At 35.5% G+C, this 72,089-nt stretch overlaps 1 protein-coding gene and 1 long non-coding RNA gene across 5 annotated transcripts; both read right to left on the reverse strand.

Annotated features, from left to right (window-relative positions):
* Positions 1–28,116: 28,116 nt before the first annotated feature.
* LOC108476774 (aspartic proteinase-like protein 1) lies at positions 28,117–34,245 on the reverse strand. Of its 4 annotated transcripts, none has more exons than XM_053023412.1 (11): positions 33,706–34,245; positions 32,886–33,024; positions 31,333–31,574; positions 30,976–31,203; positions 30,702–30,840; positions 30,554–30,624; positions 30,348–30,447; positions 29,714–29,774; positions 29,520–29,591; positions 29,101–29,409; positions 28,117–28,461 (listed from the first exon to the last, which is right to left on the reverse strand). In XM_053023412.1, exons 1-10 carry the CDS (start codon positions 34,008–34,010, stop codon positions 29,129–29,131), a joined length of 1,638 nt encoding a protein of 545 aa, XP_052879372.1. In that variant the 5' UTR covers positions 34,011–34,245; the 3' UTR covers positions 28,117–28,461; positions 29,101–29,128. The 4 variants fall into 4 exon arrangements, with proteins under 4 accessions (XP_052879372.1, XP_017634585.1, XP_017634584.1 ...); XM_017779096.2 differs by lacking the exon at positions 28,117–28,461 and adding an exon at positions 28,845–29,000; XM_017779095.2 differs by lacking the exon at positions 28,117–28,461 and having other exon boundaries at positions 28,845–29,409.
* A 27,152-nt stretch (positions 34,246–61,397) lies between these two features.
* On the reverse strand, positions 61,398–62,632 carry LOC128285704 (uncharacterized). The gene is made up of 2 exons (XR_008276245.1): positions 61,925–62,632; positions 61,398–61,807 (listed from the first exon to the last, which is right to left on the reverse strand). It is a non-coding gene; the product is annotated as an uncharacterized LOC128285704 (long non-coding RNA).
* Positions 62,633–72,089: the final 9,457 nt, after the last annotated feature.

Consider the following 72,089-nt stretch of genomic DNA (forward strand, 5'->3'; position numbering starts at 1 on the left):
TATTTGGAACCTGGCATTTGGTAAGACAAAGATACCATGTAAGACCATGTTTGGAACATGGAATTTGGTAAGATAAGGATATCATGTAAGACCATGCCAAGGCATGGCATTGATAAGTTCTATAAGGCAAGGAAATCATGTAAGACCATGTCAAGACATGATATTTATGAGTTACTACAAGGCAAAGGTCCTATGTAAGACCATTCTAAGGCATGGCATTGGTGAGTTCATAAGGCAAGGATACCATGTAAGACCATGTCAAGACATGGCATTGATGAGTTACTATAAGGAAAAGGTCCCATGTAAGACCATGCCAAGGCATGGCATTGGTGAGTTCATAAGGCAAGGATACCACGTAAGACCATGTCAAGACATGGCAATGGTAAGTTCAAAAAGGAAAAGGTTCCCGAGTAATCCAAAGAGTAAGTCAAAGAAACGACAAGGTGAGAACATGAAGAAAGAGTACAGGTATACATTTAAGGCTTATTTAATATTGATATTGTAAGTAATTGAGATTATCAAGTATTAAGTAAGTGATGAGTTTTCAGTTATGCTTGTGACACTTTATGACATGATTGGCAATATACCTATATTATGAAAGAGTACTCATGTGCTAAGTGAGATGTTGCAGGTATGTAAGCAAGCTATTAAGTACAGTGCCTTTTGTATTCTGAGCCTTTGGTAAGGTTACAGATGAGTAAGATGGGAAAGTAAGAACTAAACATTATTTAAGCAAATTATGACAACCTAGTAGTAAGCTAAATTGATTGCTGATGCTTATTATTTTACATGTGAACTTACTAAGCTTTATAAGCTTACTTCTTTCACTTTCCCATGTTTCAGAGTACTTAAAAGCAAGCTTGGGTTGGAGGTCGTCAAAGATCACTTCACACTATCGACTATCAAGTTACCAAATGGGTATCTTCGTTTACAAACGTTCTAGTTTATGGCATGTATAGGGACTTAGCCATTTTGCGTGTATGTCCTTATGATATGGCTAAAGAATGGTATGTAAATATTTGATAATTATTAGCTATTGAAATGGCTAATGAAGTACATGTTTCGGTGTTATGTATGCCTAAATGGTAGTTAATACAAAGAAAACATGAAAAAGTGAAATTAGCATTAAAATAGTATTGAACAGCAACAGTGACATGAACTTGAAAAATCACCAATAATAGTAGAAATGGAATTAGGTAATGAATGGGATATAGAATTAAATCTTATTGAGTCTATTTTCATATGAAAGAAACAGAGTAAGCAAAAGAAGTGTATATTAAGAGATATTTGAATTTTAGTGAGACAGGGTCAGATCGATTTCTAAATCCTCTGTTCTAATTTTATAAATTCACTAAAATTTGTACAAAAATAATTAGGAGTTATAGTTTATATTTCTAGATTCCTTAGTGAATCTAATTTCAAGAGAAATAAATAGAATGGTTATTTGAATTCTGTATAGGGAGAAAATTGATTCGTAGTGAGGAGAGGTTAGAGTAGTTGAAGAGTGCAACAGGGGAAAATTTAACTAATAAACTGTACTAATTGGCAAGACCAAAAATTCTAGAAAAAAATTAGTAAGAAGATATATGAGTCTAGTTTCAGGTAAATTCATGAATTTAAATTTTGAGTTTTGTGACTCGAGTTATGATTTATTTAGTGACTATGACGAAGGTAGGCAGTTTTATAAGGAATAATGAAATAAATTATTTTGATTTGTCTAAGTATTCGGAAAATTTTTAATGTTCCTGGTTTGGTCCCAAACCGTTTCAATTGCATGTTTTAGGGTCTCGAGGGCCCTTTTTAGGGACATTGAATGAATGTAAATAAATTAATTTTAAAAGCAAATTTTATGCCCCGAATTAGTAAGTTAAGTCAGGTAATGCCTCGTGCTTGACTCCGGCGACAGTCTCGGGTAAGGGGTGTTACATTTTTTTTTCTTTCTTTTTCCTTTTGGTGGACAATGGAAGAAGATGGATGCTTTCGTCTTCCATTTCACTTATTGAACTATATATATTATGATTAACATTTACTTAAGCTAATTAACTATGCTTATTAACTTAATTTTACATTTATTTTTTCATTAGTATTAATTTTAACCATTTAATGGCCATAATCATCATTACCCACTATTAACATAAATAATAATGATTTAATAACCATATAAGCCCTTTGGATAATTACTAACTAGGTCTTCAATCATTTTCTAAGCTAAAACTCAATAGCAATTAGACTTTTACAATTTAGTCCCTAAGATTTAATTACTTAATTTCTCGGTTAAATTACTTAACCAATTTTCAATATATTTTCATGAAAGCTTCATTAATATTTATATTTCATCCTTACAAACTCAGTTTACGAAAATGGGATTCCGAAACTGTATTTTTTGACAACATTAAAAATCAAGTTGTTACATAACCATTTAAACATATGCTATCAATGAATACTTAAACAATTCATATGCTTAAGTTCTAATTGACATTTTCCAATTCAAAGTTCTAAATGACCATTTACATAATAAAACTGACTTAACCTTAGGTACATGTCATATATTAGAATGTAAAGGAACCCTATAAACATTGTTGAGTCGAGAGCTGCAAATTAGATGCTGATTCACTCCTAGAGACTATGAGATATACTAATAACTATGCAGGGAATAAACAAACTGTATGTTGAGCAATAAAGCTCAATGGTACTTTCATGATTGAAGTCAATACTATAAAAAGCATTAAAATGTTAAAGATACAATCAAAAAATGATCAATTATCAACCATTTCAATTCACCTATTCATGTTTATACCAAATTAATGCACAATCTCATTTGACCATTCATATAAACATATAATATCATACTTTCAAATAACAAGTCTTATTCACTTTCATTTTGTAACCTACCATCAATTCATTTCATAATTTCATTCCTTTCTCGAATCTATTGATTCGTTCATAACCATATCGACCCTTAAGCTCTTATAAACCGGTTTGTTTGGTCTTTCACATGCTGCCATGTAACACCCCGAATTTGGGCCTAGAAGTATTAGGCCTTGAGTGGGGGTCCGTAAGGAGGTTGTATATAGGTATTTAATTGTGCAATGAAATGAAACAATTAAATGTTTGCTATTAGTGGTTAATGGCTTTGAGAAGTGTTGGAGAAATCTTGGGTTCAAACTTGGGCTTTAGCAAAAATTTTGGTATTAAGTGAAAAAAAAACCTGGATGCTTGGATGAGGGTTTTTAAATTATTGTGTTAAATAAATGACACAAAAAGCCTTGTGGCTTAGTGGCAAGTAGCGTGTGGAGCATTTAAGGGGAGGCATAGGTTCGAATCCCATGGCAAGCAAAGAGCATTTATTTTGCTAACAGGGGGCGGCAAGAGTTGGTGTTGAATTTAAACTCTAATGTTGGAGGATCCCACATCGTAAAGCTAATATAAGAGTGGTTGTGAAGTCGGCTTTAAATAGAGGAACCATGAAGAGAGTAAATATACATTTCTTGGTCGATCCTTTCATTGTATGGCGTGCTCGTTTGGGTTGGGCGTCGGCTAAGAGTGCTCGAGCGTGGATTAACTCCAGTCTCCTATCGTGTGTATTTCTTACTACTCTAGTCAGAGGATGGCTACTTGGACGCGATGATGGTAGAAGGGGCCATATGGGCCCAATGGGCCTACGGCCCAATTGGATAAGTTGTTTGATTGTGTAGTAAATATTGGATTAGGCTAGGTGAATCGCATATCTGTGGCTAGGTTTGGGCTAAAAGGGCCACACGAGCGTGTGGGCCCATTTGGGTGAGAATGGGCTTTAGAGCCATTAGTATTGTTATCCATGTTTAGAATACTTTAGTTTACTAAAATTACCGAAATACCCTTAGTTTGTAAAAATCTTTGAAATACCCTCGATTTGTTAAATTCTTGAAATACCTTCGACTTGTAAAATTACCAAAGTACCCGATTTACGTAATTATCGTTTTACCTCGATTTACATAATTACCGCTTTTACCTCGATTTACAAAATTACCGCTTTACTCTCGATTTTTGTAATTCTTGTTTTACCTCGATTTATAAAATTACCGTTTTACCCTTGATTTATAGAATTCTTGTTTTACCTCGATTTACAAAATTATCGTTTTTTACCGTCAATTTATAGAATTACTATTTTACCCTTGATTTACGAATTACTATTTTACCTCGATTTACAAAATTACGAAATACCTCAATTTGTAAAATTACCAAAATACCCCTAGTTTGTAAAATTACCAAAATACCCATTGGTTTGTGAAATTACCAAATACCCTCAATTTGTAAAATTACCAAAATACCTCGATTTACAAAGTTACGAAATACCCTTGACTTTCTAAAATTATAGAAATACCATTGGTTTACAAAATTACTGAAATACCCTTGGTTTGTAGATTTACCAAAACACCCTTGTAGGATTAAATGACTAAAATACCCTATTAGGTAAAAAGACCGTAAAGCCCTCGTAGGTAAAGTGACCGTAAAGCCCTGTAAGGTAAAGTGACCGTAATACCCTGTATGGTAAAATGACGAATATGCCCTTATGTTTCGTATGGTGATGTGCTTAAGATTTACATATATTGATATTGGATTAGTTAAGTTTGAGTGATGGTGGTGGTTATCGAGGCGATTGATTTTGGAAACGTTTCAACTTCAACCCATAACAGTGTGTACTAACCTCTAAATAGCTTAGATTAATATTTGCTAAAAAGCCGAAAGCTTCATATTTTAGTGATTCGGGAATTAATATTTAGATCTATTTTCTACGCACGTTTAAGTTGGATTCACAATGGATATGGGGTAGGAAGGTATTCGGAACGTTCTTCAATGAGTAGATCTCTTGGTAAGTATTCGAACCTTCTTTCCATTTGTATCTTGTGGTTTAAGAAAAGCTGAAAACCCCTCTGTCGACTAAGGCTAAAAGGGTTTTTGGTGTTATTTGGTTTGTTGGTACTAGTGAGGATTAAAGGCTACCGATCGAGGAGTGTGTGAAAAGCTTGGATCATCGGAGTGACTAAATCTAGTCATCAACTTCGGCAAAGGTATGAACCCAAGGGCCATTGTGGATGGTGGTCGAATGTGTAAGTGATGATAATAGGTAGTTTTCGATTTGGTTTAATATTAACATGGTCTAATATATAAGTGGTTGATTATAGGAGAAATCGCATAAGAGATCTCGTCAAGGAATATCGCAAATCAGGTGTGTAACGAACCCTTTTTCATAGCTTAAAGTGATAAATGCCGAAAAGCCGAAATGTCGAAATTTTAGCATTTCGAGGACTTGTGAGCAAGCGAACGCTCACTAGTTAGTTAGAATCGATGAGATGATGATTGGGAGCAATGGAAACAGTAAGGACGTGATTTCGACGTTCACAGGTAGGTTAGGCCTCGAGGGGCTGAATTAGGGCCCAATAGGCTTTCGGGCCCATTTGGGTAAATTTGGTAGAAAATGGGAAATCTGTTAAATTGCATGTTAAGACTGTTAAATACTGTTATGGATATAGGCTAAATGGGCCTAGATGACAAAATCAGCTGAGTAGGGCCCATCAGGGGTTTTTTGGCCCAATAACTCGTTTTCGCTAAAAGTGGGCCAGAATCACTGTATGCACCCATGAATTGTTTGTAACCGTTAATGAACATGGAAACCCTAATTTTTGGTAAAATTACAAGATTACCCTTATAATATGAAAATGACCGTTTTGCCCCTAGGTAAAAATAACCATTATACCCCTAGGGTTTATATATGAACTTAATGCATGGGATTTTGATAAACATGATATGTATGATATGCACATGACATGTATGATATGCACATGATATGTATGATATGCACACGAGATGTTCATAAATGCATTGGGTTGAGTTTTTATATGAATGGAGGAAGTGAAAAGGGCTTATGCCCCGCTTATTAAAGGGCTTATGCCCCGCTTATCAAAAGGATTATGCCCCATTATCAAAAGGGCTTACGCCTGATTATTAAAGGGCTTATGCCCCGATTATAAAAAGGGCTTTTGCCCTGATTATTAAAAAGAGGCTAGGCCTCCGGTTATATGATAAAGCATGACTATCTTTGCCAAATGGAGAGTTATGGCGGGGTGGGTCGAGTAAATCCCCACATGGTGTGTTGGTTGGTACGGGTGGAGAGTAGCGGATGGTGGGTTGAGTAGTCTCCCAAATGGGTTGCATTCTTTCATTGACATTATATGTGATATTGAAATGGGCCTATGGGCCATACCGTTTCTGATAAAGGCTTGCCCAAGAATATGAAATTTGAAAAGGCTTGACCCGGTGTTATGAATATGAAAAGGGCTATGGCCCAAGACATGTTTGAGATTGGATTTGGGCTTAGACCCAACAGTCGTTATTGTTTTGGGCTCGAAAGGGCTTGTTGCACATGAGTTTCCAAACTCACCCCTTTCCTTAACCTTGCAGGTGAGCCTTGATGTGGGGACTTGGGGAGGGATTCAGAGTGGCCACGGTGATTGTCTTTGGACTTTTAAATAAGCGTAGGTTTTCTTTAAATTTCCTTTAAATATTATTTATTTTTGGGTTGTAATAAGGCCATTTTAACTTTCCTTTTATTTCTTTTCGGGGTTATTTTATTTTTAATAACTTCAAACCTGGTTGATAATTGTTCAAATGGGCTAGACTTAGGACGTGTTTTCAAAGCGACACTTGTTTTCAAAATATCTCAACACCACGATTAATCGATTTATCAAAGACGTCCACTTAAACAAATTTAAACTCGATATAACAAAGTGTGGCTATGGTTGTGGGCATGTCTAGGATTGGATCCAATCAAAGAGCTTGGTACTTAAGCAGCCTTCATGGCTCACCTCCTCTGTCTCGGATACCTACCTGGTGCCCAGCTTCCATACACTTTGTTAACTCAACAAAATATATGGTTTTAAAACACTAAAACGGAACGTGGGTTTTCAACTCCAATGTGGCACGTCAGATTCGGCCATAACGTCTAGGCTGGGTTTGGGATGTTACATGCCATTTGTTACATATCATTTATATATACATGTCCTACCATTTTTCATCGTTGATTCATATCAATATCATTTAACAAGATCATGTTTTATAATCTCTATTACACGGACACAAACTCAAGATGGATAGATGGATCATCCAACCATTACATCAATACAGCACCCAATGCCTCATTGAATGTCCGAAATAATAATTTCAGTCCGCGCTTCATTGATATAACTAAAGTAAATGTGCTCCACACCTCATTAGATGTTTGAAGTAAATATGCGCTCCGCGTCTCATCGGAAAAATCGAAGTATAAACTCAAACACATATCTAATCTTATAACATGTCAATTATATCTGGCTCTTCCCTAACTGTTAATAGGGTAATCAATGTTCCAATTATACACCATTACATGTTCACATATCAAAGTTCCATACTATTTTCATATCAAAATTTCATTTTATGTTCAGTTGTGCTATGTTCATTTCAACTTGATTCACAACATTTCATCTTAACTAATATAAATTGACTCACGAGACAAAAAGAACACTTACCTCATATAAATCAATTCATAACATCCTTGTATGTATATATAAATATATATTGAACTTGAATCATAAAAGTACAAATTGAATTTTTGTCTCTTGTCTTTCCTTCCTCTCGAGATTTCCCAACATCGTCTTTAGTTACATTCGATGATCTAATTATAAAACAATGTCAATTCACATCCAAGTCATATTAAAATACATAGCCAACATATTTTTCATTTTATTCATTTTAGTTCTTATAACTAAAATGCTCATATTCTTCTATATCTAACATCGGATTAAAATTTGATTTCACATTCTTCCATTAGGGACCTTATACTTTTCATCTATAGCATAATTTCGTGTCAGCTTTCAATTTACTCAATTTACAAGTGCCACAATGTAACAGCCCTGGGTCAAATTGAGACAGTGGTTTCGGGACCACAAATTCAAAATAGAAATTTTTTTTCACTATTTATTTAAGGTCTACAGCATGATATAATAATTGTGTAAAAATTTCGTTAAGAAATTTTATCGATTGAGTACTCAATTTGACTAGAATGACTAAATTGCAATAGGTGCAAATTTTGAGTTCTATAGGCTAGAGGTAGTAAATTGTTATGAAATTCTAAATTAGATGTGCTTAAATGGTAATTAAACCATTAAACTTTAGGATGGACAAAAATGGACATCGAGTAGGTAAAATTTCAAAGTTTAAGTGAAGGGTAAATAGGTAATTTGGTAAATAAAGCCAAAATAACTAAATAAAAGATGTCATCTTCTTCAATTTAGTCCCTTATAGTCAAAATTTTGGGGAAACCATACCTAGGGCTTTGGCCAAGCTTTCAATCTCGATTGTACGTTTGTTCTTGTCTCATTTTAAACGATTTTTACATTTTTGAAATCATTGTAACTTGATTTAGCTATTTCAAAGGGCTAATTTGAAGAAGGATTAAAGTAAAATTTGACCCATGATGAATATGTGTGTATTTTGATGTTTAATGGTAGAAAACATATGTTTAATGTTAGATAAACAATATTTACAAAGTGATTTTCGGTAAAAAAAATCAAATAGGGACTTATTTTTAAAAGTTTATAAAATTTGTAGAAAAGTGTGAATAAATGAAAAATGTGGAAAGTGTGAATAAATGAAAAATATGGGCTTTTATGAGTACAAACAACATTCGGCTAGGCTTGGGTTGTAAAGAAATTGAATGAAATTCATTTTACGAGCCTAGGGACAAAACTGTAAAATCTTTAAAAGTTAGGGGTAAAAATGTAATTTTTTCCATAATGTGTTTTTGGGCTGAATTGAATAATGTGATGATTAAATAAGTTAAATGTAGTATTATAGACCAAGAAAAATGAAGTTCGGGTTTAGATCAGGGGAAAGACAAAGTAACTGACGAATATATCCTTTTGGACATTTTTGTAACCGAGGCAAATTCGTATGTTAAATAAGCCTTACTTTAAATGTATTTTAAATGCTTTAATCTATGCATGAATTGCGAAATCAACCTTACAGACACATTTGATGTTTTTTGGCAAGCGAGAAATCCCAATCAAACCTTTTGAATAGATTAGAATACAAGTGACATGTCACTAGGGTTTTATGTTATGTGACCCGGGTGTTAGTCCTGTACGTCCTACTGATGGCTGAGTATACCGACATATATTGCGGTTACTTGACAGTTTGTGTAAGCAGCATCGAGTATCTATGTCTTGACTGACAGCTTTTTTGAGTGGGACCGTTAATGGCTCGAGAGCGAGCATTTATGAGTTATGAGATAGAGGTAGCAATGGCTACATATGTGGCACCTTGTGTGCAACGTTTCCCGAGTATCCAAATTTATTATTTCGAGTGGTTCATTGGGTATGACAAAGATGAGAATGTGTATGAAATTATTTCGAGATGGTATAGGTATGTACCTAAGGCTTATGATTACTAATTCGTGAAATGAAGATTTTAAGGTAAGTTTGTGATGGAAGTGATTTTTATCATGAGATTATGGAAAATTACATTGCCTTATGTTATATTACTTGCATGTTAATGTATGGTAAAGTTTTCTTATTTCTTTCATACGAGCTTACTAAGCTATATAGCTTACTCCATTTTATTTTCCATGTTTTATAGTGTCACCAAGCTAGCTCGGATTGGAGATCATCGGAGATCGCATCACACTATCAAACTGTTAGTTTGTGTACCGATGATTTTAAACATTTTGTTATATGTGTCATTGTGAATTTGGCCAAATGTATTGGCTTGTAATTGTCAAAGGCTTGATATGGTATTAGGCCATGCAACTTGCCTTATTTTGGTTGAATTGGTTATAAGCTTATATATATTTATATATGCATGGATGTGCAAGAATGTTTTGTGTGATGTGGTTTATAAATGCTTGGTAAATAGTTGAATGTGGCTTAATGGTTTTGGTCGTTGAATGGTTAAGATTGGCTCATTGGTGTGCTAGGAAAACTAAGTAAAATTATTCATGTTACTGGTAGCCATAGTGGAACTTGTAAAATGTGAAGTTGGTATGTTTGATTTGGCATAATGAAATGTCATGAGCATGATAGATGATGGTATTTCTCTTACATGTATTGGCATGATTGTGGATGTTTTGTTTGCCTAAGTATATCATGATTTATGCCATTGAACTTGTGTGTGTGTAGGTGGAAATGAGGGTGACAAATGGCTTGGTAAATAGCCTTTATTTTGTCTACACGGGTAGACACACGGGCGTGTGTCTAGGCCGTGTATGACACACGGTCTGCCCCATGGGCATGTGTTTCAGCCGTGTGACTCCTGCACCTTAATTTTGAGAAACATAATGCTTAGAATTTACCACACAAGCAGAGACACAGGCGTGTGCCTCAGCCATTTGAGGGACATGGTCTCAAGCACGGGCGTGTGTCCCGACCGTATGAAGTTTGCACCTATTTTATGAAAATTCAATTAACCACACAGCCTAGCACATGGGCATGTGACTTGGTCGTGTGACCTTAATTTGTTCGTGCTTGCAAAATAAAGAGTTACATGAGTAAGGGGCTCGGGCATATGTGACCACACGGCCTGCCCACACGGGCGTGTCTCAAACCACATGGGCGTGTCCCAAACCACATGGGCGTGTCCCAAACCACACGGGCGTGTCCCAAACCACACGGGCTTGTGACCCCTATTTATAGCAAAAAAAATTTAAGTTTTGTAAAATTTTCTTAAGTGCTCGGTTTAGTCTCGAACCACTTCCAAAGCATGTTTTGGGCATCGTAGGCTACTTGGGACTTTATGATTGAATACAAATGGTTTTAATTTGGGTGCAAATTTATGACTCGATTTGTATTTTTACTTGTGATGTAAGTCCGGTAATGCCTCGTATCTTATTCTAGCATTAAATACGGTTAAGGGGTGTTACATTTAATGGTATCAGAGCTACATTTTAGTCGATTCTCAGACTAACGTAGCATGTGTGAGAGTCTAGCTATACATGCCATATATAATTTGTGATAGTGTGACGACTCCTGACAATTTAAATTGTGTTTTCATCTAGTAAATGGATCCCAACCGAGAGGTAGCTGATGATGTTAAAAGTAATACGCTGGCTCCCGCCCAAGGGACAGCACTATTTGAAAGTAGACCAATAACGATTAGTTAGGGAAGAGACGCTAGGGAAGCCTTCTTCCAAAGGATGAACGAGTGGTTTGCTGAGATTGTGCGAACAAATCTGGCTACTCAACATCCTCTACCCCCACCTAACCCTCAACCGGTTCCCGTAGCTCCCCAAGGTGTGGAATTGTTAAGACTGAACAAGTCTCCAGTTGATGAGATTCAAAAACAAGGGGCTGAAGAATTCAGAGCCAATGTTGACGACGATCCCGAAATAGCAGATTTTTGGCTTGAAAACTCTATCAAGGTATTTGATGAGCTTTTTTGCACATCGGATAAGTGTTTGAAATGTGCTATATCACTTCTGAGGGACTCGGCATATAGGTGGTGGAATACTCTTGTATCTGTGGTACCGAGAGAAAGGGTTACTTGGGAATTCTTTCAAGATGAGTTCAAAAAGAAATATATCAGTCAACAGTTCATTGATCAGAAACGCAAAGAGTTTTTAGAGCTGAAATAGGGCCATATGTCAGTGACTGAATATGAGCGAGAGTTTGTTAGGCTCAGTAAGTATGCTCGAGAATGTGTTTCCACCGAGGCTATCATGTGCAAGAGATTTGAAGATGGATTGAATGAAGATATCAAACTGCTAGTTTGGATTTTAGAGTTGAAAGAATTTGTTGTTCTAGTCGACCGAGCTTGCAAGGCCGAAGAGCTGAGCAAAGAAAAGAGAAAAGCTGAGTTTGAGGCTAGAGATTCAAGAAAAAGACCGATGAATAAGTCATTTCAATCTTCATCAAAGAAATCGAGGGATTTGTATACTCGATCAAATGTTTCAGTTGGGTATCCTAATGGAGATCGTGGGAAGCAATATTCGGGTTCCAAGGCCCAAACTACGTCAATAGCGAGCATTGGTAACGCTAGGTCAAATAGACCTGAATGTCAACACTGTGGTAGACGACATCCCGGTGAATGTAGGATGAATAACCAAGCTTACTTTAAATGTGGCTCTCAAGATCACTTTATTTGATATTGCCCTGAAATGAATGAGAAAGATAATTTTCAGAATGCAAGAACAAGCAACACTGCCACTAGAGGGAGGCCACCTAGAAATACGAGAAGTAGTAATAGTAGCAGAGGTGTTGTAACACCCTGATTTTGGGCCTAGTCGAAACAGTGGTTTCGGGACCACAAATCTGATGATGAAAATTTTATTTTTTATTATATTTTTATGGTCTACAATTTCATGAAATAATTCTGTGAAAATTTCGTTTGAAAATTTTGACGTTCGGGCACTTAATTTAGTCAAAAGGACTAAATCATAAAAAGTGCAAAAGTTGAGTTCTATATAATAGAGGTGTCCAATTGTTATGAAATTTCAAATTGAGGGTCCTTCAATGGTAATTAGACCATTGGTTCATTGCTGGACAAAAATAGACATGAAATGGGAGTAATAAAATAATTTTAAGTTAAGGGTATTTTGGTAAACTAACAATTAAAAGAATTAAAAAAGGGAAATAAGCCAAATTAGCTATCATCTTCTTCATTCAATCGTTTCTACCAGTAGCAGCCATGGTTAAGGTTTGTTCAAACTCCCAAGCTCGATTGTAAGTGCTCCCTAGCCCCGTTTTTAAAGTTCTTTACATTTTTAAAATCCCGGTAACTTGGTTAAGCTTATTCTAGAAATAATTTAACCTAGGGTTTATATTTGGAAAAATACCCATAGGTGAAATGTGTTTATTTTGATGTTTTATGGTAGAATATGAAGCTTGAAATTGTGTTAAACAACTTTTACTAAGCGATTTTACGTGAGAACGAGTAAAACGACATAATCGGTAAAAATACCTAATGTTCATAAGTAAATGTTAGAGTGCGAATTTGAAGTTGCTATAGAAGGAAAAATTATCAGCATGTCATAAAACATAAGGAAATAGGATGAAGTTTAATTTACGAGCCTAGGGGAAAATGTAATTTTGACAAAGTTTAGGGGCAAAATTGTAATTTTTCTAAAATATGATTTTGGGTTAATTTGAATAATTTGAGTCCTAATTAGGCTATATTTGAAATGATAGATCAAGGAAAAATTGAAATTCGGGCTAAAATCGAAAAATATCAAGTTGTGGACAAAATGGTAAAAGTGGCCATTTTCGCATACGAGGTAAGTTCATATGATTTTTAATAATGCAATGTGTAATTTAATGTTATTGTCTTGATATTAAATGAGATGTAAGTTCAGGTGTAAATGTAGTAACATAATTGTCATTTTAAGTAATATAATATTATTTATATGATATGATGATTATTATCATGAAATATTATGTTTTGTGGATTATTATTTAGTAATATGCAAATTATGTGAGCTACTTGATAAATATGAAATGCTATCAAGTATTGGTTCCGATATTCCGTGGAAGACAGCAAAGATGTGTGATTGAGGAAAATCCCGTTTGAACCTTGGGAATAGATTAGGATACAAGTGACATGTCACTAGGATATTTGAGTTCCGAACTCGTTGAGTTGAGTCCGAGTTCGTGAGATGTAACTAGGCATCCGAACTCGTTGAGTTGAGTCTGAGTTCACTTATGGATGCGAACACCCGAGCTCGTTGAGTTGAGTCCTAGTTCACTTATGGGTGGGTTACATGCTATTGAGTTTGTCTAGCTATGGGCATGACACTTATGTGCATGCATTCTGTGTATCCGATTATATTTTGAGTGTTCAACAGGTAATTTGGCGAAGTATTCATTGATGATCCCAATAAGATAAGCCATTGGTGAGTATGCCTTTGATTTATTTTACAAGTTGTACAGGTATGTACACTAAACTTATGTGTGATGCCTTGACATGTGATGATCTATGATGTATATAGTATTTGGTGAATATTATGAAAATGACATGATTTGGAATAAGTCCTCGATACTTGATGACATTGAGATTATGGATTTATGCTTATGAATCATAATTATGTGTTCTTACCATTATGAATGAAATGATATTGTATGGATTTGGTGAATAATAGTAATGAATGAGTAAATTTAGCATTGGCAGTTTTGGGTTACTGCAGTGGTGCAACTTTGGAAATTCACCATAAATTGTGGAAATTGAATTAGGGGCTAAAAAAATATGAGGTTAAATCCAAATGAGTCTAGTTTCACATAGAAGAAACAGTATATGCAATTGAAATTTATATTATGAGATATTTAAATTGTTGTGAGACAGAATCTGAATGACTTCATGATCCCCTATTTTGATTTGAGAAAATAATTAAAAATTGTATAAAAATAATTATGGGTTGTAATTTATATTATTAAAATCCTTAATAAGTCTATTCTCTAGAAAGATAGATGAGAGCATTATCCAAATTCTGTACTATGAGAAAAATAATTTTTAGTGAAGAGAGGTCAGAATAGTTGGACAGCAAAATAGGGGAAACTTTAATGAATAAACTGTAATAATTGGCTAAACCAAACATTCTAGAAATTTTATAGAAGAAAGGTATATGGGTCTAGTTTCAAGGAAAATTAAAAAAACCTAATTTGGAGTCTCTTAGCTCCAAATATAAATGAATTAGTAACTGTAACTCGGTAAAATAGCTTAACCTAAACAAGAGTAAATTGTACAATTATGATGTTTTACCTTAAAAAAAAACATGTGGGTAATTTCTTATTAACTTCATATGGACTTACTAAGCGTAAAGCTTACCCCTCCTCTCTACTTCTTCAATTTTGATAGGTCGGCTCGGGGTTGGAGATCGTCAAAGGCAAAATCACACTATCAAGCTATCATTTTTGGGAGAATTAATTCAAATATTAGAAATATCAAGTGAGTGGCATGTATAGGAAGTTGGTTTGTGATATGTATTATTATTATGACTTTGACCATACGTATCGGTCTGCATTGAGTTATCATATATGATCATGAGATGTGGTCCTTATCCATTATGGTTTGTAAGTTTAATTAATCATGACATGTCCTATGTTGATGATATAGTTAGCTTTGTTTGTTATTGCATGATTATGGATGTGTAAGTGCTCATTTATGTCACATTTATGGCCCGATTTTCTTCTATGTGTATGGTTAAGTCTGGTAATGCCTCGTACCCTGTTCCCGCCTTGGATACGGGTAAGGGGTGTTATAGGTGTTGTAACGCCCCAATTTTCGGGAATTCTGTGAATGTTGGCATAGGTTTAATTATGTTAGTGGGCCTCTAGAAGGCCCAAGCTTAAGATAGAACCCGGCAATTTTAGTTAATTTTTGTTCCATAAGAAAAAGGGGGTGAAATTATGAAATAGAACCTATGTGAAAATGTTTGAAAATGCTATAGGCTAAATTGAAGTGGTCAAATAAATAGGAGTGCAAAATAGGAGGATTTGCATGACAAACCTCCTATTTTACATAAAGTGGCCAGTCATCATGTTGTTGTAGACAATATGAGCACTTGATATCCATAATTCATGGTACAAATTGATAATGGGTTAGGTAAATGTTCCATGATAATGGATTAGGTAAATATTCCATGATAATGGGTTAGGTAAATGTTCCATGATAATGGTTTAGGTAAATGTTCCATGATGGGCATTTCATGTCTTTTGTATTAAAAAATTAAATGGATGAAATATAAAATTTTATTAAAAGAAAAAGGGGTGAAAAGAACAAAGTTTTGTCCATCTTTGTTCATCATAGCCTAAAGTTAGAGAAGAGAAAGGAGAGGAGAAAGCTCTTGAATGTTCGGTCACTTGGGGAAGAAAATTGAAGGTAAGTTCATGGTAGTTTGCTTCTATCTTGATGTTCATGAGTTCTTCTTGATTCTACCTTAACTCTTGAAGCATATTTTGGTTTTTGGTTGTGTTGTGAGCATTTGCTCATGAATTAAAATGAAGGAAATAGTTGTTGTTTCATGTTCTTTTGATGAAAAATGGAAGATATGTGAAGTTGAGCCAAACAAATGAGCATGCATGCGCTTAGATGCTAAGGGGAAAAATCGGCTAATATGTTGTGCTTTAAAATGATGAAATGGAGATTATGCTTAAGTAAAATCATAGATATGTGATGATTGATTAGTGATATACATGTTTAAAAAAAAACATGCATGCAAGTTATGTTTGAAAGAGTGATTTGGTAATAAATCTACTTGGGACAGCAGCAGTAATGTGAATTTGGAAAATCACCATAAATTGTGGGAGGTGAGTTAGAAGCTGAAAAAATTATGTAATTAAATTTTATTGAGTCTAGTTTCAAATGAAATAAACAAGAACATATTTTGAATTCTGTACAATGAGAAATTTGATTCGTAATGAAGAGTGGTCAGATTAGTCAAACAGTGAAACATGGGAAACTTTGAGAAAAATCTGGTATTGATTGGCTAAATCAAAAATTCTAAAAATTTTATGGATAGAAGATATATGAATCTATTTTCAGGGAAAATTAACGGAACTTGATTTGGAGTTTCGTAGCTCCAGTTATAAATGATTTAGTGACTATTTCTCAGGAAGACAGCTTGCAGTGAAATTATGATTATGTGGTAAACACTGACAAAAATTTGTTAATGAGTTGCTTATTGATTTCTTATAAGTTTACTCTGATCTGTAGGTGTGGTTGGCCGAATATTGTAAGGGGTTAATACGTAGTTCGTATTTGAATAGTTAGATTAATGTGTTAGTAATCCAATTGTAGGCGGTTAGTGTGTGGATCTCGTCAAGATATCGTCGCATAAGCAGTGTGTAACTAACACCCTCTTTCTTAGTCTGGATCGGCAAAAGTCGAAAAGCCAAAATGCCGAAAACCGGTATTTTGTAGATTTGCGAGTGTGCGAATGCTCGTAAGGTAAATCGATTAATGTTTTTGGTAAGCTGCAAAATTTGACCGCAAAGTGCATGATTTACGTTCTCGATATTTTTGGGCTTAATGGGCCAAAATTGGAATGATGGGCCAACGGGCCCAATTCAAGAAGAACCCTCGATGCGTGATTACGTTAGTACGTGAATAGTAGGAATATGCATGAAAAACCCTAAAATAGATAAATTCTTGAAATACCTTTAAAAGTGAAAAATTTACGCTTTACCCTAGTAGATAAATTATCGAAATACCCTTAGGGTTAAATTGACCTAAATGCATATTTGATGTTGTTATTTATTGCATGCCATGTTGTTATTATCGATGCATGGGATTGGGATATTGACGGAGGAAGTCTTGAAAGTGGCTTGTCCATGTCTTGGAGGCTTTGCCTCAATTTATGATAGCTAAGAAACAAGGTCTGCAATGTGGAGTGTTGGAAATTTGGGTGGGTTAAGCTATTCCCACATGGAGTGTAGGGCTGGTACGGTGGAGTGTAGTGGTTGGTGGGTTGAGTAATCTCCCAAATGGGCTTGCATATGTTATTGATGTTGCATGTATTTTGAAATGGGCCTATGGGCCATATCGTTATCTGAATAAGGGCTAAGGCCTAGTTTATTGTAATCTGAAAAGGGCTCGTCCAAGACCACTGTTACCTGAATAGGCTTAGGCCCAATAGGCTTGAGCTGACTTGGGCTTTGAATGGGTTTTCCTTACACACTAAGTTTCCCCAAACTCACCCCTTTTATTTTCATCCACGCAGGAAATCCCCAACCATAGTGGGCTTGGAGCTGTGAGGGAATTCGGAGTGGCCACCCATTCTGAAAGTTTGGTTTTCTTCTGGTGAACTGGACATCCTATTATTTACGTTGAAGTTTGGGTTTTTAAATGTAATAAGGCCGCTTAATTATTTTTGATGGTTTTAATATGTATTACTAAGATAGGTATTACTTATTTTAACTGTTGAAATTGGATAGCTTTAGGGCGGTTTTCAAAAAAAAAAACAACAATTGATTTCAAAATAACACAACAACAAGCAAAGCTTCCGCAATGAAAGTATTTTCCAAAATTAATCACTTTTCCTCAAAATGACTTAATCAAATCGGTTTCCTAGAAATATACATGACGTTAAGGTGTGGCAATGGCGGTGTGCATGTCTAGGATTGGACCCGAAGGGAGCTTGGTACTTAAGTAGTCCGATAGACTCACCTCCTCTTTTCCAGTTTCCTACCTGGTGCACAGCTTCCATTCACTTTAACCTATAATGAAATTATCTTTTAAAACACTAAGTAGGTTTTTCTGGATCAACAATATAAAATGTTTTGAACGCTTCGATGTGGCATGTCGGATCCGACCATAACGTCTAAGCCGGGTTTGGGGTGTTACAGGTGTAACAAAAGATTTAACCGCGAGATTAGAAGTTAGAACGCCTGCTAGAACCTACACTATTCGCGCTCGCAAAGATAAGTCACCCCCTGATGTTATCACTAGTACATTTTCTCTCTATGATACTAATGTACTTGCATTGATTGATCCTGAATCGACTCATTCTTATATTTGCATGAATTTGGTATCTAGTAAAAATCTGCTTGTTGAGTCTACTAAGTATGTGATTAAAGTTTTGAACCCTTAGGCAAATATGTTCTAGTTGATAAAGTTTGCAAGAGTTGTCATTTAATGATTCGAGGTCACTGATTTTTGGTTGACTTAATGCTTTTACCATTTGATGAGTTCGATGTAATTCTTGGAATGGATTGGTTGACTTTACGTGATGTCATAGTGAATTGTAGATGAAAGATTATTGAATTGAAATGTCAAAATAATGAAATTATTCGGATTGAACCGGATGAGTTGGATGAGTTGCCTATTGTGATTTCATCGATGTCGGCTCAGAGGTATGTAAAAAAAGGTTGTGAAGCTTATCTTGCATATGTACTGAATACAAAAGTGTCTGAATTGAAGATTGAATCTGTGCCGGTAGTTTGTGAATACCCGGATGTGTTCCCAGAAGAATTGTCTGGATTACCACCGATCAGAGAGGTTGAGTTTACTATTGATTTAGTACCGAGAATTTCAGCGATATCGATAGCTCCATACAGAATGGCTCCAACTAAATTGAAAGAATTGAAATCTCAGTTGCAAGATTTGACAAATAAGGGTTTTGCGAGACCGAGTTCTTCGTCCTGGGGTGCACCAGTGTTATTCGTCGAAAAGAAAGACGGATCCATAAGACTTTGTATTGATTATCGTAAGCTTAATAAGGTTACGATAAAGAACAAGTATCCTTTGTCGAGGATTGATGATTTGTTTGAACAGTTGAAAGGAGCAACAGTGTTCTCAAAGATAGACTTGAGATTAGATTATTATCAGTTGAGAGTTAAAGAGTTGGATGTGCTGAAGACCGCGTTTAGAACGAGGTACGGGCATTATGAATTTTTTGTTATGCCATTTGGGTTAACTAATTCTCCTACAGTTTTTATGGACTTGATGAATCGAATCTTCAGACCGTATTTAGATAAATTTGTGGTTGTTTTTATTGATGATATCCTGATTTATTCACGAGATGAGTCTAAACATGTTGAACATTTAAGAATTGTATTACAGACTTTGAAAGATAAGAAATTGTTTGCTAAATTCAGCAAAAGTGAGTTTTGGCTCCAAGAAGTTGGATTTTTAGGACACATTGTTTCAGCGGAAGGTATACGAGTTGATCCGAGTAAGATTTCGACAGTTATTGATTGGAAACCACCGAGGCATGTATCCGAAGTTAGAAGATTTTTGGGTTTGGCTGGTTATTATCAATATTTTGTTAAGGGATTTTCGATTATTGCTACATCTATGACAAGATTGTTACGAAAATATGTGAAATTTGAGTGGTCTGAGAAATGTCAAGAGAGTTTTGAACTGTTAAAAGTGTTGTTGACTGAGGCACCGGTGTTAGTGCAACCTGAATCGGAGAAAGAGTTTGTGATTTTCAGCGATGCATCATTGAACAGTCTTGGTTGTATGTTGATGCAAAAGGGTAAAGTGATAGCTTATGCTTTGAGATAATTAAAACCGCACAAAAACAATTATCCGACGCATGACTTGGAATTGGCTGCTATTGTGCTCGCTCTAAAAATTTGGAGACATCATTTATTTGGTGAGAAGTGCCGTATCTTTATTGATCACAAGAGTTTAAAGTATTTGATGACTCAGAAATATTTGAATTTGCGACAACAAAGATAGCTCGAGCTATTGAAAGATTATGAATTAGTGATCGACTATCACCCGGGGAAAGCAAACTTAGTCGCAGACGCTTTAAGTAGAAAGACTTTATTTGCTTTGAGGGTGATGAATATGCAATTAACTTTATCTGATGATGGCTTGATTTTGGCCGAGTTGAAAGCTAGGACGATATTTCTTCAACAAATTTGTGAAGCTCAGAAAGATGATAATAAGTTGCAAGCTAGAAGAGTTCAGTGCCAATCGAATAATGACTCAAAATCTCAGATTGAATCGGATGATTGTTTGAGGTTCTGAGGTAGGATTTGTGTATTGAGAAATACTAAACTGATTTAGAAAGTTCTTCATGAGGCACATAATGGCCGTCTGTCTATTCATCCTGGAAGCACGAAGATGTATAATGATTTTAAGAAAGCATATTGGTGGTCAGACATGAAACGAGACATTTCAGAGTTTGTAACAAGATGTTTGATTTGTCAACAAATGAAAGTCAGACATCAAGTGCCTTCGAGTTTACTTCAGCCTGGGACTATACCCGAGTGGAAATGGGATAGAGTTACGATGGATTTCGTATCGGGGTTACCTCTGACTCTGAAAAAGAAAGATATTGTATGGGTCATTGTTGATAGATTGACAAAATCGACTCATTTCATTCCGGTACGTATCGATTATTCACTTGATAAACTAGATGAATTGTACATTGCTGAGATTGTTAGATTACACAGAGTGCCTACTTCTATTATTTTAGATAGAGATCTTAGGTTTACATCTCAATTTTGGAAGAAATTGCAAGAAGCGTTAAGTACAAAGTTGAATTTTAGTACTGTGTTTCATCAGCAAACCAACGGTCAATCTGAGAGAGTGATTCAAATTCTTGAATATATGCTTCGCTATTGTGTTTTAGAGTTCAAAGGTAGTTGGGAGAAATATCTACCATTGGTCGAATTTGCTTATAACAATAGTTTTCAATCGAGTATAAAGATGGCACCGTATGAAGCATTGTATGGTCGCAAGTGCTGAACTCCACTATACTGGACTAAGCTCAGTGAGAAACAGATTCACAGGGTTGATCTGGTCAGAGAAACTGAAGAGAAAGTGAAGGTAATTCGTGATTGTTTGAAAGAAGCTTCGGATCGATAGAAATCGTACGCGAATTTGAAACGAAAAGATATTGAATTTCAGGTTGTGATAAAGTGTTTCTAAAAGTGTCACCGTGGAAGAAAATTCTTAGATTTGGTTGCAAAGCCAATTCTTAGATTTGGTTGCAAAGTCAAGTTGAGTCCGCGATTCATTGGGCCATATGAGATTATTGAAAGAATAGGGTCAGTGGCATATCGATTAGCTTTTTCGACTGAGTTGGAAAAGATCCATAATGTGTTTCATGTGTCAATATTGCAACAGTACCGATCAGATCCTTCGCATGTGATTTCTCCAACAGAGATTGAGATTCAACCCGATATGACATATGGTGAAGAATCGATCAAAGTGTTAGCTTAAGAGATTAAACAATTGAGAAATAAAAGCATAGCCCTAGTGAAAGTTTTGTGGCAATGATACCAGGTCGAAGAGGCTACAAAAGAACCTAAGGAAGCTATGAGAAAACAATACCCTAACCACTTTTCTGGTAAGCTTTCCGGGGACGAAAATCCTTAAAGGGAGGAGAGCTGTAAAAGCCCGCTTTTGGGTCAAATCGGAACAGTGGTTTTAGGACCAAAAATTCGAAGTAGAAATATTGTTTTTACTATTTCTTTAAGGTCTACCGCATGATAGAATAATTGTGTGAAAATTTCGTTAAGAAATTATATCGATTGAGTACTCAATTTGACTAGAAGGACTAAATTGTAATAGGTGCAAAATTTGAGTTCTATAGGCTAAAGGTAGTCAATTGTTATGAAATTCTAAATTAGAGGTCCTTAAATGGTAATTAAACCATTATACTTTAGGATGGACAAAAATGGACATGGAGTAGGTAAAATTGCAAAGTTTAAGTGAAGGGATTTCATCTTCTTCAATTTAGTCCCTTATAGCTGAAATTTTGGGGGAAACCATAGCTAGTGTTTTGGCCAAGCTTTCAAGCTTGATTTTAAGTCCATTCTTGTCCCGTTTTTAACAATTTTTACATTTTAGAGATCGTTGTAACTTGATTTAGCTATTTCAATGACTAATTTGAAGAAGGATTAAAGTCTAAAATATGACCCATAATGAATACGTGTGTATTTTGATGTTTAATGGTAGAAAACATATCTTTGATGTTAGATAAACAAAATTTACAATGTGATTTTCGGTAAAAACATCAAATAGGGACTTATTTGTAAAAGTCTATAAAATATGTAGAAAAGTGTGAATAAATGAAAAATGTGGGCTTTTATGAGTACAAACACCATTCGGCTAGGCTTCGGTTGTGAAGAAATTAAATGAAATTCATTTTCGAGCCTAGGGCTAAATTGTAAAATCTTAAAAAGCTAGGGGTAAAAATGTAAATTTTGTCATAATGTGTTTTTGGGCTAAATTGAATAATATGATGATTAAATAAGTTAAATGTGGTGTTATAGATCAAGAAAAATGAAGTTCAAGTCTAGATCGGGGGAAAAATAAAGTAACTGACAAATAGGTCCTTTTGGCCATTTTTGTAACCGAGGTAAGTTCGTATGTTAAATAAGCTTTACTTTAAATGTATTTTAAATGCTTTAATCTATTCATGATTTTTGAAATCGACCTTACGGACACATTTGATGTTGTTTTGGCAAGCGAGAAATCCAAATCGAACCTTAGGAATAGATTAGGATACAGGTGACATATCACTAGGGTTTTATGTTATGTGTTCCGAGTGCTTGTGTTGTACGTCCTACCGGTGGCTGAGTATACCGACATATGTTGCGGTTACTTGACAGCTTGTGTGAGCAGTGCAACAACCCAGTTTTTGTTAAATTGGAACAGTGGTTTTGAAACCAAAAATCTGATGTCAGAAAATTATTTTAATATTATTTTTTGTGTTTACGGCATGGTAGCATGTATGTGTGAAAATTCCGTGAGTCAATTTTATCATTTAATTGCTCAATTTGAGATGTTGTGTCATTAAGGTTAAATAAGTAATTTGGTAATTAAACTTATCATAAATAAATAAAAAAGCAATATTATCTTTATTTTTCTTCATCTTAACTGATTATCAAAAGAAAAAGAAGCCAAAGAAGATGTATTAGGGTTCGGCACACATTAAGCTTGATTAAGGTATGGTTTTTGCTCGGTTTTTGATGATTTCAATGTTTTTGTAATCGTTGCAGCTCAATCTAGGCAGCCCGTACCTTAATTTTTGAAACTGTTAAAGAATTATCATGTTTCCATTATTGAATACTTGAGTATTTTGATGATTGATGATAGATTATGAAAGTTTGTTAATAGTTAAACTAGGTTTGTAAAGTGATTTTTGACAAAAATGTCAAAAAGGGGATTAATTTGTAAAATGTGATAATTGTGTGGTTGAAATGTGAAATAAATGAAAGTTTTGGACTGCTAGGGGTCCCTATGAAATTCGGCTAGCATGTATTTGGTTTGAATTATGTGAATTTTTTTTTATTTATGAAATAGGGACTAAATTGATAAAATGTGAAAGTTTAGGGGCTAATATGCAAAAATGCCCAAATGTTTATTTTTGGACTAAATTAAATAAGTAGAAGATTAAATGAGTTAATTTTGAATACATTTAGATCATGAAAAGAGGAATCCAGAATTAGATAGGGGGAAGGCAAGATTATCGAGTAATTGACTCATTTCGTCGTTTTCATACCCGAGGTAAGTTTGTATGTGGTAAATTCATTATAAATGTATGTTATATGCTTTGATATTGCATAAAATATGATTATGAGATTACGGATAATGATTGAATTGTAAATACGACTCTACGGATGTGTTCGACGATGAAATCAACAAGTAAAACTTCCCGGTTGAAACTTAAGAATAGTTTAGGATGCTGTGACATGTCATTAGGCTATTATGTTGGCTTCGGGCCATGATATTGGCACTTCAGGTGCAAATGATACCTTGATTTGGCTACGGGCCATAGGATAGGTATTTCAAAGGGGAGTTACCTTGATTTGGCTACGGGCTATGGTGTAGGTACTCTGGGATAAGTTACCTTGATTTGGCTACGTGCCATGATATAGGTACTTATCAATTGTGATCCTTGAGTATCTGACTTCTATTCTGAATGGTTCAACGAGTAAATGAATGATGTGGTTGAGAAAGAGGTTAGTACGAAGTGATACAGGTACGTACGGAACCTATTCGAGTATTACATTGAGAAAGTTCAATAAGATAGTATTTTATCATGTTTTGAGACATGAGAAAGGTTTGTGGTTAATGTGATTTTGATTTGGTAATATGTTAATGGTTGAATTACATTTATTTTATGAATTGATTTATTCATTTACGAACTTACTAAGCTATGAAGCTTGCTTTGTGTTATTTGTCTATGTTTTATAGTGAATCAAAGCTAGCTCAAATCTGGGAGTCATCGGGAACATCATCGCACTATCAAACACCTAAGTTTGTACTTTTGAGTTGTGCATATATGGTATATGGCATGTATAGGCTAGTTGTAATACTTTGGTTGTGAATATAGCCATGAGAATTGGCTTATAAATGTATATGTTTGTTTTGTATATATTTCCATGAGTGATGGCTTATTTTGGTATGTTTTGGTATAAACGTGGTTATGGTTTCATAGTTTCTCAAATGGTTATATTTTAAGTTTGGTAAATGATTTATAGGTATGATTGAAGTTATTAACTTGAGAAGTTGTGCTTGTGAATTAATGCTTGATGATATAAGTGTTTGAATAGGTAATTGGCATTGACTTGAGTATTGATTTTGTTGAAATGAATATGGTATTAATTGTGTATATTGATGATGATTTTAGCTACCTATTGTATGATGAATTGGTACCATTTTGGTTGTTTAGGTGATCATGAAAAAGGGTGGTATATTGGCCTTGCAAATGGCCTATTTTTGTCCACACTGGCGTGTGTCTTAGTCGTATGCGACACATGGTTATGCTACATGGTCGTGTGTCCCCTGGTGTTTAAATTAAATTGAAGTCAATCTACTCCGCACGGCCTCACACACGGGGGTGTGACTGGCCGTGTGGCACAAGTCAGTATGCCCCCTAAATGGCAAATGGCCTAGCACACGGGCATGTGACTTGGTCATGTCGCATAAGTCTATATACCCTATAGGATTGGCAAGGCCTAGTACACAGTCTGGCACATAGGCGTGTGTGGCCACTTCGAAGGGCACACGGGCTAGACACATAGGCGTGTGGTCAACCGTGTAACCCAAGTCAGTATGTATGCCCTGTTTTCACACAATCTGTGACGTGGGCGTCTCTGAAGCCGTGTGAGGCACACGGCCTATTCACACGAGCGTGTGACCCTTATATGTTTGAAATTTTTCTAAGTTTCCAAAATTTTCATATATTATCGGTTTAGTCCTAAACCAATTCTAAAGCATGTTTTAGGCCTCGTAGGCCCTTATAAGGGACAATGTGATTGTGTTGAATGGTATTTGAATATGAATGCATAAATGTATGAGTTAAGTATGATAAATGACGTGTATTGATCGGTAATACCTCATAACCCTATTCTGACAATGAATACGAGTGAGAGGTGTTACAAGCAGCACCGAGTAGCTACATCTCGACTGACAGCTTGTGTGAGCAGGCCCGTTAATGGCTCAAGAGTGAGCATTTATGAGTTATGAGATAGAAGTAGCAATGGCTACATATGTGGCACCTTGTGTGCAAGGTTTCCCGAGTATCCAAATTTATTATTCTGAGTGGTTTATTGGGTATGACAAACATGAGAATGTGTATGAAATTATTTCGAGATGGTACAAGTATGTACTTAAAGCTTATGATTACTAATTCGTGAAATGACGATTTTAAGGTAAGTTTGTGATGGAAGTGATTTGGATCATGAGATTATGGAAAATTACATTGCCTTATGTTATATTACTTGCATGTTAATGTATGGTAAAGTTTGCTTATTTCTTTCATACGAGCTTACTAAGCTATATAGCTTACTCCATTTTATTTTTCATATTTTATAGTGTTACCAAGCTAGCTCGGATTGGAGATCGTCAGAAATCACATCACACTATCAAACTGTTAGTTTGGGTACCGATGATTTTAAACATTTTGAGAATATGGCATGTATAGGGACTTAGTCATTTTGTTATATGTGTCATTGTGAATTTGGCCAAATGTATTGGCTTGTAATTGTCAAAGTCTTGATGTGGTATTAGGCCATGTAACTTGGCTTATTTTGGTTGAATTGGTTGTAAGCTTCTATATATTTATATATGCATGCATGTGCAAGTATCGTTTGTGTGATGTGGTTTATAAATGTTTGGTAAATGGTTGAATGTGGCTTAATGGTTTTGATCGTTGAATGGTTAAGATTGGCTCATTGGTGTGCTAGGAAAACTAAGTAAAATTATGCATGTTATTGGTAGTCATATTGGAACTTGTAGAATGTGAAGTTGGTATGTTTGATTTGGCCTAATGAAATGTCATGAGCATGGTAGATGATGGTATTTCTCTGACATGTATTGGCCATGATTGTGGATGTTTTGGTTGCCTAAGTATATCATGATTTATGCCATTGAACTTGTGCGTGTGTAGGTGGAAATGAGGGTGACAAATGGCTTGGTAAATAGTCTTTTATTTTATCCACACAGGTAGACACACGGGCGTATGTCTAGGCCGTATGTGACACACAGTCTGCCCTATGGGCATGTGTTTCGGCCGTGTGTCCCCTGCACCTTAATTTTGAGAAACAGAATGCTTAGAATTGAGCACACAGGCAGAGACATAGGCGTGTGTCTCAGCCTGTGAGGGACATAGCCTCAAGCACGGGTGAGTGTCCCGATCGTGTGAAGTCTGCACCTAATTTATGAAAATTTAATTAACCACCAGCCTAGCACACGGGAGTATGACTTGGCTGTGTGACCTCAATTTGTTCATGCTTTGCAAAACAGAGAGTTACACGGGTTAGGGACAATGGCGTGTGTGACCACACGGCCTGCCCACACGGGCGTGTGACCCCTGTTCATAGCAAAAAAAAATTTAGTTTTGTAAAATTTTCTTAAGTGCTCGGTTTAGTCCCGAACCACTTTCAAAGCATGTTTTGGGCCTCGTAGGCTCATATTTGGGACTTTATGATTGAATACAAATGGTTTTAATTTAGATGCAAATTTATGACTCGATTTGTATTTTTGCTTGCGATGTAAGTCCAGTAATGCCTCGTATCCTATTCCGGCATTGAATACAGGTAAAAGGTGTTACACACAAAGTTCTCTAACAAGTTTGAATTAATTTTTAATTTAGTCCTTATCATAATCTAAGCTTACTAACTAACAATCTCTTCAATTCAAGCTCAAAATTATCAATTTCACTCTAATGACAACATGCTAAATATCTAGAATTTAAAGATTTTGATACATTAGCTAGCTAAATCAAGCATCCATGATCATAAATCTATAAAAAAAATTCAAGAAAATAACTTGGTTACCTTGTTTAATTCATTGGTCGAATGTTGTTAATGTGTCTGAAGTTTTCTTTCTTTTTCAATAGCAATGACAATGGAAGGATGAAAACTTCATCTTTCATTCCACTAGTTAACTATTTATACTTAGTTTAATTATTAATTAAACTAGTTAATTACGATTACTTAACTAATCTTATTTATGTTTTTAATTGTAATTACATCAAATAAATTGACCATCATCATTATTTCCCACTAACTCATAAAAGAGCATGGTTTAATAATCATTTTAATCTTTTGGATTATTGCTAACTAAACCCTTAAATATTTTTTAAATTAAAATTCAATAGAGATTGTATTTTTATAATTTAGTCCCTAAATTTTAATTAATGATTTTCTCAGTTAAATCACTTATCCAAAAATCTTTCTATTTTATCTTTACTGACTAAATTCTAAAATCACATTTATAAATAGCCTACATGATTTGTTCTTTCTTTCCCCTTCCATTGCCTCAATTTTCCTTTCCTTAACCCAATTACAACTACTCTTGTACGAGGACTCATCGAAAGATCAAACCATCTGATGAAATGACATCTACACCCCCAAAGAACCTTTTATAGGGTTATCATTAAACTGTGGTGTCCTACAATGCTTTTAGGAATCCACAATAGCAAATTGGGATGGCACGGGCTTCTTCTATTATTGCTTTCCTTGCCCGCTATTCTGTACCCTTCTCTGGCTTAGTCTTCACAATAGAAAGAAAACCACAAAAAAAGAATAAAAATTTGATAATTTTTAGAGGTTTGACCACTTATTGGTCCTTGTATAAACATGATAAAATTATAAATAATAAAATAAGCTTGTATTTGTTTTAATTTATTTTACTTGCGTGGCATCAAAGTGACCGCTTCATTCAATTTCATTAGCTCATAAATTGATAATTTACTTACAAAATAATTTACCCATAGATTTATTCCAATTTAAGAAAAATTGTCCTGAGGTGGACCCGTAAGGACTGGGATCAAGCAAGTACCTTTGGAGCGGTCTATAACGAATTGATCATTTCATGAAAAATCAGTGTATGTGAAGATTGCAATTTCTTAATTCATTCTTTATCATATAGACTCGTTACGCTAAAAAAAAAAATTCTAATTAGAAAGTAAATATAATACATATATATTATATACTACTACATGCACATCTGCTCAATCCCATTGCCATCCTAGAGGCCAAAAAAATTTTGATGGCATCAGACCACCAGACTAAAGGCACTGCTGCTTCAATCTCCAAATATTCATACATTATACAGAAGATAAAAAGATATATAAAAATCAAAATATTAGGAAAAATAGAAAGAAAAAAAAAAAAAAGATGATATACATACAAGTGAGGAGGTTAAGTGTGAGAATGGCTCAACCGTGAGTGGTGGTGCCCGTATCTATGGGAAATGATGAAACGAGAAGATGCCAAAGGACCAGCAGCGGAAGCAAATTTATATAACAAAACTGCAAGGAAGAAGATGGAAGGTGGGTATGGGAAGCAGCTGAAGGTTTGGAGGGCGGAGCCCTACCAGCCACGGCAGGAGCAACTGCCCGTCCACCAGGGGTGCTCTGTTGCTCATTGGTTGGCAATGGATTCAATGGTGTCCCATTTGGAGAAAGGGACATCCTTTTACCATCAGCTAAATCTTGACCTAAGAATGTGAATTTGAGGTTTCAGAATAATAAGCTTTTATATTTGTTGTTCATTTCCTCCTAAAAGCAAGAAAGCAAAAATACCAAAGTGAAAGACCAAAGAACTTACAATTTGAGGGTGACCAACCTAACTTCATATTTTCCCTATCAAACACCATCCGGTATCCAGTCATGAAATTCTCTGCCAAAATACATTTTCTTATGAGTATAATTAACGTACTATGCATGTACAAGCACAGTAATATAGAGAGAATAAGAGGAAATATAAAATAAACATGTTTTGTATTAAAAGAAATAGCATACGTCCAATTGTCCCAACATCCCCCTCCATTGGTTGTACGGCTAAACAGAATCCAGAGATACCCTGCATAAAATCACCAGGTTTAGCATTCATCAACCAGACAACTTTCACCAATCGAATTGCTAATAACATGAAAAACAAAAATAAAAACAAAATATAACATAGCATAATCTACTCCTAAATTTGCGAGTTACATGCTGCAAGTTGAGTAGAATGCAACTGATGTTCAAGAGTAAAACTTAGCTATTTCTTCTTTCTAACTATTTTGGCAAGACTTCTCCAAATTCGGGGAAGAGAAATCAATATATGAAACAGTCCAACTTTTGCTTTCAATATTTATTGGAACACCATATTCTTGTCCGTCATAGTTAGCATAATCTACTCCTAAATTTGCGAGTTACATGCTGCAAGTTGAGTAGAATGCAACTGATGTTCAAGAGTAAAACTTAGCTATTTCTTCTTTCTAACTATTTTGGCAAGACTTCTCCAAATTCGGGGAAGAGAAATCAATATATGAAACAGTCCAACTTTTGCTTTCAATATTTATTGGAACACCATATTCTTGTCCGTCATAGTTAGGAAAAACTTAAAAAGTAGAAAAGCTATAAATTCCCAAGTGGTAAAGGGAGTAAGCACCTGAATACCATAAACCACAAAAACAGGATTAAAGACCACAAAGCTATTGTTTAAAGGGAACACGAGCTTCAAGTGAGGAACCTTTGGCAACTCCTCTGAACTGTTCCACAAAAGAATAAATAAATTAATGCGTATAACCCAAGTACACTCTTAGATCCAGATACACAAAACAGGAAATGTCTAATAAATCTCTTAAGTGAGTTAACCTGGACTTGTAGCAATATTTCCACGGATAACCTGGATAGCTTGTGATCGTAGCATTGATTCGCCTGTCAAACTATAAAAAATGGCAGATATCAGACATAAACCGATAACAAATTTTGCACCAAGGAGTTTACAATGCAAAGATAATACCTCCTTAGCTATCCTCTCATACACTTCATTTGGAAGAAATGTAAATGATGTTCCACTATCAACCACTGCACTAAAGCCCGTTTGTTTGAGACAAGAATTACCAATACAACAAGCTTCCACCCCAACAATGTAGGTCTCACTGAATAAAAGCACAAGTTACATCACAACACAAAGGAGGAAACCTTAAAATCTTAGAGAATTAAAAAAAAAAAAAATAGTGACAATTTAAGTTAGAAAAAGAAAACCAAATGAAATGCTTGTAAACAGTCCATACTATTTCCCATCTGAAGGCAAGAAATGAGTAGATTCTTGAGTGGGGGGCCCCTTATCCCCAAAATAAATTCTACCAGAATCCTCATCATCAAAGCACATTGAGAAAGAGTTGCGGATCAACCCTGCTTTTGCAAGGACACTGGGAACAGAAATTTCTCCAGGTCCTAAACCCATCAAACCATCAGGAGCAACCCCATCTAAATAACCACCACTCTGCTTCATACCACATCTGCATTCACAAAAAGATAAAAGAAATAAATCCTGGCTAGATATACAAGCATTCCTTGACAATGCAAGAGAAATCAGTAAATGAATCAAATCAAGAAATTAATGTAGCCAGTAATAATCAGTAAAGCACCCTATAATGACAGAAGCCTGCACTGAAGTGTTCAATTTATGATCATCGACTGATGCAAGATGTAATGTATCCTCAACAAGCAATCCAGAACTTGAAGTATTTTCTGTGTAGTAGTCAATAGTGTAAGGGCATTGCTGCTTAGAACTTTTGCAGTTTAGACTTGATTCGCATAACTGATGGCTGCATGGTACGTGTCTGCTGGAACTTGAACCAGATGGTCTGTACTCACTCAGATCTCTATCCTGCATAATAGATGCCCCATATATGACGGAGCACCTGCCAATCAATCATTGGAAATAAGTGCTAAACATGCTATATGGCCTTACCAAGCCATTAAATATAAACAACATTTGTCTGTTACGGATGGAAAGAATCAAGCATGCAATCAAGATCTCACAAATTAAGCCAGCAATAAGAAATAAAATAAATAAATTATTTTATAGAATATTCTAGTCTTATTTATGTCTGTTAGTCAAACCCTATAATGAAGAGACTAGAATCCTTATTATTACGCACTACCTAAATTAGTCAACCTAGCCTTGTTATTTAAACAGAAGAAGGTAATGAAAAATGCAAGCAGAATATTATTCGACTTGAGATAGACAGCTCTCCTCTTGAGCTTCAAGGTTGGTAGTCCCCCTTTGTAGAGCTCCACTTTTTCCCAATCCTCTCACCATTGGTTCTCATAGAAAACCCAAGCAAGATCATCCTGTAACTAGATCACAATCTAAGGCATGCAACATAGTCTTGAATCTAGACAAGAAACCCCTACCCTTTTTCCATGTGACGCGGCATGTAGAAAATTAACTTCAATAGAAAATCTAAATACTATGGGCAGAATTGCCAACAAGACACACTTGAAAGTTTATAAATGCAAGAAGGCTCAAGAAGTTAAAAGATTACTTGAAACCCCATAGGAATAAAATCACAAATGGCTTTAATTTTTTTTATAACAGATGCTTTAAACTTTAATGATCTAGTATTTAATGATCTATTTAAGTTTTCTTCTTTTCATTTGATTAAGGTGACAATTTTCCTAATCTAAGAAGCACAGAAACCAATATAGATCAATTCTTAAGTTGATGGAGACAACAGAGGACTGTTGTTAAAAACAGACATCTAACTTATGGCAAGAATAAAATTGTTGGATGGTAAAAAGAACATTAAACTCATGGAATTTGTACATATTTTATGTAATGAACTCCATTTGATGTTTTTGCTTACCATAGTGTATGAAATGTAAGGAGTAGAGTATCTAACAAGGTAAAAGTTATATCACTGTTTATTTCATGTGTAATCATCTGTTATTTTTTTCCCTTTTTTCCAAAGCAATGAATAAGTTGGCTCCATTATTGACAGTAAACAGCAGCCTCGTTTAAGGATTCAGGCTACATAGTCACCAAACAAGCATCATGAACAATGTAAATATGCCACAAAAAGCATAACAACTAAAAGGGTCAAACCTTCAAAAAAAAAAAAAAAGTAAAAATGATCATGAAAGTAAATAATGCACCTAGAGTGTTTAACAACATAATCATAGAAAGCCGGCCTACCAGACTACTATAGTAACTGGCTGACAGTGGAGCACATTGCACACAATCGCATGGAACCCAAAGTAGATCACTTCCCACATCCAACGCAACAAGAAATGAAACATTCGGTGTCCCTATATCAATCCAGGTGTAGTGTAACCTAAAATTTCAAAATTGAGTTTATTAAATAATCAAATAAACAGCAAAGAATAAACCCTCAGTTGATATTTACAAAGATTTTATTTTTGGATTATAGAGTCATATACAGCTTAAAATCACCAATATGTCACATTCTCCACACGGGTCTTTCATAAATTTGGGGGGGGGGGGGGGTTCAAACTTCAAAATTCTCCATTTTCTAAGGTTAGCAACCTCCATCTTTCCATTACTGGTTCTAGAAAACCTAACCCTAACTTATTCCACTTCTATCATACATCTCTATTGGTATTGGAAAATGCTGTAAAAAGTACCCTAAGAGCATTTTATAAGTAAATATTTTCGCACTCGTTGCAGTAATTTCCATGCCATTAACTAAGAACCTAGAAATTCATTTACAAGGAAATATAAACATTTGCACATAAAAATTGCAATTTTTTTGAAGCCCGGCAACTTGCATTGTACGAAGCAATCATTGTCCATCAACAACAAAGAAAAAGCAGGCAACAAAAAGAGGAAGACTTTCCTTCAAAGAAAGTCGAATACCTTTTAAAAGAAAATATAATGGGAATTTTTTTTTTAAAGGAAACTGGAGAAAATTCAGCTACACTATTAGTCAAATATCGGTCAACAACATAGTTCAAATAAGATTCTTCTTTTTTTTTTTGGGGGGGGGGGGTAATACCATCCGAAGTCATTTCCGAACGACGTCGTCTTACTCCCTTGAGAAGGGAAAACAAGATTGTACTTAGTCCCAAGCTTCATCTTCTGCCGCTGAAAATCGCTGTTGACAAGCAACTCATAGTACTCCAAATTCTTCATCTCCGGCCACCGAACTCCGCCGTCGTTCCTGAGAACCCTAAGCAGCTTCGCCTCATCGGAGAACCTATGAATGAGCCTGGAAGAGTAAGTAAAGCCCGCCGTAACATGGGAGGCGGAAAAGGCCAGAAAGGACACCAAAATCAGAAGCAAAGATCGCGTCGTCTCCATTGACAAAGATCTAAGCTTTCTTCCCCAAAAAATAGACAACAGAAATGCGTATGGAAATCAAAACCGGAAAATGGGTAGGGATTTCTCTCTCCTTTCTTTGAGGATTTTTTTTGGTTTCGAAAAAGGAGAAGAAGAATGGTGCGCAGTGCGCATAGGGTTAGAGGGAGAAAAGAGAGTGGAGAGGGTTGCTGTTGGGATAAATTTTTGGACCCGAGTAATAAATAGTAAGCAGGAAGTGTTAAAAAATAATAAAGTGGGATTAATTAATTAATGTTTGGAGGGGAGGATTATGATTAGGTTTAATGAAGGAGTGTATGTAGGTGGGGTCCAGTGGTGAGAAGGAAAAAAAGATTGTAGGTTGACGTGTCAGAGAAAAGAAGAAAAGGGAAGGCGGGTTTGATTGGGGGGAGGTTGTAATAGTCTGATACGTGGGGTCCGTTACATTTGTGGGGTTTCGAGATGAGGAGACGGCGTGCTGCTTCCTGTCCTTCACTTTCAACCGTTGCCTTCACTTAGCTGCCTGCCTGCCCTGCCTTCTTTTCCTGTTTTTTCTTTAGGTCTTCCCCTGATATAATTTATTAACTCGGAATATTTTACTCATAATGTTTATTTAATCACCACCGGTGGTCTAACCGGTGGAATTACTAATTTATCAATTTGATTAAAAAATGTAAAATGAAAAATCTAGTTAGAGTCAATTTTTTAGTCAATTCTAACAGGTAGTATTAGTTTTTTTATGAGAATAATGCAAAAAACAAAATAAAACTTCTTAAAAAGTCCAAAAAACTTGGTCTGCTTCAATCTAATTGATTTAAAATCACGCCTCTGACTACTATTCTAGCACGTGTAAGTCTCTTTGTTTTGTTGTTTTTTTTTTGTTGTTTTTTCCTTTTTTATTTTTTTGTATGGTATTTTTAAAGGTGGCGGCGACTTGGGAAGTGCCAAGGGGCTTTCGAGAATTAGGTTTAGAAAGGGGGATAGAGAACGAACTAGCAAATTTGCCGTTAGAAAATGAAGAGGATGAAATTTTAGTGGTTCACAGAGATGTTGGTCTTGAACAAGTAACGCATAATTTGTGTTGGTGGGTTGTTTCCTTACAACAAGTATCATTCATTTTCCTGCTATGAAAAGCACTTTAGCAAATTTATGTTATCTAGTGAAAGGTGTTCAAATCTCAAATCTAGGGGAGAAAATATTTTTATTTAAGTTTTTTATAAGATGGATCTGAACTGGGTGGTCAATGAGGCACCTTGGACTTTCAATAATAATTTATTGGTGTTCCACAGGTTTGAGGTGGGGGAAGATTCGATTAAGGTGTCAATACAGTTTTCTACTTTTTGGATCCAAGTGCATGATTTGCCATTAGGTTTATTTTCTGAGGCTATGGCAAAACAACTCGAAGATTTTGTAGGAAATTTTTTGGAGTATGACACAAAAAGCCTGAGTAAGGGCTTACGTAATTTCATGAGGATTCGTGTACTACTGGATGTGAGAAGGCCATTAAAATGAAGAAAATGAAATATAAGTGTGGAGGGTATTTACACCTATGTGACGTTTAAGTATGAGCATTTGACTCTTTTTTGTTTCTTTTGTGGACGATTAGGACATAGCAACTCCTTTTGCCAAATTAGAATGTCAAGAGAATAAGATGTGGTAGAAATGAGGTGGGATCTATCTCTACGAGCACAGTCAAGGAGAGCGGCAGCTATGAATAGTGTTTGGTTAAGAGAGGATGTTGAAATGGAGTCAAATGAGGTTATTATGAGAAGAGTATCCGCAAGTAAAGGGAGACAGGGATCATGATTGAAAATAGATCCTATATTAGGGATAAACTCAGATAGGGATGATAGGGACAATCTTGGTTTCAATTGTAATTTGGTGAAAATGGGGGATCAAGCTGATATGGATTATAATGGGGAAAAACGTCTAATGGTAAAAGGGGAGGGGAAGAAGCGACAAAGGCAAGAGATTGAGAAACAAAAGTTGTCTCAAGTGATGGATTTAGTAAAAGCTAGGGAGGATCATTCAATAGGTAGGACTCTTTTTATATCGGCGACTGCCAACGAGCATGTCGACCGATCGCAATGAAAATATTTTGTTGGAATGTTTGTGGTTTGGGGAGGCCACGGGCAATCAAGAGACTTCGGCATATGCTGAAGATGTATAATCCCTAAATTGTCTTCTTGAATGAGATTAAATTCGAGAAGAATGGAGGGGGTATAACAGCTCGATTTTGGGCCTAGTCGGAATAGTAGTTTTGGGACCATCAATCCGAAGTTAGAGAAAATATTTTATTAATATTTTAAACTTATAATAAGTTTATATTAGTGCATGAAAAAATTGGTGAAATAATTTTAGCGTTTGCTTGCTTAATTTCAAAAAAAGACTAAATCGCATAAATTGCAAAAGTCTTAAATTGATAGCTAATGGTGTTAAATTGTTATGAACCTTAATCTGGGGGTCTTTAAAGGGCAAAAGACCCTTAAATCTTAGCTGGCCAGGCATGGGAGATAAAAATGTTGAAAAGTCAACATTAGGTAATTTGATGACATAATATATGATATAATAATGCCCTAAGCCTAACTATCATCTTTTTCTTTCATTCTTTCTTCATTTCCACCAATTTTTCAACCATTTTTAGGGGTTTTGAGCTTCAAAACTTCAGCAACTCATTCCTCTTGCATGTAAGTGATTTTAATGGCTTTTCTTGAATATTATTGTACTTTTGAGACCCTTAAAGCATGAGCTTTCAAATGAGGGTACTATTTTGCAAAATAATTAAGAGTTTAGGGTTTTGCCATGAAAGGATTTGTAATTTTTGCTGAGTTTTTATGAAAGAAAATGAGTCTTGGGTGTGTTATAAACAACTTTTATAAAAGGTGTTAGCATGAAAACACCTAAAAGGACTAAAAGGTGTTAGCATAAAAACATATAAAAGGACTATTTTGCATAAGTTGTAAAATAGATGATATATGTGTGAAATAGTGGGAATTTGAGGTTACTATAAGAGAAAAAAGAGTTCGGTTAGGCTTAATATATGAAGAAATTTGATAAAAATTGATTTTTGGGTCTATAGGCAAAATGGTCATTTTACCGAAGATGTGAATTTTTTATTGCCAAATTTTGTTTAGTAACTAAATAAATACATTTTTCTATTATAGATCAAAAATTATTGAATCTAAACCTAAATCGAGGGAAAGCTAAGCAAATCGACTAAATCGACTAGTCGCCACATTTTGTAATCCAAGATAAGTTGTATGTAAATAATACAACTACATTACTAATGTGTGTGTTGATTTGTATTTGAATTAATATAGCATGAATTACTTGATTGTGAAATTAAGAAAGTATGATGATAATAGAGATAGTAGAGTTCCCGTTTGAACTTAGGAAATAAATTGGATATCTATGCCATGACATATGGGTTATTGTGGGCTAGTGTAAAACATGTTTGGGACATGCATCAGCCACATTATGAGAGCTTGTGTAAGACCATGTCTAGGACATGACATTGGCATCGAGACGAGTGCTAGTGTAAGACATGTCCGGGACATGCATCGGTTTCGAGACGTAAGCCAGTGTAAGACATGTCTAGGACATGCATCAGCTACGAGATGATAGTCAGTGTAACACCATGTCTGGGATATGGCATCGGCACCCTACCCCATATTTAAGGCTTATCGAATATCCGGTAAAGTTCCAAACGATTCAACGGTAAGAGATGCAGTTTAAGCTAACGAGTAAGGTATAACCATGTTGTGAGTGGTACAGGTACTTATTTAATATGCATGAGATATGAGCTCGATATATGCTATGAGATTTATATGGATAGTGATGAGTAAGTTGTGTTTATAACCATTTTTGTGTGATGAGCATGTTGAGAAATGGTAAAACTGTTGTCGTATATTTATTTATATGCAACTTACTAAGCTTTATACTTACTCCCTCTCTTTTCCTATTTTCTTATAGTGACGCTTAAATAGCTCAAGGATTCAATGGACGTCGGAGGCTATGGTCACACTATCATTTGAAGCACTCGGTATAGTTAGACTTCTTGTTTTTGAGTATGGCATGTATATGGCTTAGACTTTATTATTTTGTGTCCTTGAAAAATTAGCCAAATGTGTGGTTTGGGTTAAATCCTTTCATTTTGTATAAGGCCATGGGTAATGGTCAATATTCATTTTGATATTGTATAGTAGATGTTACTTTTTATGGATGAGGAAATTTGCACAATTGAAATGTTGTCTATTGTGGTTGCCCTTGTATTGGTATAGAGTGATCTTATGCAGGTTATGTAAGTAAGGGTGGCAAAGAGTGTAACAACTTAATTTTCAGTGGTGTCGGAACAGTGATTCGAGATCACTAAATTCGAAAAATGAGTAGGAAATATTATTAATTTAGTGAGTATAAGTTAAATGTGAAGTTAGGAAAAATTTTGAAATAGTGAATAGTGTACTAAAAATAAATATTAAAATAATTAGAATCGAAAATGAGGTATCGAGAACTCGAGAATTTTAAATGGAGCCATAAACATTTTTATAAATATTTATAGAGTGTTAATAAGTTAGTATTAAAGTTTCGTCAAGAAATTTTAAAGTTCTGATAGTTAATTGAACAAAAAGGACTAAATTGTATCAAATGCAAAATTGTGGAAAATGATTAAATAGCTTAAATGATAAAAGAAAGAGGGTTTGAAAGGAAAATAGACCCAAGGTCTCTTTGAGCTGGACGGCAAGGGCATGAAATCAGCAAGAAAATAAGGAGAATTAAGGGTAAAATTAGAAAATTGCAAAATTTACTTAATAAAGCTAGGACTAAAGTGGAATTATCTAGATTTCTCTTTATTTTTCTGCATTCTCATAAGAAAAAATGCCATGGAAGAGTTCCCTTAAGCTGGTTTTTCATATTTTACTTCAATTAAGTTCAATTCTTGATTATTTCTTAAATTTTTTGTGTTTTTGTGACTTTTACAACTAGGTCCACTTGTTGAATTCATTAGTTTTTGATTCTATGAAAGAAATTGAAAGTTGCTATGAATATGTGCTGGAAGTATATGTTGATTTTGCATGGAATTAGAGTTTTAAATTGTTTTATATGCTGATTTTATTGAAAGAATTGAATAGAAAGTGAATGTTTGGAACCTAATTGTAAAAGAGTTTGAAGTTAGAGTTTTATGTGGAAATTCTGAATTTCAATAGTTATGAAATAGCTTATAATGTCTATTAAAAGTATTAATTGAAAAAAAATTATCTTAATTGAGGGGTTAATTGAGTAAGGACTGAATTGTATGAATTGTAAAATTTGGGGCAAAATGGAAATCAACATTTTGCACTAAAACTGTTTTGGACAGCAGTAGTAGTCTAACTTTGAAAAATCACCAAAAATTGTAGAAATAGAATTAGAGCATGAATAAAATATGAAATTAAAGCTTATTGAGTCTAGTTTCTTATAAAAGAAATGATGTAACCAATGGAATTGTAAATCATGAGATATGATAAATTTTGTGAGACAAGGTTAGAATGATTTCGGGTTCCCCTGTTCTAACTTTGTAAAATCATAAAAAATAGGATAAAAATAATTAGGGGGTTAAATTTATATTTTTAGAATCCTGAATTAGTCTATTTTCAAGAAAAACAAACGAGAATATCATTCAAATTCTGTACGAGGAGATAATTAATTTTTAGTGAAGAAGGTTTGAAACTATTAGACAGTAGAACAAAGGAGACTTCAATGAATAAAATGTATTAATTGGCCAAACCAAAAATTATGAAATTTTTATGGTAAGAAGATATGTGAGTCTAGTTTCAGGGAAAATTATTGGATCTTAATTTGGAGTTCCGTAGCTTCAGATATAAATAATTTAGTGACTATGACACGGGTGGATAGCTTGAATATTCACATAAGTAATTAGTGAAAATTATGGATAAGGTTACTTACAAGTGTGTTATTTATACCAAGGATGTGAATAGAGAGAAGGAGGAGGAAAAATATATGAATGACTCGTATATAAATTGATTACATGCCCGATTATAATCGATAAGTGTTGGATTAGAAATGATATAATGTTTTATTTGGAATATTTATTATAAAATTATGATTATGGTTATAATATAGAAATTGAACTTGTGAGTTTATATGGCTAAATTTTAGTGTTTATTTGATAATTTTATGAATTTCATGATGTGTTATTTCATATGTATTGATGATAAAATCGTGAATAATGTAAAAGCATGAAAATTGAATAAATGATCAATTTGAGCATTTCAGTTCAGTGACAAGATGAATTGAAGGAAAAGACCATGGTTAGACCATGGCAACAAGTGATAAGTGATAGCTTCGGCTACACTTATCTGATCAAGGACAAGTGAAAGTGATAAGTGATAGTTTCGGCTACACTTATCTGATCAAGGACAAATGACAAGTGAAAAGTGGTAGCTTGGCTACGATCGATGAAAAGTGGTAGCTTCGCACCGATCGATGAAAAGTGGTAGCTCGGCTACGATCGATGAAAATGGTAGCTCCGACTACCTGATCAGTGAATAGTGGTAGCTTCGGCTACAAGTGACAAGTGATTTCCATATAAGACCATATCTGGGATATGACATCGGTGTGATATATGCTACTGTATAAGACCATATTTGGGATATGGCATCAGTGAGATATGTGATTCGTGTAAGACCATAGCTGGGCTATGGCATCGATATATGAATATGTGTAAGACCATAGCTAGGCTATGGCATTATTATGTGAAGATGTGTAAGACCATAGTTGAGCTATGGCATCGAGAAAACGAAGTACTCAATTCCGTAAGACGTTCACTAATTTGACAAAGTTTGGTAAGTGTTACATGGAATTATGTGATACAAGGAAGTACGAGTTGATAAGATATGGGTATAGAACTTGGTTGATAAATGAATTCATTTATGATTATATAATTGTTCATCTTGAATGTACTGTCCATATGTATTGGTAATTCAAATATTTTAATGAATAAAGTTACGACATGGAATAAATTAAACACGAGACAAATAATTATGAAATTGAACTCAGAATTCATGAAAATGACGGTTATTGATATATGGAGACATGAGACATTGATATATGAATATGGAAAATATTTGATAAATGTGTTTATTCATAATTATGAAATTATATACCTCATGTGTACTATTTGCATAAAGATGATATTTCAAATACTTTGGTTATTTAAGCTTAAATATGAAATAGTATGAAATCAAGATAAGTTGTTATGAAAATATATTTAGATTATGGAGATATGGCTGATATATGTTGTATGATTACATAACGTGAAATTGTCTATATATATGAGAAATTTAATGAGAATTGAGCCCATACTCATTTCTTGTTATTTATATGAAGTATACGACTGACAAGGGTATGAAGTTATAAACAGAGAGTTACACGGGTTGAAAACACGAGCGTGTGACTCTCTAAAGTATGAAAATTTTCTAAGTGTTGCAACAGTTTCATATGTTTACGGTTTGGTCCCGAACCACCCTGAATGTATGTTTTGGGCCCCGTAGGCCCATATAAGGGACGTTAAACATATGTGTGAAAATTTTTAATTTAGAAGAAATTTTATGGCTAATTTTTACATGGTTGATCATATTAAGTTCGGTAATGCCTCGTACCCTATTCTAGGCTCGGAATACGGGTAGGGGGTGTTACAAAGAGGCTTGGTAAATAGCCTTATTTTGTCCACACGAGTAGGCACACGGGCGTATGTCTAGACTGTGTATGACAAAGGCCAGCCCCATGGACGTGTTGTCCGGCCGTATGTACCCTACACGTAAAGTTTGCAAGTCAGTATGCATGATAGTAAACATACGGGCAGAGACACGGCCGTGTGTCTCAGCCGTGTGAAGGGCACGACCTAGTACATGGGCGTGTGCCTTGGCCGTGTGACCTTTAATAATTGCTGACGTTAGAAACAGAATGTCCAAGTTTTTGCACACGGGTTAGGACACAGGCATATCATGATTGTGTGAAGGACATGGGCCAGGGACACGGGCGTGTGCTAGGCCGTGTGAAAACCCCTGTAGGTGTGAATTTAAAATTATTTCCACACAGGTGAGAGACACGAATGTGTCCCTGTATTGTTTAGGCCGTGTGAGTCACACAAGCCAACAGCATGACCATGTCGATTTGGTCATACGGGCGTGTTGCCCTTCCCATACGGGCGTGTGCCTATGTGTCAAGTGCCATTTTTCTAAAGTTAACTAAAGAACTCGAGTTGGTTCCGAATGATTTTTTATGTGTGTTTTGGGCCTCGTAGGCCTATATTAAGGACGTGTTGATAAGCTTGAGAAAGTTTTAAATTTATCCAAGTCTTGGAAACTCAGAATTGGTCGTAAAGCACGAGTTTAAGTTAGGCAACACCTCAATTTCGTCCTAGTGTAGAATACAGGTATGAAGTGTTACATTTAGTAGTATCAAAGCTATGATTTAGTCGATTCTAGGACTAACCTAGCATGAGTACGAGTCTAGCTATACATGCCATAACTATATAGTGATAGTGTGACGACTCCTGACGATTATAAATTATATCTTTATATAATAAATGAATCCTGATAGAGTTATAGCGGACGATGTGGAGAGTAACGCGCTGGTTCCTGCTGAAGGGACCGCGTCAGTCGAGAGTGAGCCCATGACTATGGGGCAAGGCAGAGGGGCTAGAAAAGTCTATCTCTGAATGATGGATGCTTGGTATACGAAGTTTGTTAGTGTGAATCCAAGCACTACACCTCCCCCACCTCCTCCGATTCCTCAGTATGCCCCTGCAGCTCCGCAATGAGCAGACGTATTTAGGAAAGAGAAGCCTTCGGTAGACAAGATTTAGAAGCAAGGGGCCGAGGAATTTTAGGCTAAAATAGATGACGACCTGGAGAGAGTAGAGTTTTGGTTGGAGAATACCATCAGAGTATTTGATGAACTATCGTGCATACTTGAAAAGTACGTGAAGTGTACGGTGTCACTCCTATGAGACTCGGCCTACCAATGGTGAAATACTCTCGTATCCATTATATCGAGAGAGAGTAACTTAGAAATTCTTTCAAGAAGAGTTCCGAAAGAAGTACATTAGCTAGAGATTCATAAACCAGAAAAGAAAGAAATTTTTAGAGTTGAAGTAAGACAGTAAGACAATGACTGATATTGAGTCGCGTGATTCAAGGAAAAGACAAATGGAGAAACCGCATCAGTACTCATCTAAGAAATTTAAAGAATTCACTACCTGATTGAATGCTTCGATGGAGTTCTCGAATAGAAACAAGAACTAGCAGAACACGACCTTTAGAGCTCAGACCACTTCTGTCGCAAGTGTCAGCAATGCTCGGCCAAATAGACCAAAATGTTCACAATGTGGTAGGAGCCATTTCAGCGAGTGCCGAGGTGAAGAAAGAGGGTACTTCAAGTGTGGGTCACTAGATCACTTCATCCAAGACTGTCCTAAGCTAGATGACAAAGAGAAAATGCCAGAAGTGAGAGCAAGTAGTGCTCCTTTAAGGGGTAGACCACAAAAGAACCCTGGAAGCGGGGCTACCAGCAGAGGTGCGTCAAAAGATGCTGCAGTGAGGTCCGAGGGTAGAGTGCCTGCAATGACTTACACTATTCATGCCCTTGAAGAGGCAGAGTCTTCCGACGTGGTCACGAGTACCTTCTCTATCCATGATATGTCTATTATTGTTTTAATTAACCTAGGGTCTACCCACTCTTATATTTGTAGGGAATTGATATCCCATATGAACATGCTAGTAGAGTCCACTGAAATTGTGATAAAAGTGTCCAACCCTTTAGGCAGACATGTGCTTGTTGACCAAGTATGTTGAAATTTTCTTTTGACAATTAGAGGTTATTGTTTTCCGGCTAACTTGATTTTATTACCGTTTAATAAATTTGATGTAATCTTTGAGATGGAATGGTTAACCTCTCATAGTGTTATAGTGGACTGTGGGAGGAAAGTTATTGAGTTGAAAGGTGAAGATGGGAATATTCTTCGGGTTGGACCAGATGAGTAGGATAAATTCTCTGTAATGATGTCGTCTTTGACTGCTGAGAAATATTTGAGAAAAGGATATGAGGTTTATCTCGCTTTTGTGTTAAATACTCAAGTGTCTGAGTCAAAGATTAAATCAGTAATAGTGGTTTGTGAGTTTATAGATGTGTTTCCGGAAGAGTTACCCGGATTACCTCCAATTAGGGAAGTTGAATTTGGTATCGAGTTGGTCCTTGGTGCAGCACCTATCTTGATCGCTCCGTATAGGATGGTTCTGATAGAACTGAAAGAGTTAAAGGTACAGTTGCAAGAGTTAACGAATAAGGGCTTTGCGAGACCGAGCTATTCACCGTAGGGTGCTCCGGTACTTTTTGTGAAAAAGAAAGACAATTGATGAGTTTATGTATCGACTATAGACAGCTCAACAATGTAACTATGAAGAACAAGTATCCTTTGCCAAGGTTTGATGATTTGTTCGATCAGTTGATGGGAGCAACCGTGTTTTCTAAGATTGATTTGAGGTCTGGCTGCTATCAATTAAGAGTGGGGGAGAGTTGTGACAGCCCTAAATTGACCCTAGTCGAAAAGTGGTTTCGGGACCGCTAAACCGAGTCACCGAAGTATTTGAGTATAATATTTATTGTCTAAAATATGTGAATATGAGTGTGTGAAAGTTTTAAGCTTTGATTTAGTTAATTGCATGTGAATTTAGTTTATAGGACTTATGTGTGACACTTTTGAAATGTGATAGGTTAATCTATAAGGACCTATTAATGCATGTTATAAAAATGAGGGGTTTGCATGTCAAATTTCCATTTATAATAGGTAGTGGCCGGCCATGGTATGGGTCATGGATGAAAATATGTATTTTCTATTAGCATTATTAGTTTACAAAATAAAATAAGGAATTAAGAATAATAAAACATGTGGTAATGGAGGAGAAACCAAAGTTGTCATCTTTGCTCCTCATTCCGTGACTAGAAGAGAAAAGCTTGGAAAAAATTCAGCTATGGTGGTTAGCTAAATCAAGGTAAGTTCAAGGATGATTCTTGGATTTCTAGCATTTTTTGAGTTAGTCATTAAGCTCTTTGCTTAACCCATGACCAAATTTGAAATGGTATGGTGTCTTGAGCATTCGGCCATGGTAGGAAGTAGAAGAGAAATATGGTTGTTGTTCATGTTATTTGGATGAGAAATGGTAGTTAGGTGAAGTAGAGTCTAACAAATGAGCACATATGTGCATTAGTTGCTAAATGGAGAAAAATCGGCTAACAAGTGTGTACTAAGGCCGAATGGCAAATGTGATGAATGTGAACATGCATTTGTGTGCTAAGGCCGAATGGCAAATGTGATGAATGTGAACATGCATTTGTGTGCTAAGGCCGAATGGCCAATGTGATGAGTGTGAACATGCATTTGTGTGATAAGACCGAATGGCTAATGTGATGAATGTGAATATGTATATATGTGATAAGGCCGAATGGCCAATGTGATGAATGTGAACATGCATATGTGTGATAAGGCCGAATGGCCAATGTGATGAACGTAGAAGTGTATATATGTGGGGAAGCCGAATGGTTAATGCGAAATGTGTATGAGATGGATATGTGGTAAAGCCAAATGGCTAATGTGAGAAATGTATGAGATGTGTATATATATATTGTGGCCAAATGACAAACGGTGGAAGGTGTGTTTTATTAGATATTTGATGAGGTAAATGAATTACAAATATGATAGTCGATGTGAATGTTGTAACATGTGAATAAATATGTATGAAACTCTATGATGTAAACCCAGGATTAAAGACCGGATGACCATATGTGGTGACTATATGCAGGTTAAGACCCACGACTTCGTGTGGAGACTTCATCGAGCTAAAGGTCTCGCCGATAATCCGAGTAGAGTTTAAAGCTATAAGACTTATAATAAGAATTGCTTATAAATATATTCAATGCGAAAGGTTAAACAGGTATGTACTCCAAGTTTATATGTGAGCTTGATTTAAACTAAATCATAAGGCAGTTATGTGATGCATACGTGAGCAATCTATGAGACTATTCTTATGATTATGTGACATCGGATCAGTGTGAGAGGTTATGTGAAATTATACAATATATCTATGTCACATGAGCTCACTTTTATGTGAAAGTTTATCTGCCTATTGTATATGATGAGATGTGCATATTCGGTAAAGGGATAGTATGCCCGAAGGAAGAGTGAAATAAAAATACGAACAACTATGTTATAATTTGATTATTATCTGTTGACACTGCTTAAAACTTACTAAGCATTGTAATGCTTACTCTGTTTACTTTGTTTCCTCTGTTTTATAGATCTCATTTGGAAGCTATAGGCTCGGGGATCGTCAGCAACTAGTCACACTATCACTATCCACTGCTTGTTACTGTTATGTTTTGAATTATTTTATGGCATGTATAGAATAGACTAGTGGCGGAAGAATATTTTGGTTAATGTATATAAGCCATGCGAAAATGGCATCTTTTGAATATTTACTTAGAGAAGTTTAAATTTTATCCCTGGCTGTGCTTAGTACTTATTTAAATGAATGATCTTTATTTCAAGAAAAAGTTCAAAATTTTACGGTTCTGACATGAGTTACAAGTCCGGTAATGCTCCTTACCTATTCTGGCGATGGTTACGGGATAGGGGTGTTACATTTTATTGGTATCAGAGCTACGGTTTAGTCTATTCTAGGACTAACGTAGCTCGTGTGAGTCTAGCTATACATGCCATAAAGTGATAAAATGATAGTGTGATGATTTCTGACAGTTAAAATGTGTTTTTCGTATAATAATAAATTTTGATCCTGAACAAGCTGTGGCAGATGGTATTGAGAGCATTGGAACATGCTTATGATGTGTCAAAATTGAGAAAAGAGTGAATTACGAATATGATATGCTATGTGAAATGTACTTGTTGATTTTGCTATGTGCCTTTTTCAAATGATGCAATGAATTTTATGATATGCATATATCATGTGCGAACTAGAAATATAAACCCTAAGGAATGTGATAAATTAGTGAAATGTATACTTGATGGATAAATATGTATAAAAGTTCAGTATGATATATTCGGGCTAAGTCCCGAAAAGCATTCGTGCTGGTGATATATCCGGGCTAAGTCCCGAAGAGCATTCGTGCTAGTGATATATCCGGGCTAAGTCCCGAAGAGCATTCGTGCTAGTGATATATCCGGCTAAGTCCCGAAGAGCATTCGTGCTAGTGATGTATCCGGGCTAAGTCCCGAAGAGCATTCGTGCTAGTGATATATCCGGGCTAAGTCCCGAAGAGCATTCCTGCTAGTGATATATCCGGGCTAAGTCCCGAAGAGCATTCGTGCTAGTGATATATCCGGGCTAAGTCCCGAAGAGCATTCGTGCTAGTGATGTATTCGGGCTAAGTCCCGAAAAGCATTCGTGCTAGTGATATATCCGGGCTAAACCTCGAAGGCATTCGTGCTGGAATCATGAGGCACTGTGTGTGCAAGTTCTTCAACCGAGCACTATGTGTGCCAGATCAGTAGTTGAGGCACTATGTGTGCGAGTTCTTCAATCGAGCACTATGTGTGCGAGTTCTTTAATCGAGCGCTATGTGTGCGAAATCAGTCAGTGGGTACTGCATATGCGAAGTGTGTTTCATGTATGACCTCGTGTGAGACGATGGCATTGATTTGTAATAGTAAGTAAGACCTAAAGAGAAAATTCGTTAAACGGACTAAACACTGGTGAACTAATTAGAGTCAGAGATTATACAACATTGTGTTAAATTGGTAATGAAATAAGTTCGAGACATTAAATTGACAAGGTATGTGATATATATATATACATTATAAATACGAGATTCTCGGTATATGCAGTTATATGTGCTATTGTGAATAAACACTATTTTGTTAATCATGTTCAAGAAATTATTTTGACTAAGTTTCGACATTTGAAAGTTGGTAAGAATTTCTGATGAATGGTGATAATTTTGGATATATGAGTTATGTGCTAGAATAAATCTCATGTCAGTATATTATATTAGGCTTTATGCTTATTCGATTTGTATACGGGTAACATTAACTATGAAAGAATGTGCTAAATGAAATAAATGTTCAGTGCGTGGAAGTTGATTTTTCCTTTGGAAATAAGTTAAGTTAAATATTGATGCAAGATGTTAACATAATCTCGTATCGACTTATATATGTTCTTGAATTGAGAATTTAAAACCTTCACCATCTTGTATCGATGGTTACTTGAAATAGCCGAAGATAAAGGATAGTATTAAATTCTTATTGATAGTGCTTTATTGATGAATGGGTGTGTGAAAGATTATCTAAGTTACATGTATAAAAAAATATATATATATTTTTTTTTCATAAGGTGTTAAATGAGTGTTGTCATGAACCCAATGAATATATATATTTGAGTTATTCGGGCCTTGTGCCTAGTAGGTTTGGGACTGGTGAAGTGTATACTAGGCTAATAGCCTAATTAGTTGATGGTCATCGAGTTTATTCGGACTTTGGGTTAAGTAGGCTAGAACACTGTGGGGGTTTGAGCCTATACCTAGTAGGTTCGAATCGATGAGTAAATTGTGTTATACCTATGTGTGTTATTACCGAAATGAAAAGTAAGTGAGTAAATGTCAATTTTGTGGATTTACGTGATTTATTATGATCAAACTAAAAAGTTTTGTTAGTTAAAGCCTTTGAAGTGTAAGTTCGGAGTTGAGGAAACTAGGTGGGATCTAGAGAACTCAACGAGAGAAAGTTACCCTATCTTATTTTTGGTAAGATTTTGGGGACGAAAATTTCTTAAGTGGGGAGAGTTGTGACATTCTAAATTGACCCTAGTCGAAAAGTGGTTTGGGACCGCTAAACCGAAGTCACCAAGTATTTGAGTATAATATTTATTGTCTAAAATATGTGAATATGAGTGTGTGAAAGTTTTAAGCTTCGATTTAGTTAATTGCATGTGAATTTAGTTAATAGGACTTATGTGTGACACTTTTGAAATGTGTAGGTTAATCTATAAGGACCTATTAATGCATGTTATAAAAATGAGGGGTTTGCATGTCAAATTTCCATTTATAATAGGTAGTGGCCGGCCATGGTATGGGTCATGGATGAAAATATGTATTTTCTATTAGCATTATTAGTTTACAAAATAAAATAAGGAATTAAGAATAATAAAACATGTGGTAATGGAGGAGAAACCAAAGTTGTCATCTTTGCTCCTCATTGCCGTGACTAGAAGAGAAAAAGCTTGGAAAAAAATTCAGCTATGGTGGTTAGCTAAATCAAGGTAAGTTCAAGGATGATTCTTGGATTTCTAGCATTTTTTTTGAGTTAGTCATTAAGCTCTTTGCTTAACCCATGACCAAATTTGAAATGATATGGTGTCTTGAGCATTCGGCCATGGTAGGAAGTAGAAGAGAAATATGGTTGTTGTTCATGTTATTTGGATGAGAAATGGTAGTTAGGTGAAGTAGAGTCTAACAAATGAGCACATATGTGCATTAGTTGCTAAATGGAGAAAAATCGGCTAACAAGTGTGTACTAAGGCCGAATGGCAAATGTGATGAATGTGAACATGCATTTGTGTGCTAAGGCCGAATGGCAAATATGATGAATGTGAACATGCATTTGTGTGCTAAGGCCGAATGGCCAATGTGATGAGTGTGAACATGCATTTGTGTGATAAGACCGAATGGCCAATGTGATGAATGTGAATATGTATATATGTGATAAGGCCGAATGGCCAATGTGATGAATGTGAACATGCATATGTGTGATAAGGCCGAATGGCCAATGTGATGAACGTGGAAGTGTATATATGTGGGGAAGCCGAATGGTTAATGTGAAATGTGTATGAGATGGATATATGGTAAAGCCAAATGGCTAATGTGAGAAATGTATGAGATGTGTATATATATATTGTGGCCAAATGACAAACGGCGGAAGGTGTGTTTTATTAGATATTTGATGAGGTAAATGAATTACAAATATGATAGTCGATGTGAATGTTGTAACATGTGAATAAATATGTATAAAACTCTATGATGTAAACCCGGGATTAAAGACCAGATGACCATAAGTGGTGACTATGTCTGGGTTAAGACCCGCTAACTTCGTGTGGAGACTTCATCTGAGCTAAAGGTCTCGCCGATAATCCGAGTAGAGTTTAAAGCTATAAGACTTCGCAATAAGAATTGCTTATAAATATATTCAATGCGAAAGGTTAAACAGGTATGTAGTCCAAGTTTATATGTGAGCTTGATTTAAACTAAATCATAAGGCAGTTATGTGATGCATACGTGAGCAATCTATGAGACTATTCTTATGATTATGTGACATCGGATCAGTGTGAGAGGTTATGTGAAATTATACAATATATCTATGTCACATGAGCTCACTTTTATGTGAAAGTTTATCGCCTATTGTATATGATGAGATGTGCATATTCGGTAAAGGGATAGTATGCCGAAGGAAGAGTGAAATAAAATACGAACAACTATGTTATAATTTGATTATTATCTGTTGACACTGCTTAAAACTTACTAAGCATTGTAATGCTTACTCTGTTTACTTTGTTTCCTCTATTTTATAGATCTCATTTGGAAGCTACAGGCTCAGGGATCGTCAGCAACTAGTCACACTATCACTATCCACTGCTTGTTACTGTTATGTTTTGAATTATTTTATAGCATGTATAGAATAGACTAGTGGCGGAAGAATATTTTGGTTAATGTATATAAGCCATGCGAAAATGGCATCTTTTGAATGTTTACATAGAGAAGTTTAAATTTTATCCCTGGCTATGCTTAGTACTTATTTAAATGAATGATCTTTATTTCAAGAAAAAGTTCAAAATTTTACGGTTCTGACATGAGTTACAAGTCCGGTAATGCCCCTTACCTATTCCGGCGACGATTACGGGATGGGGGTGTTACACAGGATGTACCGCAGACTACGTTTTGGACGAGGTACGAGCATTATGAGTTCCTCGTCATGCCTTTTGGTTTGACTAATGCCCCGACGGTGTTTATGGATTTGATTAACTACATTTTTCGGTTGTATTTGAATAAGTTCGTAGTGGTCTTTATCGATGACATACTGATTTACTCGCGTGATAAGGGTGAACACGCGGAGCATCTGAGGACGGTTTTACAAACTGTAAGAGATAAACAACTATACATCAAATTCAATAAGAGTGAATATTGGCTTAGAGAGGTTGGATTCTTAGGACACATCGTGTCGGGAGATGGGATTAGAGTTAACCCAAACAAGATCTCGACTATTGTTGGGTGGAAACAGCCGAGGGATGTGATAGAGGTTCAAAACTTTTTGGGTTTGGCCGGATACTATAAACGATTTGTAAACGAATTCTCTATGATAGCTACTTCGATAACAAGGCTGCTGCAAAAATATGTCAAGTTCGAATGGACAAAAAGGTGCCAGCAGAGTTTCGAAAAATTAAAGGCTTTATTAACCGAAGTCCCAGTATTAGTGCAACTAGAGTCGGGCAAGAAATTTGTGATATATAGCGATGCCTCCTTGAATGGTTTTGGGGTGCGTGCTTATGCAAGAAGGTACGGTTATAGCTTACGCTTCGAGACAGCTGAAGCCTCATGAGAAAAACTACCTGACTCACGATTTAGAGTTGGCCGCCATCGTGTTCATGTTGAAAATTTGGAGACATCATTTGAATGGCGAGAAATGCCGAGTATTTACTGATCATAAAAGTCTAAAATATTTGATGACTAAGAAGGAGTTGAACTTATGGCAATGACGATGATTAGAGCTAATAAAGGACTATGAGTTGACAATTAACTATCACCCGAGAAAGGTAAATGTAGTCGCTGACACTTTTAGTAGAAAGTTATTGTTTGCCTTTAGAGCCATGAATACTCAGTTGACTGTGTCTAATGATGGTTCGATTCTAGCAGAGTTGAGAGCTAGAACGACATTTCTACTAGAGACCCGTGAAGCTCAAAAAGGTGATAAGGAGTTGCAAGCTAAGATGACTCAGTACGAGACGAGAAAAGAATCCGAATTTCGTATTAGTACCGAGGGGTGCATAATGTTCAGAGATAGAGTTTGTATACCCAAGGACAATGAGCTTATTCAGAAGATTCTATGAGAAGCATGTAGTGGTTGCTTGTCTATCCATCCGAATAGTGTAAAAATGTACAACGACATGAAGAAAATGTACTAAAGGTTGGGAATAAAAAGAGATATTTCAGACTTCATTTCCAAGTGTCTTGTGTGCCAGAAAGTGAAGGTTGAACATGAAGTACCTTCAGGTCTACTTCAACATGTCACGGTCCCCGAATGAAAGTGGGATCAGATTATTATAGATTTTGTAACAGGTTTGCCGATAACCCTGAAGAAAAAGGATGTTGTTTGGGTTATTGTAGATAGGCTAACAAAGTCACCACATTTTATACTAGTGCGTACCGACTACTCTCTTGAGAGGTTGGCCGACTTGTACAATTTTGTGATTGTGAGACTACACGGGGTGTCATTGTCGATTATTTTGGATAGAGACCCAAGATTTACCTCGAGGTTTTGAAAAAAGTTACAAGAAGCATTAGGAACAAAATTGAGCTTTAGCACGACATTTCACCCGCAAACCGACGGTTAGTCAGAAAGAGTGATTCAGATTTTAGAAGACATGTTGCGGTGTTGTGTTCTGAGTTTCAAGGTAGTTGGGAAAGGTACTTACCATCGGTTGAATTCGCCTACAACAATAGTTATCAGTCAAGCGTGAAGATGGCGCCTTATAAGGCTTTATATGGGCGAAAGTGTCAAACACCCTTATATTAGAGCGAGATCAAAGAGAGTCAGATTCACAGGGTCTGTTTAGTTAAGGAGACTGAAGAGAAAGTTAAAGTGATTCATGATTGTTTGAAGGTCACCTCGGATAGGCAGAAATCCTACGCGGATTTGAAACGGAAAGAGATCAAATTTTAAGTTAGTGATCGAGTGTTTTTGAAAGTATCCCCATGGAGAAAAATTCTCAAATTTGGTAGAAGAGGCAAGTTGAGTCCTTATTTCATAAGACCTTATGAAGTTACCGAAAGAGTAGTGTCTGTGGCCTATCGATTAGTTTTACCATCAGAATTGGAAAAGATTCACGACGTGTTTCGTGTATCCATGTTGCGTCGATATAGATCAGACCCTTCACATGTTATTGCACCAACAGAGGTTGAGATTCGTCCGGACATGACTTATGGCGAATAGCCAGTCAAGATTTTGGCTCGAGAAGTCAAACAATTAAAGAATAAGAGTATAGCACTTGTGAAAGTTTTGTGGCATAGATATGGAGTCAAGGAAGCCACATGAGAACCCGAGGAAACCATGAGAGATTAATACCCAAACTTATTCATCGGTAAAATTTTCGGGGACGAAAATCTCTAAGAGGGGAGAATTGTAACAGCCCGATTTTGGGCCTAGTCAGAATAGTGGTTTCGGAACCACCAATCTGAAGTCAGAGAAAATATTTTATTAATATTTTTAGACTTATAATAAGTTTATATTAGTGTATGGAATTTTTGGTGAAATAATTTTAGCGTTTGCTTGCTTAATTTCGAAAAAAGACTAAATCGCGTAAAGTACAAAAGTCTTAAATTGATAGCTAAGGGTGTTAAATTGTTATGAACCTTAATTTGGGGGTCTTTAAAGGACAAAAAGACCCTTAAATCTTAGCTTCTCGGCCATGGGAGATAAAAATGTTGAAAAGTTAACATTAGGTAATTTGATGACATAATGTATGATATAATAATGCCCTAAGCCTAGATATCATCTTTTTCTTTCTTTCTTTCTTCATTTCCATCAATTTTTCAGTCATTTTTAGGAGTTTTGAGCTTCAAAAATTTCAGCAACTCATTCCTCTTGCAAGTAAGTGATTTTAATGGCTTTTCTTGGATATTATTATACTTTTTAGACACTTGAAGCATGAGCTTTCAAATGAGGGTACTATTTTGAAAAATGATTAAGAGTTTAGAGTTTTTCCATGAAAGAATTTTTAATGTTTGCTGAGTTTTTATGAAAGAAAATGAGTCTTGGGTGTGTTATAAACAACTTTTGTAAAATGTGATAGTATGAAAACACTTAAAAGGACTATTTTGTATAAGTTATAACATAGATGATATATGTATGAAATAGTGGGAATTTGGGGTTACTTTAAGAGAAAAAGGAATTCAGCTAAGCTTAAGATATGAAGAAATTCGATAAAAATTAATTTTCAGGTATAAGGGCAAAATGGTTATTTTACCAAAAATGTGAATTTTCGATTGCAAAATTTTATTTAGTGACTAAATAAATACATTTTTGTATTATAGATCAAGAAATACCAAATCCAAACCTAGATCAGGGGAAAGCTAAGAAAATTGACTAAATCGACTAATTGTCACATTTTGCAATCCGAGGTAAGTTGTATGTAAATAATACAACTACATTGCTAATGTGTGTGTTGATTTGTATTTGAATTAATGTTGCATGAATTGCTTGATTGTGGAATTAAGAAAGTATGATGATAATAGAGATAGTAGAGTTCTCGTTTGAACTTAAGAAATAAATCGGATATCTATGCCATGACATATGGGTTATTGTGAGCTAATGTAAGACATGTCTGGGACATGTATTGGCCATATTATGAGAGCCTATGTAAGACCATGCCTTGGACATGGCATCAACATCGAAACGGGTGCTAGTGTAAGACATGTCCAGGATATGCATCGGCCTTGAGACGTAAGCCAGTGTAAGACATTTCTTGGACATGCATCAGCTACAAGATGATAGTCAGTGTAACACCATGTCTGGGATATGGCATCGACACCCTACCCCATGTTTGAGACTTATCGAATATCTGGTAAAGTTCCAAAAAGTTCAACAGTGAGAGGTGCAATTTAAGCTAACGAGTAGGGTATAACCGTGTTGTGAGTGGTACAGGTACTTATTTGACATGTATGAGATTTGAGCTCGATATATGCTATGAGATTTATATGGATAGTGATGAGTAAGTTGTGCTTATGCCCATTTTTGTGTGATGAGCTGTTGAAGAATGGTAAAACTATTGTCGTATATTTAGTTATGTGCAACTTACTAAGCTTTATGCTTACTCTCTCTCTTTTCCCATTTTCTTATAGTGACGCTTAAATAGCTCAAGGATTCAATGGATGTCGGAGGCTACGATCACATTATCATCCGAAGCACTTGGTATAGTTAGACTTCTTGTTTTTGAGTATGGCATGTATATGGCTTAGGCTTTATTGTTTTATGTCATTGAGAAATTAGCCAAATGTGTGGCTTGGGTTAAATCATTTCATTTTGTATAAGGCCATAGGTAATGGTCAATATTCATTTTGATATTGTATAGTAGATATTACTTTTTATGGATGAGTAAATTTGTACAATTAAAATGTTGTCTATTGTGGTTGATTTGACCATATGATGTGCCCTTGTTTTGGTATAGAGTGATCTTATGCAGGTTATGTAAGTAAGGGTGACAAAGAGGCTTGGTAAATAGCTTTATTTTGTCTACACAAGTAAGCACACGGGCTTGTGTCTAGGCTATGTGTGACACACGTAAAGTTTGCAAGTTAGTATGCATGACAGTAAACACACGGCCAGAGACACGACTGTGTGTCTCAGCCATGTGAAAGGCACAGCCTAGCACACGGGCTTGTGCCTTGGTCGTGTGACCCTTAAGAATTTCTGACGTCAAAAACAGAATGTCCAGAATTTTACACACGGGCTAGGTCACGGATGTGTCATGGCTGTGTGAAGGACAAGGGCCAGGGACACGAGCATGTGCCAGGCTGTGTGAAAACTTCTGTAAGTATGAATTTAAAATTAATTCTACAAGGGTGAGGGATACAGACGTGTCCCCGTATTGCTTAGTTCGTGTGAGTCACACGAGCCAATAGCACGATCATGTCGATTTGGTCACACGGGCGTGTGCCCCTGTGTTAAGTGTCATTTTTCTAAAGTTGACTAAAGAACCCGAGTTGGTCCCGAATTATTTTCGATGTGTGTTTTGGGCCTCGTAAGCCCATATTAAGGATGTGTTGATAAGCTTGCGAAAGTTTTAAACTTTTCTAATTTTTGGTGACTCGAAATTGGTCGTAAGTATGAGTGTAAGTTAGGTAACGCCTCATATTCCGTCCTGGCGTAGGATACGGGTATGGGCTGTTACAGAGGTGCATAAGAGGTGCGTATTTTTTAATGGGATTGATGTTAATGCTGAAGGGTCTAGAGGTGGGTTGAGTCTTGCTTGGAAGGGGATTCTACGATCACTTTCAAAAGTTTCTTAAAAAATCTTATCAATATCGAGGTTGTAGAGGGTTTGGAAAGGAACAAGTGGAAATCTATAGGGTTTATGAAACCCTAGATGTACGTAGAAAAGAAGATACATAGAATTTGTTAAAGAGTCTAGGCTCATCACATAATCTTTCTTGGTTAATGGGAGGTGACTTTAATGAAATTTATACTCTTTCGAGAAGAAAGGGGGTTTGCCTAGGAAAGAAAGATGTATGGAGGCCTTTAAAGAAGTTCTTTGTGATTGCCAACTCACAAACATAGGGTTTTCTAGTTTGTGGTTTACGTGGAAGAAGGGCGATCTCTCAGAAACCAATATTAGGGAATGACTTGATAGGGAGTAGCGAATGAAGGTTGGATGATAATGTTATTGAATACAATGGTTCTTCATCTTTCCACTCTTTTTCTAACCACTGTCCTTCACTTATTCAGTCAGAACAGGAAGGATATGATGTTAGTTTAAGATGTTTTCGGTTTGAGGCATGTGGGTGTTGGATGAGACTTTCTAATAGGAGGTGAAGGATCTTTGGTGGGAGAGCGATGATAATATTCTCATTAAACTTGAGAAGGTTAAGGTTGGATTGGGAAAATAGGTGAAAGACATTAAACAAAAAAAGGCAAGGGTTAAGAAGGAGTTGACAAGGAAAATGGAACTCCTACTAGAAGGGGAAAGAGATGATGATAACATCATGGATATGATTAATGCCAAAATTCAGTTAAGCTTAGAGATTGATAAGGATGAGCTCTTTTGGGAACATAAAGCAAGAGCAAATTGGCTGAGGTTTGGGGATAAGAACACAACCTTCTTTCATAATTTTGCCTCCTAAAGACAGAAAATGAATCAGATAGGAAACATTCAAAGGGGAGATGGACATGTAATGAGAGGTGAGTCTGAAATGGAGAATATTGATAGAAATTATTTTGAAGCTCTTTTTGAATCAAAGGGAATAGGAGATACTATTCATATTCTATTTAGGGCTAAAAGATGCATCTCTAATGACGATAATACTTGATTGACAGAAAAGAACACAGATAAAGAGGTTGTAAAGGCTCTGAATAGTATGGGGCCAACAAAGGCCTCAGGTGATAATGGTTTCCAGACTCTTTTTTTATAAAAAAAATGTTGGCACATTGTTGGGAGAGACGTGACTTCTCACTGCTTGGCAGATCTAAATGAAGGTAAAAGCTTAGTTCCATTAAATGTTATAAATATTGTGTTTATCCCAAAAATCTCTAATCCAACGAACATAATGAATTTTAGGCTAATTAGATTATGCACGGTTCTTTATAAGGTGATTATTAAGATGGTAGCAAATCGATTACAAAGAGTTTTGGAGGATTGCATTGATGGGGTCCAAAGTATTTTTGTACCAGGTTGATTGATTTCTGATAACGTCTTATTGGCCTATGAGATTTTACACTCATTTCGACAAAAAAGGGTGAGGAAGAATGGCTGGATGACACTTAAGCTTGATATGAGTAAAGCCTATGATCGTGTGGAATTGAATTTTCTGAAGCTAATGATGGAACAAATGGGTTTTGCTAATGGATGGGTGGAAACCATTATGAGGTGCATTTTGTCGGTTTCATACTCGGTTGTTTTAAATGTGAAAGTGGGGAAAAGGTCTACGCCGAGTAGAGGACTTCAACAAGGTGATCCTCTTAGCTCGTTTCTCTTTTTTATTTATATCGAGAGTTTGTCTACTCTTATGAGATTGACTTTAGATGAAAAACTAGTTAAGGGTGCTAGGACATGTGACACTCCCTACCCGTATCCATTACCGGAATAGGATACGAGGCATTACCGGCGTTTACTGAACATTTTCAGATAATTTTGAGTAATTTATTATTCATATTTTGAAAATAATTATAACGTCTCTCTATTGGGCCCTCGAAGCCCAAAACATACATTAGATCTAACCGGAATAAAATCGGGATCATAAAAAAAAATTCGCAAAATCTTAAATTATATTTTCATCTAAGTACTTACCATTTCAATGCTCCTTATAATTAAACATGTTACCATTCAATCAATAGCTTGGCATTTGTCTAAGCGTCAAACAACATCATTGTTAGTATACTTGCACATATTTCATATAAATTCAACATTGATATACTTATTTTCTCGATATGCCACACTTGAGTTTAATAATTGTCTTTACTTACATAATTTCATTCTATCAACATATCGAGATAATCATATATGCACATGAAACATATCATTCTCATACCGTTTCTTCATAAGTATATATCAATCATTTCATTATATCAATGTTTCATGCTCCATCATTTCCATATATTTTGTATATTTATTCCAAGTAATAGTTTATATCAAACTTAACATAAATTATGTTCCATGTACTTATACTTATTTTGTTTATCTATCTTCATAATTATTTCATACAACTATTTTGTACATATATTTCCATATGACCAGTTATTGTAAATATTTTACACAGCCATTTCATATAATTATTTGTCATCTGATACATATTACCTGAATATCAATTGTTCAATAGATGTCATAGCGTCTCCCATCCACGGTCTTATTTATCTTTGACATGATGCCATAGTGTCTTTCAACTATGGTCTTACCCATTTTCTGCCATGTTGCCATGGTATCTTCCAACCATGGTCTTATTCATTTCATGTCACGTTGCCATGGTATCTTTCAACCATGGTTTTATTCATTTCCCCGTCATGTTGCCATGGTATCTTTCAACCATGGTCTTATACATTTCATATCATGTTGCCATGGTATCTTTCAACCATGGTCTTACACATTTCATATCAGGTTGCCATGGTATCTTTCAACAATGGTCTTACACATTTCATATTAGGTTGCCATGGTATCTTTCAACCATGGTCTTATACATTTCATATCAAAGAGCACACTCCCGCGAACATCAACCTTACAATGGGATTACCAGTCTAGGCTAAATCCCCTGCAACGACAATTACTCTAATGAGCTTGGATCTAAATTACCAGTTTAGGCTAAATTCAGACTCTAATTCGAATTACCCGTCCGGGCTAAATCCATTTACACGTATTCTTCGGGAGACTATATCAGGATAGGATCACCCGTCCGGGCTAGATGCTTTTTACCGCCAATTCCTTTTCAAAGATCCATCAAATTTTCCTTTCATTCAACCAGGATTTCTTCCCATTTTATTAAATATATCAATGTTTCATTAATTTTCATACAATGAACATTCAAATCATATTCGCATCAATAACATACATTTCAAGCATTTAAGAATATAATTCAAGTTACACGAACTTACTTGGCGAAATTGCAAAAATATCAAGATTCAGGAGTATTTTGGTAATTTACCATTTTCCCAATCCACCCGATCTTAAATTGGCAATTTCATTCAATTTATTAATTTAGATGATAAAACAATTCATTCCCTTCTATTTGGTCATTTTGACATTTTTATAAAATTACCCCTGAAATTTTACTTTTATTCAATTTAGTCCTTAAGTAAAAAACAAGCAAATTAGCCATGCTACCTGAATATTCATATATCTTTTCCTCCTCCTCCTCTCCATTCTACATCCTTAATGTATATAACACACTTATAAGTAACATTATCTATAATCTTTATTATTTACTTTTATGAATATTCAAGCTGTCTATCTGTGTCGTAGTCACTAAATTATTTATATCTAGAGCTATATAACTCCAAATTAAGATTCGCTAATTTTCCCTGAAACTAGACTCATATATCTTCTTACCATAAAATTTTCATAATTTATGGTTTAGCCAATAAGTATAGTTTATTCTTTAAAGTTACCCTTGTTCTGTTGTCTGACAGTTCTGACCCTTCTTCACTAAAAATTATTTATCTCCTCGTACAGAATTCAAATGATGTTATTGTTTGTTTTTCTTGAAAATAAACTCATTCGAGATTATAAAAATATAAATTTAAGGCCATAAGTATTTTTTCCAATTTTTTATGATTTTCTAAAGTCAAAATAGGGGAACCTGAAATCTTTCTAACCTTGTCTCACAAAATTTATTATATCTCATGATTTACAATTTCATTGCTTGCATAATTTCTTCTACAAGAAGCTAGACTCAATAATATTTAATTTCATATTTTATTCATCCTATAATTCGATTTCTAAAATTTTTGGTAATTTTTCAAAATTAGACTACTGCTGCTGTCCAGAACTATTTTAATGCAAGATATTAATTACCATGTTTATAACACTTATTTTCTTTTTCTACACTATTTCGCATCACTTTCTCTTATTTTCTCTTCACTAACATGATAAGAACATAAGACCATATATAAGAAAACTCTAAATCAACATCAATTGAGTCAAACAAAGAGTGGATAGTTGGAGTACTTAGCTCTTATTATAAGGCGGTAAAGAAGTTTTCATTAAAGCAGTTTTGCAAGCAGTTCCAACTTATACCATGTCATGTTTCTTAGTATCTAAATCACTGCGTAGTGAATTGGAAGGCATAATTACTCGATTTTGGTGGCAGAAAAGCCATGGTAGGAAAGGTATTCATTTGTGTCAATGGGTTAGATTGTGTGAGTTGAAAGAGATTGGTGGTTTGGGTTTTCGTTGCTTAAATTTGTTTAACATCGCTTTATTAGCCAAGCAGGGTTAGCTTCTTATTAGTAACTCGAGTTCATTATTAAGTCAGGTATTAAAAGCTAAATATTACCTATAGTGCAATTTCATGGAGGCAAGGGGGAATCTACCTTCCTATGCCTGACACAACATTTGGGCAACGAGAGGTTTGTTGAAAGATGGTCTTGGTTGGCGAGTTGGAAAAGGAGACCAGATTTTTACCCGCGAGGATGCTTGGTTGGTTGGGGCTAAAAATTACAAGGTTTATGGGACAATTACGAACAACAATTTAACGAAGGTATCAAAATTAATCAATCATTCAAGTACGAGTTGGAAGGTGGATTTAGTACGTAATACCTTTGAGGGAAGCGTTGTAGATAAAATCTTGCGGATTCCATTGGTCGAATTGGATCATGAAGACATAGTAGTGTGGAAAGGTGAGCCTTTAGGAGTCTTTTTGGTAAGAAGTGCTTATAAATTTCTCTTTGATAGTAGTCGGGATTTACAAAGTACAAATCTTCAAAATACCACGAAGGCTTTTTACAGGAAATTATGGAATTTGAATCTAAATACAAAGTAGAAAATTACACTTTGGAGAATTTTCTGGAACTACTTGCCTGCGCTAATTAATTTGTACAATAGAAAAATTGGAGTAAATACTGTTTGTCCTAGTTATGGAGGGGGTCTAGAAACGGTTGATCATGTGCTTCGGGACTGTTCTATTTCAAAAGAGATGTGGACAAGGCTCAATCTTTTATGGGTATTATCACAATCATAGTTAAATATCAAGGATTGGCTTACTTGGATTTTCCAGAATAGCTTGAATGAAGTGTGCAGAAAAATTTGTTGCGCAATGTGGGTTACCTGGAATGAGAGGAATAGAGCACTTCATAAGGGTAGTACAAATTCTGGTCGATAGGCAGCAGAAGTAGTTGGTAAATATCTGATGGAACTGGAAGAGTTAGGGGCTCGGGTACTTACCAAGAAATGCACGATTCCATAATGGATACCTTCGATTGATCCTTTTGTGCGCATTAATTTCGATGCTGCTTTTAACTCTAAGGAATACAGATCGGGGACAGGCTTGGTTGCTAGGAACACCAAAGGGGATATTTTGGCCTCTAGAACAGTACTGCATGGTAATATAGCGTCACCATTTGCGACGGAAGCCCTTGCGTGCTCTCAAACAACAGCTTTGGGAAGGAGATTTTGGGTAAATATAGTGGAGATTGAAGGTGACTAATTAGCAGTCATTAAGAAATACAACTCAACAGAGATAGATCAGAAATAGGGAACATAATCAGAGATATTCAACGCAACAAGGCAGGGTTCAACGAAGTGTGATTTAAATATCTATCTAGAACAGCCAACAGATTGGTGCACAGTATTGCAACAGAAAGTTTAAAAAGAGGAATGGAAATGTACATGGAAGGGGCAATTTCGTTCTTCGTTGAAATGTCGAATGGACGGGAGATTCAATGGGAGCAGGAGCCAGACTGATTTGAGGTGATGGCTTTTCAACGGAGAGAGTGTATATGCAAGAATCAAAGGGAAGAGGACTGTACTCTGTTGCAATGGGACCCGTCAAATTAGAAATGGAGCTTTCTAAATGGAAGGAGTTATGACAGGCTTTCAATGTCAGGTTGGATAACTTTTTTATTTTCATTGTTTTCAAAGTTCTTTTTCTGTTTTTCTTTTTTTTTTTGGCGTGGGCCGAACTGACAATATGGTTTAGTTCTTTTGTTTTGGTTTTGGTTGTTTGTTAATAAATATACAGCCCGATTTTAAGTAAAAAAAAATCATTCTTTCAATCAATTGATATGTTGATCGATTCTCAATCTAATTTTATTCAAACATCTTAAATTTTAATATAAAAAGACTAATGGGAAATAAATAAAAATAATGAATTAAATTTTTATAAAGTTTTCATCCCATTGATTACTCAATGATTAAAAATTAATTTATAATTTTCATTAATGGAAAATGTTGTTGATCAATTTAATAGTTAATAGTCACTATTATGAAAAAAGAAGCCGTAAAAACTAACACATGACATGCCAAGTTAGTATTTTTTTAAAAATTATAAAATTTATTTAATTTTCATAAAAATCACATCCATAATAAATCTAGAAAATGGATGTCCAAATTCATTTAAATCTACACACTCATTTGTCTAAGTTCATTTTAAGCTAACAAAATTATTTAAAAATTTTAAAAAATTAAATATATAACAACAATGGATGAATTTGGCTTCACAACTACATATAAAACAACATCGATTAAGCCTTAACTCAATTGACAGTATTGCTATTGTAACAGTTAAGAGAACGTGGGTTCTAGCACGCTTAAGTACGTATTTTCTTCCGATTTAAAGGTTTAGGGGTGTGACGGGTAAATGGTAGCTTTATATCTTTATATATATGTAGATAAAGCATTAGGTGATAAAAATAGGAAACAAAAGTTTCTCTCTCTTTATACATATACAAAAATATAGTGGAAAAATATTTTTCCTATTTAAAATATAATTTCTGAATGTATTTAAAGTAAACTACAAAAATAGTCATTTATGTATGATCTAAATTAAGCTTAGGTCACTAAACTTTAATTTATTACGTTTTGGTCATTGAACTTTAATTTATTCGTTTTGATCATTGGACTTTAATTTATTACCTTTTGGTCATTGAACTTTAATTTATTATATTTTGATCACTAATGTTGTAACACCCCAAACCCGGCCTAGACGTTATGACTGAATCTGGCATGTCACATTAAAATGCTTTTTCGAAAAACTTTGTCTTATTAATAAATCTCGCTTGAAAGAGAAAAGTTCATTTGTTTAATTCTAAAGTCAACTTAATTATTTGTTAACCGTTTTAAACCAGTCTTACTTTTAAAAACATGTTTGTTGCGGAAGCATTTCAACAATGTTGCGAAAACGTGATGTTATGAAAACAGATATCATTTTGGAAAATCACGCTCTACTTTTAACAGAAATAAATCATAATAGTTAAAAACCCCCCAAATTAAAAGCTAGAAAATTAGAGAAAAGACCTTATTACATCAAAAACCCAAAGAGAAAGTAATTTAAGTAATGTAAAAGAAAATACGAATATTTAAAGCTGTTCGTAGTGTGGCCACCTCCGAGACCTCCCATACGTCGAACTGCCTACTGAGGATTACCTAAAAAATTTAAAAGAGGGGGTGAGTTTACGAAAATTCAGTGTGTACAACCCTCATCGATCATATAGCATGCTAACATCAATTTAGACCTAAGCCCACTACAATAATGGTGGCACTTGGGCCTTAGTCCATAGTAACCTCAGATGGGCATGAGCCCATGTCACAATCAGAATCAGATTATGCAATGCACAAATACCCAACCAACCCTACACTCCGTATCCCGTCCAACCCCACACTCCTGTGGGGATTTAATCGACCCACCTATCCCTACACTCATAAGGTAGCATCGGTTGCGGCACTAACCAATTCCACAGTGGAGCCGCCAATCACATAATGGCTTTAAGCCTTCAGTGGATCCACAGTCGTCAAACGACCAAGCGACCCTAACAAATCATATACTTCCTTTAAATCAATGATCCCGTCCCCCATGCAGCATAATATCACATGAATGCAAACATATCATATATGGCATACAATAACAATCATATAACATGTAAGGGCATTTTAGTCATTTTGCCCTTCGGAGCATAACGGTCATTTCGTAAATCAGGATTTAAGTATATTTACTGACCCATCAGAAGGTTCACAGTCGTCTCGCGTCACCCGTGCAACCTTTAGCAAACAAACAGAGCAATTGGGCCCAAAGTTCATTTAAGCAGGTCCATAGGCCCACACGACCCATTGGCCTACCAAGCCCGATTTCGATCCAAGCCATGTGAGTGACATGGCCGGTCCAACATTTTCCCATCTATTAGTGAGTTTTACACATCTAGGGCCTACGGGCCTATTGGGCCTGTACGGCCCAACTCAGCCCAATGTGGCCCATTACGGCCACAGCCCATGAGTTCTCTCATGGTGGCTTCTACTATCACATCAGATTTTCCACACGTGCGTTCGTGTGCTCGTGTAGTACCCGTTGCCGTTCTTTTAGCTTTTCTACTTTTCAGCATTTCGGGATTTACTGATCTAGAGTTAAGGTGATGTATGTACACACCTGTTATGGAGTTACAACCGAACCACTTCTGATTCGAGAACCTATGATCAACCACAACCCCTCACCATCAGTCATATTTACGGTTAAACCAAAAACCAAAGCATCATAGAAACTTTAACCGAATCATCGCTACTTACTAAACGAACTATTGTAGAGCCCCTCTCGCTCCTAGAATCCACGTATCTTCCCAAAGCTTCAACCTTCACATGAAACAGTCAACCAATTCATCAAAATCCATAATCCCACATAACTATGTCATGGATTTAAAGTACTTACCAATAAAAAAGGTACCACTTGTAGAGACAGAGTAATCAGCTTAGCACCTTGATTACAGAAGTCGAGTCCCTAGCAACAATCACACGAAAAATGAATTAAAAAGGTGTTAGATGATTACCACCCCAAGGTAGGAAAAAGAGAAAGCAATCATTCGGCCTAAGAAATACCAAATGCCAAACCTTTGAGAAGAAACCAAATGAGATTCAACTAGGGGAAACACACCGCAGAATACTTACCCAAAAGTCAAGGAATTTCGACAGCACTTCAGCAAGATTTGGCCAAAAGAAAGATAAGAAAAGAAGGGAGAAAATAATTTAGCTTTTACAATTTTGACTACCCAAAGATAGAGGGTATTCGATTTGGAGAATAGAGAAGAAGTGAACAATACTTAGGGTATTCGGCCAACAAAGAAAAAAGGAAGAATGATTCAGCTTGACAAAGAATAGTGAAATGAGGAATGAAATCAAAATAAAAGGAGTATTCGGCTTTTGAGAAGAGGGGACAAAGAAGAAGAAAAGATGAAGAGTAAAATGTCACTTAGGTATTCGACCAAAGAAAATAAACAAGAGGCTGAGAGGTTTTCAGGAGTCTTCGATTAGAGCCAAAACAAAACAAAAGAAGTAAAATTGCCAACCTGAGGTATTGAAATGAAAATGACCTATGGTTAGCTAACATCAACACGACACCCCAAAAGCCTATAGCCAAATTTTCATGACCAAAACACTTCACAAATTCATTCAGCCTTCAACACATTAAACACCTCCCCAACACCAACACAACCGAAACACTAAGTGCCAGAGTTCAAACTCGGCAAGACTCTCCTCCATATTCGAATCTTCCTCGATTTTCTCCTTAAATTTCTCCCATCCATCTCTTCAAATTCAGCTAACAACAACCCTAACCAAATCTGTTCAAACCCTTGGTGTTTTAGTCAAACACAATTTCCTTCCAAAGCCACTGACAAAAATAATCCCTATTTGTAGAAGTAGGGATTCGAACCTCAGACCACTAACATATACAACACTCCACTTACTACTAGATTAGTAGGTTTTTTTCTATCATACTTTACCAAATTTTATTTATAACCCTACTAACCAAAGATAGGGGTTTTATCCTTAAAAACCAAATTTTGTAGAAGCCAGGACTTGAACCCATGACTTCCCAGACACTTCCAGAGCACACAACCACTAAGCCAAACACTCCATTGTGCCACTTTCTTGCACAATTAAATATTTATGTGCAGTCTCCTAACTGCACCCCTGTTCAAAACCTAATATTTCTAGGCCTCAATTCGGGGCGTTACAAATGTTATCGATTTATTATGTTTTGATCATAGTGTTGTTACACAAGGTTAGTGATGTTATGAAAGTCTAACGTGATATATTATACTATCAAAAGTTGAAGTGTCATCCACGTCATTGTAACATAATTTATACATTTTAGGGTAAAGTACACCAACAGTCACTCAACTTTGATCTTAATAACAAAATAGTCACTCAACTTTTAAAAAATAACAAATCAATCTTAGTAACCATTTTCTGTTATAGAAATAACGAAAAAATGATATGCTATTTAATCGATCATGTTGGAGTCCTTGTTGTCATTTAAACAACCATTTTAAGAACCCTAGATGGGTAGTAGAAGAAGCAAAAGAAGAAGAAGAGAAGCCAATTTCCTGATATGAAAGACCATTCAATTATACCAAGAAGGTGCAAAAAAGAAAAAAAAATAGTACTAACTACTAACCATTATGTTAGCTCAGAAGGATCAACTCGAGAACACCGATAAAGAATTTGAATAGGCTTTAGAGATACTGTGGTGGAAGCAATAAAAATAGTGCAACAAAGAACATAAAGATATATAGTAGTTCGGCCCCAATTGCCTACTCCACTACCTTAGCTTACCATAACTAAGGATTTTTCCAAATCTGCTAATTTGGAAACATTTGAGGACAAGGTTTAACATTACAATCTTTTCTAAGATTTATGCCCCAAAATCTTAAAATACAACTCCCTTAAGGTTTCTATCTAAACCTTAAGAATTAATCCTCTCTCAAAGAGAAACAAATAAGCAAAAAAAGAAACAATGTTTACAAGATTAGGATGTTTTCCAATTAAGCATAAATACAAAGAAGAACACTTGAGCTAAATGAATAAAATGAAAGCTCACAAGTGTTTACAATAAAAGGTATGAAATAGTTAAGCTCTAGGTTGTTTTGATTGATCTTTAAGCTTTGCACATATCTCTTGTTGTTGCGAAACCTTTGGAAGATGGTATTTATACCCTCTAATTGATTTTCAACCGTTATGATTGTTGTAGAAGTAAATATAGCTATTGGAGATGAAATACCAGGTCATTAATGTAACGCCCCCACGCCCGAGACCATCGCCGGAGTCGAGTATGAGGTGCTACTAAGCTTAGTTTAACATTTTTAGAACTTTGGATTATTGTTTCTACATTCACAGCTTTTAAGCTACTTGCGTCACAGTCACAAGAAAAATCATATCTCGAGTTACAAAACTCAAAATCAAGATCCGTAAATTTTCCATGAATCTAGACTCATATAACTATCTACTAATTTTTTTCTAGAATTTTTGGTTGGGCCAATTAGTACAGTTTATTAGTTAAAGTTACCCCTGTTTCAGGACTCGACTGGTCTGACCTCTGTTTACTACGAACCACATTTCTCTCTGTAAAAAATTCATATGACTATGATATTTGTTCTACTAAAACTAGACTCAATAAGGATTCTTAGGATATAAAATATAACACCTAATTATATCTTTATAATTTATGATGAATTTCTAAAGTTGGAACAGGGGATTCAAAAATTGCTATGACCCTATTTCACTAAAATTCAAATATCTTCTAACATATAATTCCTTTACCTATTTCATTTGTTTCATGTGAAACTAGACATAATAAGCTTCAATTTGATATGTAGTCAATCACCAAATTCAATTGCTATGATTTTTAGTAAATTTTCAAACTTGCGTCAGTGTTGCTGCAGTATTCTGTTTATGGCAAATTTCATCCTTTTTATGAGTTTTTATGCACTAAGTATCTTAATAGTTTTCCTTAACATCAAACATAATCTACACTAACCATTTTCATAATTTATCATGATCAAACATTTCCTCAACCATTCCACAACCATACCATAAGATCATTTACACAAAATAGGTATATTGCTATACATGCCATACTTAAATTTACAAGCCATTTACCAAAAGTCTTCCGGATAGTGTGACTCAGCCTTCGACCTATCCCGACTCCTGAGCTGGCTTGTCCAAAACTACAATGAGTAAGAAGGAGGGAGTAAGCATAAATGCTTAGTAAGTTCATATGCAAATAATAAGTAACATAACAAACAGTTATACCAATCAACATTAGCATACATCACTAAAACACATATCACATTTCTGATCATTTTTCATCATCTTATTACCTTATAGTGGTTGTATCAATACTCAACCTGTAACACCCCAAACCCGTGACTGTCACCGGATTTGACCACGAGGTGTTACCGGGCTTACTTCCCTTATTTCTCTCTTGGAAATTATGAATTTCTGTTCCAGGCAGGCTAGCTAACTGCGTCACTGTTACCTTAAAAATCATATCTCGAGTTCCCAAACTCGAAAACCAGTTCCATAAATTTTCCCTGAAACTAGACTCATAATTCCATCTACACATTTTTTTCTAGAATTTTTGGTCGGGTCAATTGGTACAGTTTATTAGTTAAAGTCACCCCTGTTTCAGGGTTCGACTACACTGACCTTTGCACATTACGACCTGGATATCATCTCGTACAGAGCTCCAATGCTCATACCGTTTGTTTCTAATGAAGCTAGACTCAAAGGGGAATCTATTCATATAGGGCATGACTTCTAATTGTTTCTGGATAATTTATGGTAAATTTTCAAATTCGGAGCAGGGGATCCAGAAACCGTTCTGGCCCTGTTTCACGAAAACCTGAATATCTCTTAAAATCTGACACATATGACTGTTTCGTTTCTTCCATATGAAAGTAGATTCATCAAGGTTCAATTTCATAATTTATTCACTATTTAATTCTACTTCTATTATTTTTAGTGATTTTTCAATCTCACCTCACTGCTGCTGGCAGCATCTGTTACTAAAGCAAACAATGACTATTTCATAATTCTTCCATGGCCAACTATAATTCATCATACATAATACAAGCTATGGCCACCTTATCAAAATTAAGGTTTCTAAGACTTGTGACTATAGGTTTTAGAATCACACTCAACCGACCACATAAGCCATTTTCGCATGGCTTAAAGTTTACAACCCAAAATTCAACAAAACAAAATAGCCTATACATGCCAAATGTTCTCCTAGATCGACTAAGGAGACTATACCAAAAGATTGTTCGCGGTGTGATGACTTGACAACGGTTCCGAGTACACAAGAGACGAGTCCAAGAGACCTAAAATGGGTGACAAGAAAACACCGAGTGAGTTTATAACTCAAGAAGCCATAAGCATTCCACAACCATCCATTAACAAAATTATTACAACATGAAATAATGAACGAGGCTAAGTACTCCATCCATATCGAACTATATCATAGTTCCTTGGACCTTTCGGTTCAATCTCATACCAAGTCATACATCCACATTTCGTATTCTATACAATAAGATATTTGAGGCATTTTTACACACCAACTCATTTTCACCACAATCATACAATTGCAATCATCACATAGATTTAAAGCTTACCAAGCTCAACCCCGAGCATGAACATATTACCTATTCGTCACGAGCTCAAGGTACTTACCCGATCCGCTGTCCATACTCAACTCGATGGAGACACACCCTCCATATAATTGTTCGATCGGAGATATTTATATATATATATAGAGTACGCACACACGTGCTTAATACTCGATTTCGCACACTTAGTGCCATGCGATTTAAGCCCGCACACATAGTGCCATACCCTTCGAGCTCGCACACTTAGTGCCATATATTTCCAGCATGCACACTTAGTGCCATATATTTCCAGACGCACACTTAGTGCCAATCTCGTCACCGCACACACGTATTGCCCAAGACACTTAGTGCCGAAAGCAAACTTTCTACACATTTCACTATTTCTTTTACATTCAACAATTGTCATCACTCCATACACATACAATTTCATTTATATATATATAGCATCCCATTAAACACAATTGCATAGATTTTACAATCATTTAAGCAATATCAAACATATGTGCTTAATGACTTACCTTGTGTTGGGCAAATAATTCTAAGTCGGCTACTCGTTGACCTTCGATTTCCCTTGTTAGACGCCTCCTTTAGGATCTTGAGCTTAAACAAACAAATTAACTCATTCAATCGCTTTGGTACATATGTTGGTATCCACATTCTAATGATCATATAACATACGGAACGACATGGTAAAATTTTTATCTTGCTACCTTATGTTCTTGGCTATTCTACCAATAGCCTTATGCAATTTACTATTCTATCAATAATCCAATCACACATACACATATACATATTCAGTATATTAAATAGCCACCCTCACTAACCACCCATTTTAGTTGATTTTATACAATCAAAGGCAATATCATGATTGGGTATACCTAAATAGCCGAATGTGCTAAAATTGATCTAACATCACCTATACCCTTGATTGAAAGGTCAATACTTATACTATCAATTATAGTATCGATTTTATTCTTTCAAACACATAGTCCCCATTCGGCCCTAACCATTTACTTAACGTATGTGTACAAATTCCATCTCAAAATTAGGAGTTGCAACTACAACTAGGTTACCACAATGCTCATCAATGACCGAATGCCTAAGCACAACTCTACTAAAAATTTATCCAACATCATTAACTTTGCCCTTCACTATTTTTTTTTCTAAACATCATATACAAAGTAACTTACATGTATATATAAAACCAACCTTGCTAGCACAATATCCCTTAACCGAATATCATAAACCCAAGCCACATATATAGTTCATCAAGGCCTTTCATTGGCCACATTCGGCACCCCCTCCCCTTATGAACAAACCAATTTCAACTTTCATGAAAAATACATGTACCAAGAGCTTCAACTACTTGGCCAAATACCAAACCTCCAAACAACCAAATTTAATCCATGGAATGAATAGAACTTGAACTAATCACCTCATTTACATCTAAATTTCCAAGGGTTTCAAAGTGCTTACCTCTTCCTAAACATCAACCAAGCCAAATCATGCACAAAAGAATTCCCTTCTTCTTCCTCCTTCAAGCCACGGCAATGGAGAATAGAATGAGCATTTTCCTTCTTTTTTTTTTTTTGTTTTTTCTCTCTAGTTACGGCACAATGGGGGGGCATCCATGCTCATTTTTTTGTTCATTTCTTTAATGCTAGCTATTATTTTATGGCTTCCTACATACACCACTAGCATAACATGTTGGAAACATGTTCCCTTGCCCATAATTTTGTCATGGCCGGCCACTAACCTTGTCAAATGGGTTATTTGACATGCAACTCCATTTATTTTACTTCATTCCTTTATTAACCTCTTAAAATTAGCCACATATAATTAAATCCTTTCACATGAGTCCTTTTCTTTCAATTCACCTTCAAATTAACTAAATCAAAGAATTAAAAAATTCACACATGCATTTTCACATATTTAGACAAGAACTATCATACTCAAATAAT

The sequence above is a fragment of the Gossypium arboreum genome, chromosome 12 (assembly GCF_025698485.1).
Source record: "Gossypium arboreum isolate Shixiya-1 chromosome 12, ASM2569848v2, whole genome shotgun sequence".
In the NCBI taxonomy this organism is placed as follows: Eukaryota; Viridiplantae; Streptophyta; class Magnoliopsida; order Malvales; family Malvaceae; genus Gossypium; species Gossypium arboreum.

Coding starts and splice junctions, on each gene's coding strand:
- LOC108476774 (XM_053023412.1), bottom strand. CDS start 34,010: ATGGAGACGACGCGATCTTTGCTTCTGATTTTGGTGTCCTTTCTGGCC. Junction 30,625..30,701: donor ATGAGAGGATAGCTAAGGAG/GTATTATCTTTG, acceptor CATTTTTTATAG/TTTGACAGGCGAATCAATGC. Junction 29,775..30,347: donor TTGTGGTTTATGGTATTCAG/GTGCTTACTCCC, acceptor GATTTTATGCAG/GGTATCTCTGGATTCTGTTT.